The sequence below is a fragment of the Phascolarctos cinereus genome, unplaced genomic scaffold, assembly GCF_003287225.1.
Source record: "Phascolarctos cinereus isolate Bilbo 61053 unplaced genomic scaffold, phaCin_HiC Scaffold_1;HRSCAF=81, whole genome shotgun sequence".
NCBI classification, from domain to species: Eukaryota; Metazoa; Chordata; class Mammalia; order Diprotodontia; family Phascolarctidae; genus Phascolarctos; species Phascolarctos cinereus.
In genome coordinates, this window is record NW_027555514.1 from 182,448,572 (window position 1) to 182,520,660 (window position 72,089).

A 72,089-nucleotide genomic window follows, 5' to 3' on the forward strand; every position below is an offset into this window, starting at 1 on the left:
CTACTGGCTCCTTCCTGCTGCCTACAAACATCTTAAAAAATGCTAGCCTGCCATGTAACATCCTATATTTCTCCTTTATTTCTCAGCTAAACTCCTTGAGAAAATTTCCTATGCTAAGCATTTCCATGCCTTTTCTTTTCACTCTCTTCTAAACCTTCTGCAGTGTGGCTTCTACCTCATCATTCAACGGAATGCTCTCTCCAAAGTTACCAGTGATCTCTTAATTCCCAAATCTAATGACCTTTTCTCAGTCCTCATCTTTATTAAACTCCTTGTAGCCCTTGACATTGTTAATCATCTCTCTTAGACATTCTTCTCTCCTCTCTGCTAGTTCTCCTCCTCTGTAACTCAACTCCCTTCTCAGTCTCTTTTAGTCGTTCTCTATCCATGTCAGGCCCCCTAACCACAGGTTATCCCCAAAGGCTCTGTCCTAAATCCTTTCATCTTTTTTCTCCATTATTTCATATCAGCTTCCATAATTTCGATTATCATCTCTCTGTAGATGATTCCCAGAGCATATATCTCTCTCCTGAGCTTCAGTCCAACATCAACTACCTTTTGCACATCTTGAACTAGATATCACACAGGCATCTCAAACACAGCATATCTAAAATAGAACTTGTTATTTTTCCCTTAATCAGAATTTCCTCATTACTGTTGAGGGCATCACTATTTTCCCAGTCACTCAACTATTTTACTTACCTTTACTCATCCCTATTCACCCCAAATACACAATCTTCTTGTATCTACCTTCAGAACATCTCACATACATCCCCTTCGCACAGCCACCACCCTAGCTCAGATTCTTATCACTTCTTGCCTGGGCTATTGTAATAGCCTTCTAATTGGTTTCCCTGCCTTTAGTCTCTCCTCACTCCAATTCCCCCTCCATTCAGCTACCAAAGTGATTTTCCTAAAGTATAGGTCTGATCACATTTGTTGTTTAATTGTCTTTCAGTTGTGTCCAACTCTTCATGACCCCTTTTGGTGTTTTCTTAGCAAAGATCAGTCTGGAGTGGTGAGGAAATTGAGCCAAACAGGGTTAAGTGATTTGCCCAGGGTCACACATCTAGTAAGTGTCTGAGGCTGGATTTGAACTCAGGAAAATGAGTCTTCCTAACTCCAGGTTCAGTACTCTATCCACTAACTGACCATGTTATACATCTACAAATACAGTAATTACCTTTTACTTCCAGGATCAAATATAAAGTTTGTTTGGCAATTACAGCTCTTCATAACCCAGTCCCTTCCTACCTTGATAGCCTACTTACACTTTATTCCTTTACACTCATCTTTTAACCCAGGTACTCTGCTTTATTTGCTGTTATTTACACAATATCCCATCTCTGATCTCTGTGCCTTTGTGCTAGCTATCCCTCATTCCTGGAGTGCTCTCTTTCCTCATCTCTAATTTTTTCCCTAGCTTCCTTCAAGTGTCAGCTCAAATTCCACCTTCTACAAGAGGTCTTTCCCATCTCTGTATACATCTCGAATGTTATCTCTCTCATTTAAGTGATAACTCATTGAGAGCAGGGATTGTCTTTACCTTTCTTTGTATCCCTAGTGCATAGTTCTAGCAAGTGCTTACTAAATGATTTTTGATTGGTTAATAGTAACTCATCAAAAGCAATATCATGTCTGGCAAGGTTCTAATGAGTTATAACCAAATAAAATGCTCAGCTGACCAAAAACAGTTTAAGGAACAATCCCAGGAGGTGAGTAGATAAAAGTGGTATCAAATGGTGTTTGGAACTTAGTAAGGGTTAATCATAACGCATTCTTGATACAAGGTTGGGTGTATCTTTCCATAAGTCTGCTGTTATCTTACCTACTCTTTACTAATGAAAAATATGGCATTTGAAAATGATTCTTGTGATATCCAGAATTCCCAATATTTCTAGAAAGGCCAGACACTCATGCATTATAAATGAATCAAAAGAAAACTATTTGTCATTTTCCCATTTAACCTTTTAAATAAAATGGCTAAAGAGAGATCACTGAAGCAACCATTCAATTGAATCTCTCTTTCTTCTCTTTCCAATATCTTTGTCATCTGTGAGGATTGGTTGAAGAACCAAGCTTCATTCAGAATTTTCTTTTTCTTTAGAGAATGATCATAGTTTAAGTTTACTTTCCCCCCTATCCCAAAATCAGCTGAAATTTGAACCTAGTGAATGTCTTTTTTTTCCTTTTCCAGTTTTGTTACCATCAGTCATACCCATGTCATCTGATCTTGTCTCTAGCACCTAGTGAAAAAGCACACATGCAACAAGCTGACATAGTGGAACAGTGTAAACAAAAGTTGTATTATGAAGTAATGTCAGGGACTCAATTGGGCACAGCCCACTAGGCTATAGACTGTTCAATGGCCAATGAGCGGGATCAAAATCCAGATTGGCCTACATTTGTAGAAAGGAGCTGGAAGCAAGTCAGAGATGCCAGTGTTCGGGAACACAATCAATCTGAACAAGACGGCACTTTGGAAGCCAGCACTCTAAGATTACTGGTGACTTCTCATAGAATGGATGAGTAATAAGAAGTCAGAGGACTCAGCTCTGTCCAAACCCCTTCATTGTTTCAGAAACATAGCCCAGTGAAGATGAAGACAGATATAGAAAATGGGAAAAACTAATTTTAAAAGCCAGCATTGGAAAGGGTTAAATGGTGACGACTATTGCTGCCTAGGGAACCATGCTGACCCAGTCTTGGAGTTTTGGAGCCTATACTTACCTTAAATTATAATGAGGCCCTCAATTGCACCACCTCCCCCAATCCAGATCCAAAGGAAAATTTAACAACTCCCTGCATTTTGAGGTTGGAGGAGATAATGGAGATTTGTAAGCCTTTCCCTACCCTGTGTACTAGTCTGGACCTGTCAGTTCTGAAGTGTTAACAGGATTTTTACTGAGCCAGTCTCTAACCTGAGAATGCTTAGAGCTGCACAAAGCAGGCCTAGAGACAGGAATTCTGGTTTAATTAACCTAATTAATTAAGTAGTTTAATTAATCAATTTCAGAGTGAGGAATGTTCTCATAGCTGAAGTAAAATATACTTAAATCACAAATGGGAAAGGAGGGGGATGGTAGATTACAAACAATCATTTAGTAGTTTCCCATGAGAAACTCACAAATCCCACAATACAACAATTCTGGAGTCAAGTCTTTGGGGATCATGACCTCCTCCCTTAGGGTACAGAACCAGAGTTCTGTAATGGAAACAGGTTCTACACTCTTTGATCTGCTTCACTTAAGGTCCAGTGATTATGAGTATTTGATTAATTAGTTCAAGATGCATTGTGAGCTCTGACTCCCAAGCCGGAGAGGCAGCTCTTGAGAAAACTAAATTATTAGTATATTCATCACACATATCATATCAATTAATATGAAAATTATAATTCCCTTCTCAGAAGGTACCTTCCATGGGTAAGTTCAAATAGCTGGAAAGGAGTCTACCACCACTAGAGTACACAGAATTTTGTTTCCCAACCCCTAAACTTCTTCCTATCCAGTCTCAAGCATGAGTAGAGGGCTAACTTCATTCTTCCTTCCCCCCTCATCTGACCAAAGCTTCAGTAATTCATGTCCTGCCTTACCTGAAAATGAAAATGAGTCAATGACTTCTAAAACTGAAACTCAATAAAGAATTTCTGTGATATAAAAGACTAAAGCAAAGGTTTGCAAACAGGAGTATATACAAGAGAACCTTGTCAAGGGGTTACACTATTCAACTAATTTTAAAAAGCTGTTTTTTTTCCTTGAGAGAAGGAAGTCCTCAACTAATTTTTAAGATTTATTGATGCCCTTTACTTCAATATCACATTGATTTCCAAATATACCCCTCCTATACCCACTGAATTTCCCTTGTAGCAAAAGTTTAAAAAAAAGTTTAACAAAGCCAACCTGCATATCAACTGCATAATGCCAGCATGCCCAAGATTCCATATCCATAGCTCTTCACCTCCCTTTAATGAAAAAAGGGGGTACATTTTCTCTTGTCTTCTCTGGGGCTAATCATGATTGAATTTCTTTTTATTGTTTTTTGTTTACACGTATGTCATGATTATTTTTTTTCCCTAAATTCACTCATTGTATTTGGCATCAATTCATATGTCTTCCCAAGTTTCTCTGAATTCCTCATACTCATCATTTCTTATAGCACAACAATATTCCTTTTTATTTACATACCACAATTTCCTGTGCCATTTCTAATCAAGTAGTACTCACTTTGTGCTTTGCTTCTACAAAAGGGGCTGCAATGAATGTTTTGTTATATATTGGATCTTGTTTTCCATTTTTTAACCTCCTCGAACTATTTGTCCAGCAGTGGGATTGTTGTTTCAAAAGGGATGTAAATTTTAGTCACTTCTTTTGCATAATTCCAAGTTGTTTTCCAGAATGTCTGGACATATTTACAGCTCCATCGACATTGTATCCTGTCCAGCCTCTCTAACATCAACAATTCCATAGTTTGTCATCTTTGCCAATGTGCTAGGTATGAGATGGCATATTTCTCTTATAATTAATGATTTGGGGCAGTCTTTCAGATGCATATTAATTGTTTGCAATTCCTAGCAAAGCTGTTCATTTTACCTATAGTAGAATGTCTCTTGGTCTTAAATATATGTATTAATTCCTAGGCAGCAGCTAGGTGGTACAATAGATAAGAGCGCCAGGCCTGCAGTCAGGAAGACTCATCTTCATTAGTTCAAATCTAGCCTCAGACACTTACTGTTTGCCTCAGTTACTCATCTGTAAAATGAGCTGGAGAAGGAAATGGCAAACCACTCCATTATCTTTGCCAAGAAAACCCCAAATGGGGTCATGAAGAGTCAGACATGACTGAACAAAATTAACCCCCCTATATATTTTATAGGACACCAAATATTTAGAGATCTTAGAAGCCATCCAGTACAACCTCCTCACTTTATGGATGAGGAAATCAAGGCCCAGAGAGCTACAGTGATTTGCAGTAGGTATTAAACAATGGAAGCAAGAATTACAAGATGCTAGAAATGACCTAAAACTTCCCATTACAAGGCTAAAAATATTTAATGAAGAAAGTTAATAGTCTTGCAACCTAGAATCACTGCCTTAACATGGCAGCTTCATTCAGTCTACTCGGCTTCCAGGCTCAGCTAAAGTATACTGTGAACCTCATTGATATAAATTATGCGTAGCAATATGTAGAACACTCACTTCCTTTGATTGCCCAATCCTCCTGTAGCCACAGTGGAGGAAGAAGTAAGCAAAATGGCAGCATTAGCTAGTAGATGATAGGGGTTGCTAGGGTGGTTACTGGTCAGTCAGTCCCCAAAAGGATCCCAATCCTAAATGGTATGTCCTTCTGGTGATTCCATATTTAACCTATGTCTAGCACATGAAGTAATCCCTAACTGAAAAGAAAGGTGCCAGGGAACAAACATAAATGATGACGTTGTGCAAGATACCAGGATACTTATAAAGAAGTAATGGAATATTGAAGCTGACTATGTACTAAATGGATTAAATTAATTCTGTATAAATTTTTAATTGATCCTATTTAATTAACTCTATTAATAGGTAATTGCTTTTATCCTATTGCTGCCTAAGTCATGGTTCTTTGTCTATGACCTTACTGCAGAAATTCAGACAGCCCTTAATGAGTTAAGTTTAGAAATCCAGCTCTCCTGCTAATCACTGTTCTATTCTTGCCTCAAAGAAATGATATCCTTTGGGGATATGAGTGGACACCAGGGAGTTTGGTCCAGTATTTGTACACCATCAAGCTAATCTTCAGGGATGTCTGATCCACTATCTTTAACCTTGAAAGTAGACTCAAACAACGAACATCATAGAATGTGAGGAGGGGATTGTTGCCAACCCCTCATTCCCAACATCAACCAATCATATTATCCCTTGTGCCTCAGCTACGTAATCAATCATGTTGTCCTCATCCCCATGTCGTCAACAACCCTATAACCAATTGTATTACTCCCTCACCTACCTTGTTCTGCTTTTTGTTCTGTATTTCCCAAAACCTATAAAAGGGGAGCTGTCCTTCTGCTTAGCATCTTTGGCATATATAAGGCATCCATTGACTCATTCTATTGGCTGGTAGCATCTCTGTTAACAAAACGTTATCTTCCTCAAAGAAAGCATGCCTCAGTCTACCTATGTTGAATTTCACTTACAACAATACAGAATGCCTATTTACAAGATATTTATATAATCTAAATAAAATAAAATATAGATATGGATTACAGAATAGGACACACATTTACAGGGATTTGGAAATCATCTGTTGCTTCAAGACAAAATGAAAAAGACTTAACAAATGTTTTCATCATGGCACAAAATATTCAGTGATCACTCCTTTATCACAAATATGTGATGAAAAGATTTTTCTTCCAACCAAGTTTCTCTTTTTATCTTAGCTGTATTTATTTTACTTATGAAAAAGCTCCTTAATTTAATATAATAGAAAATGCCTGTTCTACATTTTGTAATTTCTTTTATCTTTTGGTTAAGAATGATCCCCCTAGCCATAATTATAGTACTATCTATTTCCCTCAAATTTTGTTTTATGGTGAGATCTTTTATATTTAAATCAAATATTTGTTTGGTACTTATTCTGTTATGCAGCACAAGATGCTGAATTAATCTATTTTTCCCCAAACTGCTTTTTATCTTTTTACACAGTTCTCAAATAGTAGTTTATTTTCTTTGGTGTATTCTGCACTGAGGTATAAATAGTAGTGGGCTTTTTTTTAATCAACAAAATTGATAAACCACTTACTACTTTGATTTTTTAAAGTGAGGAAAACCAAATTACCAAAATCAAAAATGAGAAGGATAATTTCACAACTAATAAACAGAAAGTTTAAAAGAAATTAGTATGTCCAATCATACACAAACAAAATAGAAATTTAGCACACATTAAATTGATGCAGCTATACTTTGTACAAAAAAAAGATTTGGTTTGGGGGGGGTGGGAATCATTGCATTAGACATCCCAGATGAAGGTCTGGCATCCAAAATCTATTAGGAATTGACACAAATCTTTGAGAGTAAGGGCCACAACTCTAATATGTAATTGGTTGCACAGCAGCCTAGTACATAGATTTTGGAGACAATATAGTAATATTCAACAAGAGTCACAAAACTCATCCTATCTTTTGACATAACAATTTCACGGCTCGGACCCTATCTCAAAAATATAAAAAGGAAGAGTCTGCAGGAAAATATTCATTGCTTTTTTTATAACACAAAACAATAAGAAATGGCCTTTATATCCAGCAATTGGAGAATGACTAAATACATCATGGTATTTGAATGCAATGGTATTAGAAAGTGTAGGCAATGTTCTACAGTAATTTACTTCTTTAAAACAACACAACTGGCTAAAAGGGACAGTACAGCCATCTAGTCCAAAGCCCTCCTTTTATAGAAAACAGAAAGACAGGGGTTTGCCAAAGGTCACACAGCTAGTTCATCACAGGCAGGATGTGAACCCAGTTTTCTGGCTCCTGAGCCAGTGTTCTTTCATCATGCTGATTTGCAGCAAGGTTCAGAACACTACAGAGCTCTTTTTTTTTTTGGTTAGGCAATGGGGTTAAGTGACTTGCCCAGGGTCACACCAGTGTTATGTGTCTGAAGCTGGATTTGAACTCCTGAATCCAGGGCTGGTACTTTACCCACTATGCCATCTAGCTGCCCTACTACAGAGCTTTCGAAATGACATTCATACTCACCCTAAAAATTTTGGCCAGACTGTCCACCTCCACATAGAAAGAACGAAGTGGATGAAGAATGTCTACTGTCCATACCATGATTTGCAGCTAAATGAACAATACATGGAGCTCATCTATTTGGGTGTGTGTGTGTGTGTGTGTGTGTGTGTGTACACAAGACAGGTAGTTCACATGGACAATGAGCTAGGCCTCAAATTGAACAGGAGAGGAACAGGATGGATTGCCTTCTGGAAACTGTAAAGTTGTTTGTTTGTTTGTTTTTTAATGAACCTAAACTTCTCTGAATCAAAAGGCCATTTTGTAAATAGCAATGTTCTACTGTTGTTTTATGCCTGAGAATAAATCTACCAAAAACCAAAATGTAGGGTTGCTGAAAAAATAACATTATGAGCATTACCAGGCTAAAACTCTTTGGAAGTGAGATATCTTCATGAATTTGGGTAGGGAAGCAGGAGACTTGAATTCCCTAGATTGTAAAACCTCTTCTGGTGGGAACATTATACCTAAATCATTCTTACTACACTGAATTATCTCTATAATTTCACTAATAGTGGAAGTCAAACTGAGTGGAATCTCAATTATTTAAAACTTGGCAGTCTCATCCTTCTCTTAGTTATTTCTGTATGTACATGTGACATATGAATGCAATTTCCCCTTCTATTTCAGGATGTCAAATTATTTTATGTATAAAATGGTGGAAGTATATTGCCTTTGATAAGGCTCTGTGTTATAAGACATGTGCTTATTATAATAGTGTAACCATTAAAAGGAATGTTTCTCAAAAGCAATGGCACACTACCAATTTAATATTTTCCTTGGCCTTTTACAATATGATGTTCACTCTACAGTACTTGATTGTCTTTAAATTTCTTGTTTAACTTTGACATTAAAAGGAGATTTTTATTTGAGCTTATTGCAAATGATCTATTTGCAATAGTGATATGGTGGTGACCTGGGCTCCCAAAGGGTATGCCAGTTAAGTGCAAACTCTGGCAGTTTTTATCTCCAAAAATCTCCAACAAGATTTTTAGCACAATCCTAGTATTTGAAGGCCAGCTAACTAAAAATCAGACAGCTTCATCACCAAAAGTTTGGCCAAAAAGTGATGATTGTTTTTTGGCCACATAACAAGATACTGAGGATTTCCGAGCTACACAATTGAAGAGAATACTCATGTTGATAAAAAAAAATACATATTTTTTAAGCACTAACAAAACATACAGCCTACTAGTTAGGATAAGTGTTTCTCAAACTCCAGAGTTTGGGAGTAAGGAATAGAGGTAAAAAAGATAATAAAATAATAGAATCTGATAATCAGAAGGGACCTCAAAGAGCTGTCTAATCCAATTCATACCTGAACATTGCCTCTACTACTACATTTGCCAAGTTGTCACTCAACTTCTGTCTAAAAACCTCAAGCAAGGAGAAATTTATGATATCCTGAGGTAGTCCATTATATATTTTGAGATGAAATTCACAGACAGCTACACTGGCCCAATTCCCATAAACCACCACTACACACTCCTTGGGCCATTTCTTTCTGGAAAAACAAATCAACAAACATTTATTGAGCACTTACTATTTGCAAGACACTTGTTAGGCACTATAAGAACTGGTATGTGTGATCCAGTAGACAAAAAAGCTAAGTAAGGTTTTTTTGTTGAGTTTTCGTTTGTTTGTTTTTTACTGCTTTAAGCCTAATCATCCCTAAGGGTTTCTTGCCAGTACAGGCCAATATCCGTTGCTCAGTGATAAAGCTTATATAGTCTTGGACTTGCCAGTTTTTTGCTGGAAATAAATTTATAAGTTATCTGAAAGTTGGAATACCAAAAACTTTAGTTTTGCTTTAAGAGAACCATTTAGTGCTCAGAAACATTGTCAAATACAGTAATAATGTTGGTCTTTTGCAATTTTTATCTTTTGTTAAGCAGATGCCATTCCAAAGGGGATTTATCTGAGATTTAAACAAGCAAGAAGAGAAGTAAATTATTTGCTGTTTGACAGCTGCCTATCCTCATACTTCTAATTAAATAACAGGCCTAGGTTTCCTAAAATCAAAGTGCCTCTCTTCTAATAGTAAAGGAATTTCCTAGCTTTTATGGTGAGAAATCATCGGATGAAAACTGCTCTTCTACTAAGCAAAACGTCTCCCCTGCAGTTCCACTACTTACTAATTGTAGAGCTACTTAGTTAATTTTAATAAGTCCATATTGGCTTCTATAGCCTTAGCGACTTGTTGTAGTTTGTCTGCAACAGGTTCCATAGTCTTGACAATTTCTTGGAGGTTATCTGCAGCTGACATTGGGGGATTAATGGAGGTTTGGCAATCTATCAGTTTGCTCAACTTCTCTGGGATGTCTGTAGGTGACATTGCTGTAGAAGTTAGGCAACTACTCTTCTCTGGAGCTCTGGCAGGTCCTGGTTGCTCACATGGATCTTTTTTACGGAGGTCGGTCAGTCGGAGGCTCATGATTGAGGACCTCATCAGCTGGGCAAGAGCACATTCCATACTCTCAAAGAAGTTGACTTTTTTCAGCATAAGAACAAGTGGCAGCTGGGTACAGTCAGAAATTTCTTTAGCTGTTTCACATAACTTTTTAGCATTTATTAGACAGGGGTCTTTCTCCAACACAGAGGTCATGGTTGCTGTTATCTTGGAAAATTGAGAACATTCAGTCCTGGCTTTGTCTTTTGATTCAATATCACCCTGGACTTTCTTCAAAGAACATACTACTTCTTCAAAATAATCCTTAACAGTTCCACTTTCATTCACAATGATACAAGGTATTTGGCAGCCCAGATAATTGGTGAGTAATTGAATAAAGGTATTTATGGAAGAATTAAGTTTTAGTAAGCAATTGTAGAAAGTATTACCAGTCTGAATAAATCTTTCCATATCCTCTGACATAAATGACATTCTTCTAAGAAGTGGCAGAACTGCAAAACATATCAAGAAACCAAAGTGAAGAAAATTAAAGTATGAGAAGAAAAAAATTTAATAGTCTCTAAGGCGCTACAAGAAGTAGCTATGTCAATTCTATACAGACTTACTGATTCTGGATTACAAAGTTAACTTCTACAAGGTAAAGCACAAATAGTCTTATACCTGCTCCTTTAGCTAGAAGATATCTGGTATGATTGATAAAAAGCATGCTAAACCCTGTTCTGGTCATGAAATGTGAGTTCTAATTCTGGCTCTGTCACTAATTAATATGTGACACTGAGCAAGTCATATCACATTAGTAAAGATTAGTTTATGGTTTTAGAGCTAGAAGGAGCCATAGAGATGATTTATTCCACTTCTACAAGTAAAGAAACTGAGGCCCTGAGGTACTTACTGACCTAAGTACCAGAGGTTTGTTCTGAGTTCAAATCCAACATTTCTTCCCCTACACTACCCTATGCAGCCTCCATAATGGGCTTCAGCTTCTTCATCTATAAAATGAAAAAGAGTTTTAGTAAATGTTCTCTAAAGTTCCTTACAATTTTGTAATTCTATTTTGGAAATAAAAATGCCGTTGTGAAGAGAAAATACTGATATGTAAGTAAATGTAAACAACATTAATTAATCCACCTTGTGAAGATCACTGTATTAGTGGTCACCTGTTAGGAGATACAAAGAAATGCTGTATAAAACATTGATACTACCCTAAAAGGCTTTATAATCTAATGAGGAAGACAGTTCTAACTCATAAAAAAATATATGACACACACACATACACACATATATATATATGTATATATATATATATACATATATATATATGTATATATATATATATATACATATATATATATTATACATATATATATACGTATATATATATATATACATATATATATATATATACGAAGAAACATAAACCAGCATAAAACTAACTTGTTCAGAAACATATAAGAAGACAAATAAAATCAACACTAATGAGTTCATGAATTGATTAGAATAACCAAAATAACCTTTTTGGAAGAGAGAGGGAAGGTACTTTGGATTAGGGTCTTCATTTAATAGCTTTTAACCCCCAAAATGGCTTCCAAATTTGTGCAAGGAAATAATATAAGATGATGTGCAAGATGCCTCAGAAGTACAGACTCTCAAAGGAGGAAGGAACATCATAGACCATCTCCTCTGACCTAAATGAGATCATCTCCCCTTACAATATTCCCAGCAAAACATCACCCAGATTCATCTTGAAGACCTCTACCAAAGGAAAATGCATTACCATCAGAGGCCACCCATCTCACTACTCATGGTCCACAGGAGAAAAAAAAAAAAAAGAAAAGAAAAAATTGCCTCAACAAAAGGAAATGTCAGCAGAGTAAGCAGAGAAGCCCAAGACTGGGGAGTATAGAATTGAAGGGCTTAGAGGCAATCCTTAATTCTTTTTTATTAATTGCCAGCTATGGACAAGCCACTGTACTAGGAACTGAAGATACAAAGACAAAAAAAATACTCTTCTCTCACCCTTTAAAATCTATTCTTATGATTCTGTCCTTTGGATTGTGATACTTTATCAGGTCCCATTTGCCTTACCAAAACAGTACTCCACTTTATCCACTTTAGATAAAGTGGAGTACTGTTTTAGTAAGGCAAATGGGATCTGATAAAAGTACAGCCATAAGGACCATAAGGTCAAAGAGCTGGATGAGGTGTTACAGGGCATTTGATTAGTTCTTCAAGCCAGCACCTTCCTTTCTAGTTTACTTACACACTATTCCTGTACATATATTCTGTGGTCTGGGTTATACTGGCCTACTTGTTCTTCCCAAAATACTCTATCTCCCAGCTCCATGCCCTTGCATGTGCTGTCCCTCAAGTCTCAATGCTATCCCCCCTTCACCTTCGTCTCTTGGAATCCAAGGTTTCCTTCAAGATTCAGCTCAAGAACCACCTTCTGTATGAAGCTTTGTCTGCTTATGCCTTCCTTGCTCTCCAAACTACATTGAATTCATTTTGTATATATTCTGCAATACTGACATATGTACGTGTTGTCTCTCATATTATGAGAAGGATTGTTTTGATTCTGTCTCTGTATCCCCCAGGCTTTATTTGAGTGTATGGTACATGGTAGGGGCTTAATATCTTTATTGACTGATACTTCCCTATATAACTATAAAATAGATACAGAAGCATGACAAGGAAACAAGGAGGCAAAGAAGTGAAGTATTTGCACTGGAGATTCAAAGTTAACAATTAAAGCAGTCTTTTCAGACTAGCCCTGAGATATGGAAGCATGTCCTAATTTCAGCCAAACACTATAAATAAATCATTCCTCAAATCTCTCTGTGTACCTTGCCAGTGAGCCTAATCTGTGGATTTTCTTTCTTTGCACAGTGACTATAACATTTTTCAACAACACAAAGTAAAATGAAGTTCAGAAAAGCAAAGAAAAACTAATTTATTTATCCTGCCTGTAATTTTTATTATATTAAAATAACTAATAAATAAAATAACTAATAGGAAAGAAGGTTTTTAAACACTAAGAGATGCAGAAATCACATAACAAGGCAGGCAGTGGGACCTAGCAGAGTCCAGCAGACAGAATAAACCTGGGTCATCACATTCCAGAAACAACCAGATGAATAAACATTCCCCATAATTCTCCTAAACATTCACTGGGACTACAGAACTAAGAAGTGCAGACAGGTAGGCAATCCTAATGCTGCTGAAATCTCACTGTAACGTTATCCGTTATAGGGTGGAATTTGGCAAGGCATATCAATCTTGAACTTCATCCAAGGAGAATTTAATTAGTGAAGTAAGGGCCTTGTGGTGCTTGGTTTCTCCAGACACCAGAGAAGTTTCTGGGGTAGGGAGAAAGTAAATTTAGTACTCCTAAAGGTAGCAAAATTAGAGTTTAAAAAATAAATGTGTATAACTTAGAAAGTATAAAGGATTAAGTAACTATTGTGTGATTAAGTAACTAATGTGCATATTAGGTAGATGATATTTTCATTTGATGTATTTGCTAATAATCAGGACCACCAAATATTCTTTTGCTGCTACATTAGGTTCTTGTAATTCACTTGTATGCTATGTGTAAGTGTGCTTAAACACATGTATCTCTAAATTGATTGTAAGCTCCTTGAAGTGGGTAAGGTTATCATTTTTCTATATACCTCCTTGTTGTCTAGTAATAATCACATTTACATAGCACCCTAAGACTTATAAAGAATGCTTTCTTCACAACCCCATGAGATGGGTAGTACAAAAATTACCCCCATTTCATAAATATTTACAATAGACATTCTGTAGATGCCGACAATGACTAAGATACAAGTTTTGTTATCTCTTCAAAGCAGCATAGATTCTAAAAACTCAAATCATGAGACCATTATCAGATTGGTGATTGTTGAAGGTATTATTTGCCCATAGCTCCAAATTGATGTACAAGGACAATAAAATGTAATGACCTTGACTCTGTAGTCTCAGACTAGTATGAATGTGCATAAGGACCTCCTGGGCAACCTCACAGACTTGTCCCCGGGGTGGAGAAATGTAGAATTCTCCCCGTAATTTGTGACCATTGTGCTGTTTACTGTACAATGCTGAAGTGATCTCATATTTCTCCTTATACATTGCCAAAGTCAAATAAGCAAGATTATAATGTCCAAATGGATTGGTAATGAGCCAGAGTGCAAACCACTGATATTATGCCATTGGTACAGGAGCTGTCCTTACACTCTAGCTACTAGCTACTAAGACTTGTTAGCTTCTTATAAACAGTGATGGTGCCTTTTCATGTTATTCATCAGCATTTTGTAACAAAAATACCAACCATTAATGCCTTCTGCATATACAACACTGTGCTATAAGCATTGGGGAAGCAACACAGCTTAGATAAAACACAGTTTCTGCCCTTAGAGAGGGTGTATATAGATGGTACTGGAGGTCACTAGGTGGCACTGTGAATAGAGTTCTGGACCTATATCCAGGAAGACCTATGTTCAAATCTGGCCTCACACACTTACTGGCTGTGTAACCCAGGGACAGTCACTTAACCACTGTCTGACTCAGTTTCCTCAACTGTAGAATGGTTATAGTAATATCCAGGGTTGTTGTGAGGACCAAAAGAGACATTTATATAGCAATTAGCACAGTGCCTGGTACATAGTAGGCAACTAATAAATATCTATTTCCATCCTTCTTTATAGAGATTATAGTCTAGTAAAGGAAAAAAACACCAACAAAAAAAGCCATGATACAACATTACATGTTGTAGACCCTGTTGGGCCACTTTCCAAATTCCCACTCACATTGATGGGCTGGGTCCCCAGAGGGTGACTATAACATACTTCCCTCAGACTCCATGGTAATCCTGACCTTGGGGTTTCTAGTTCAGTGGCTCAAAATGATCCATGGGTATGCATCCCAATGGCCTCAATTAACTTTTAGCAAAGGTATTTACTAAGGTAGTATATATAGTAATAGTATGAAACATTTCCCCCAAAAATCCTGGGACACACTCTCCTATAAGTACAAATAGAACCCAGGGAAAAGTGGCCTTCAATTTGGAATATGATGGTGGTGTAGAAAATATGTGTGACCAAAAGGTAAATTCACAACTCCTGGTTTTTGGAAGTCCTTTCTTGAGTCTATAGCTAGTTTTTGTTTCCTAGTTCAAGGGTTACCTTCACTGAAGCTGCTTCCTCCTCAAGTGTGTAACTTTTTGTCTTCAGTGAGGCAGTATCCCTGCTCTCAGTTGCTTACATTAGCTCCTACTGATTTAATCTCTCCAATAGCATAGCCCTGAGTTGGGGGTTGGGGGAGTCTGGGCTCTGTCCAAAGCCTCTGCCCTTTACTGTCTTCTGGTACAGAGGTACAGAGACTAGAAAATGCTGAAATTTGACTGCTTTGCTGCAAGATTAACTGCTGAAATTCCTCTGAGGGCTGATTAAAGCTCCCAAGTAGTGGTCATCTTGTTTGTTAGCCAATCACATTAGACCCAATCAAAGAGAATGATACCTTATGAGGGACACATACTGTTAAAATTCCACCACTACCTTAAATTAAGTGATTATCTTAGGTAAATTAATTACCTTAAATAACCAGATCCCTTACAGTTAGAGTTCATTAAACAGTTACAAGACAAGGTATTATGAGGTGTGACTGAGAAATGCAAATATCTACTGGGGACGAAGGAAGTCAGGAAAAGTTTCAGGGAAGAGGTAACATTCTGTTATTGTTCAGTCATGTCTGTCTCTTCATGACCCCATTTGGGGTTTTCTTGGCAAAGATACTGGGGGGGGGAAGTTGCTATTTCCTTCTCCAGCTCATTTTACAGATGAGGAAACTGAGGCAAACAGGGTTAATTGACTTGCCCAGGATCACACTGGGCAAGTGTCTAGAGGCCAGATTGGAAGTCAGGTCTTCCTCACTCCATGAACAGCACTCTATCTACTGTACTACCTAGCTGCTCTTTTACAGTTGGGCTGTAAAGCACAGATAGGATTTCAACAAGCAAAGAAGAAACAGAAAGGTACAGCGTAAACAGTGGCATGGAGGCATAAAAGCAGAGTGTGTGTGAGTGTGTGTGTGTGTGTGTGTGTGTGTGTGTGTGTGTGTGAAGGGAATAAAAGACTCCCTTTTGGTTAGAATATAGAGCACCCAGAGAATAATGTGTACAGCTGGAAAAATAGAATGGTAATAGATTTTTAAATTGTGTAGAGCAGACATGTCAAATACACTAGGACCATGTACCACATACTCCCGAATGCAGCTTGAACCAGATAAAAATATAATTGTAAAATATCTAAAAAGACAAGTAAAAATGCAATAAAACGTAATATTAATTATTATCAATGTAAATTAACTATTAGTGTTAATAATTATTAAAATATAACAGCTATTCATGATCATTGATATTAATTGTTAATAATGATTGATAAAATGCAATGAAGCATAGATAATATTAATACATTACTTTTCTAAGTCAATATGCAGCCTGCAGGAATCCTTATGTATGGTTTAATAGCCCCTATTTCTATTTGAGTTTGAACCACTGGTAATAGAACATTGAATGCCAAACAAAGGATCCTGAACTTTAATCCCAATAGCCATTGACGATTTTAACACCATCATGTTCTTAGCAATCATTCACTAAATTTATGTTCAGTGAATGAATGAGAACTTCAAGAGAAGACCAGAGTACCACTTGTTGGGGCTGCTGCAGGTGTGACTATTGGTTTGGAATAGGTTAGACTAGATGGCCTCTAAGATCCCTTCCTACTCTAAGTTACTCTGATTCTATAATGGCCATGGCTAACATGTTCCAGTTAAGCATAACTACATTCTTGTTCTGTTAGTTGGTTCTGCTGCTAATGGCAGCAAAAATCTTCCCTTTCCCTGGATATAAAAGAGGATCCTCCTTAACTATTCAAGTAGGTATGTAACTAGTGCACACATGCACGTGTGCAAGCACACACATACATACATACAATATTTCTCATTACTAATATGGACTTGAAAACTAGAAGCCAAGAACGTAAAAATATATTGGAAATGCCTTGGCAAAATACAATGAACTTAAAAGCCCATTTAGTGACTCCTCTAAATGGTCATTCAGATCTAGCCATATAATCTGAAGATAAAGGTTTTCTATTTCTAAATTACTTTAGTAAAAGTTTTCACTTTTCCTCATTCAAAAAACTTCAATGACTTGCATGAAAATATTGAAATGGGGATAGGTAGAAGGAATTCAGAGGGGAAATCTAAGCTATTTTTATCTGTACTATCTGGTGGGGAAAACATATTTCTGCAATACTTCCTTTCCCCAGTGGTCATTCTAAAACACAACATAATCAATGTCACAATGTTTTGAGGGCCCCTGGACATTGAGGACCATGACTACAGTTTAAATGGATTCTCTGAAATTCATTTTTCGTACAAGACATCTATTATTCAGATAGCCATATAAGTCCAAAACTACTTTTTTTCTTTTCTTTCAGTTTCAAAAACATAACATCAAACTAGCTTGGGTAGCTATGTCTTCAGAATTTTCAGCCAAGTAAACATCACAAAGAGACACACACCAATTCATTTTCTTTCTCTAGGTGTTCAGTGACTACATAACAGCCCAAGTGTGCACTGTTAACTGGGCTAACACTGTTTTAACTTTATCCATGACATGGCACTACTATTCCTTCCTTAATTAACATTGGACAGAATGACATTGCTTATATACATATATATGTATATGTTTTTCCTTATGGAACTTGCAGTTTATCTTAACAAAGCCTAAGACTAGTGTATATTGTTATACGCAATTCATCAAGTAGTAAGCCTTGCATCCTGGTAAAAATAAATATGGAGGTATTTAAGCTTACAATACACCCTCTGAAGTCATACTTTTAATTCTGAACATAGCTTTTCATCAAGAGGTTTGTTTTTCTTTGAAAAAAAATCAACTGTGTTTTGTCTGTTTTTTTTTAACTGCTCAAACCCTTTGCTGCCACCCCTCTATACTCACCAGGAGCAATAGCTTTTCCTTTAAGAAGTTCCTACAAATGATGTAGGGAAAAAGGGGTTGGTAACAGTACACCCCATAATGCCCAAGCAGGTACAACTCCATTCCCTCTCTCATACTCCCCAGGGATTTGTGCTGGCCCCTCTTCAGACCCCTGATCCTATGTTGCCTCAACCCCTTCCTTTGGTTTCCAGCAAGAAAAAAGTTCTAGAGTGGGATAGCGGGTGTTCCCAGCACTGTCTCCAGCCTTATTTCTTTATCCTTACCCTCCTGGCCTATAGCTATGTCATCTGATCAACAGCAGATCAGTGGAGGGGAGCAGGAAGAAAGAAAAAAAAGAACTGCAAAAAAGCCCCAGACTGGCAGAGAAGGTGTCCACCCTCTGCCTATATAGGCATGAAATTGCACTTTAGGATAAGGTTGACAGAGAAAAAAAAAACATGCAAGGAAGCTACCCTAGTGTTCTAATCTCACCACATTTACAGGTAATGTGTTCAATTATAAATTAAAATGGTCAGCAGCTCAGGGGTCCTGGGATGCTCCTTGTGCTCCTACCTAACACCAAGAAAAGCAGATGGCAGGACCTCCAGCCAGGGTTCTCAGACTGGTATTAACCTTTTGTAAGATATCTGTTCATTATTATTATTATTATTATTACCATCATCATTACTATCATTCAGAAGAGATTGAATAATTTGAAGGCAGTGGCTCCATACTACTCCCCTCACCCCCCAGGGACAGATACAGCTCCCAAATTTGGGAAAAATTATTCACCTCTGGATATATGATATACCCCAGATCATCTAAATCAACATTAATAATATTCATTCATAAATACTGAATTAAAAAACCTAAATTTTGTTAAAACTGCTCATGCCATCCTTGCGGACAATATGAAAAAATGTCAGTAAGATGGTAATAATACGGTTAGGGAGATTCCCATTTGGTTGAATAACTGGTCCCAAAGAGTAGTCATTAATGCTGGATAGCAACTTGAAGGGCAATCTCCACTAGAGAAAGTCCCAGGTACCTGTCCCCAGCTCTCTGATAATATTTATTAGTAATTTAAAGATGAGAATGAATGGAGGCAGTTGGTATACTTACCAAATCTGTAGATAACCATTCTCACTGGCTATTGACCTATATTTCTTTTCACCTCTTCCAGGCTAAACTCCTTGAGAAAACCATCTAGAGTAAGTGCCTCCACTTCCTCTTCTATCACTCCTTTTTAAAACCCTTTATGATGTGGCTTCCAACTTCATCATTCAACTGAAACTGCCCTCTCTAAAGTTACCAGCAATCTCTTATTTGCCAAACTAGAAGGCCTGTTTTCAATAATCTTCCTCTGATTTCTCTGTTGTATCTGACACTTCTGGATATTTTCTTCTCTAGGATTTTGTGACACTGTCTTCTCCTGGTGTTCCTCCTATTTATCCAACCACTCCTCAGTACCCTTTGCTAGTTTTTCATCCATGTCATGTCCTCTTCTCTTTTTTGCTCTATACCACATCATTTGGTGACCTCATCAACTCCCTGGGCTTCAATTACTTTCTATGGAGATGATTCCCAGATCTCTATATCTAACCACAATCTCTCTGATGAACCTCAGTCATATAACTCCAGTTACCTTTTGGATATCTTAAACTAGGTGCCTCAAACCCAACATGTCAAAAAGAGAATCATATTTCCCTCAAAAAGATCCCTTTTTCTGAACTTCCCTATTACTGCTGAGGGCATCACCCCCTTCCCAGTCACACAGGCCTGTAAATTTGGTGTCATTCCCAGCTCCTCATTCTTACTCATCCCCTGTATCCAATCCATTGCTAAATTTTGCACAACATTTATCATATACATCCCCCTTTCTCTATTCACACAGTCACAACCCTAATTTAGGCCCTCATTGCCTCTCATCTGGACTACTGGTCTACCCCCATCATGTGTCTCCCATTCCAATTCATCATCCATTTCACTGGCAAATCATTTTCCTAAAGTACAAGTCTGACCTCATGCTCCCTGCTCAATGAGCTCCAATGGCTTCCTATTATCTCCAGGATCAAATAGAAAATTGTCTGTTTGGCAATGAAATCTCTTCTTAACCTGGCCTTCTCCTACCTTTTCAGCTTTCCTACAGCTTACTCTCCCTCCTTGAATTCTACCATCCAGCTACACTGGCTTACTGACCCTCCATCTCCCTTCTCCTTGTCTTCACACTAGTTTTTCCCCATACTAGATTGTTCTCTCTACTTACCTCCACCTCTAAGTTTCCCTGGCTTATTCCAAGACTCAAAAGGTGGGATATGACTCTCCCTACTTCCACAGCTGCTAATGCCTTCCTCTTTCAGGTTATCTCCCATTATCTATTCCTCTCTGTGTCTCTCTGATACATCCACACATGACAGACAGACAGTCAGAGATTAGATAGATAGATAGACAGACAGATAGATAGAGAGATATAGATCTTTTGGGTGCATTTTTTTTTGGCTAGGCAATAGGGTTAAGTGACTTGCCCAGGGTCACACAGCTAGTAAATGTCAAGTGTCTGGTCTGAGACAGGTTTGAACTCAGGTCCTCCTAACTCCAGGGCCAGTCCTCTACCCACTGCGCCACCTAGTGGCCCCTGGCTGCATTTTTTCCACACGTCATCTCTCCCATTAGAATGCACACTCTTGGAGGGCAGGGATTGGTTTGTTTGAGCATTTAGCACAGTGCTTAGCACATAGTAAGAGTTTAATAAATGTTTATTGCAGAAGATTAGGTTAGAATGCAGGGCCAAATCCAGTAAAATTAAATTTAAAAGTGAGAAGTACAAAACCCTGAACTTGGTTTCAAAAGAATCAACTTCACAAGTTCAAGATGGGGGAGATGTGACCAGACAATGTTTAGTAGGAAAATAAATCTGGACTGCAAACTCAAAATTAATCAATAGTGCAATATGGCAATTGAATAAGCTAATGAGATTTTAGGCTACATTTAAAAAGGCTTAATGTTCATAACATAGCAGTAATAACTTTTCTGTATTATACTTAGCTTGATCAGACCACATGTGAAGTATTCAGTTCTGTCTGGTTGAGTACACACACAAAAAGAAAAGGGAGAGGCCTAGAGATCATATCAGTTGAACATCTCTTTAATCTCCTTTGTATTTCTTTTCCTGAATTTGATGTTTTTGAAGTTTTTCCTCCTTAGTAGTCCCCTGCCCTCAGCAAGGGTTATGCATCAATTTTATATAACATGCTAACTTATATTATACATCCCACTTACTTTTCCATATATGTCCCTGTGCCGTGTAATAGTCTTCCAAAAAGAAGAAAGTTGCTTTTCTACACATGAAATGAGATATTTTCTAATTCAGTCCACTGAAATACCAATACTTTCCTAAGGCTGTTAGAAAACTTTAACTTTTCTTTTTCAGAGATCCATTTGGAAGATGGCTCAGAGTGATTTTTTCTACCCGGAGAACTCAAAGAGGAGACAGGAACTGAACAACCTACACCAGCAGCTGCTTAATTGCTTATCAGACAGCTTTGATGTCACCAATGAACTGAGTGGGGTTCTGAATATGCACTTGGCCTGCAGGTTGGAATCCATAGAAATGAAAAGAAATGGCACTATTAAGGAAAACTGTGATATCATCATAAAAGCCATAAAGAAGATCCAAAAGGAAGTACAAAGAGTTGATGACGTGCTAAAAGAAAAATTGGAGCCAACATTGTACAGAAAACTTCAGGACATCAGAGAAAGGGAAACAGAAAAAATTGCAATTGTGCAGAAGGTTATGTCAGTCATCCTGGGAGAAGCCACTTCCACTGCCAGCACAGTAGCTGTAAAACTTATCTGCTCAAATGTTACAACTGTTGTCATTAACAAATTGGTCACTGTGTTAGCCCAAATTGGTGCATCTCTGCTTGGTGGTATTGGGGTTGCTGTTCTCAGACTTGGACTAGATATGATCCTCCATGCCATATTAGGGGCAGTGGAAAGAAGCCAGCTTCAAGCAGCAATTAAAAGTTATGAGGAACACCTGGTGGAGTTCAAATCTGCCTCAGAAAAATACCATCATGCCATAAAAGAGGTCACCAATACTCTGAAGTGCAGGTTGAAATGAGGAGTTTGTATTTTATTTGCAGCTGCAATTTCTGTTGCTTCTATTTCAGCCTTGGTTGTTAGATTAGGTTGATTTCCCACATAGTTTCAGCTTCAGGCTGTGACAGAGTTAGAGAGGAGTGGCTATGGCTGCTGTAGTGGGGAAAAGCGGGTGCCATTCAGAGGTGCTGGGACAAAGTGCCCTTGACTCAAAAAAACATGCTTCTAAAACTATATTCGCTAGCTCAACACTCTCAGCCTGAGCTCAGGCTGATCTTAAGGGAAAGGGATCTCCAATCTGAAGAGCAAAGAGTATACCTCAGAGTCCCCTGAGCTATTCTTCCAAACTATGTCACCAGATCAGTAGCTTTTATAAGACACTAGGCATAGCAATGCCCTCTCTTTTGTCTCTTCTAAGCACTCATTTGGCTAAATGCCCTAGAGAAATATGCCAGTGGCTTCAGGAACCATTCAAATCTATAATACTATATTTCACTAAGTCCTGGGCCTTAGTTATAGAATATAAACCATCAGCTTAAGTACTGTACTCTGAAAGTTGGAAGTGAATGAAAAGGCTAGGATTGAAGGTGAAATTAAGTAGCAGTCTTCAGCACTTTCCACTAATTACAGAATTCCCAATACAAATGTCAATGGCAGATATTTACTCCGGGTAGAATATTTAGGGATACCAAGTTCTATTTCCAATTCCCCAGTCTTCACTTTTTTTGCTGTGTCATGATGAAAAGATTGCCTCAAGCTCCCTGGAGCAAAAAGAATATACATACAGACAATACTTTGAGGTGCATAGTATACATAATATCAGTATAACCTTGATGATATGAGAGGAATCTTCCATGTTTGGTTGAAAAGTTTATCATTTAAATGAAACTCTAGCCACATTACTATATAAGCATATACAGAAGAATTTTTTTTAAATTGTATATAATACTTACGGTACCTGAAAAAAAAGAAAGCCATTGTCATTGATATGAGTGGCCTTTAGGAGCCACGTCTCCAGTTTCCTGGGAACAGGAAAATGTAAATGTTGTGATGGAGGCCTATGGTTAAAAATCCAATTCCTCTGTAGATTGAAGTCATTTCCTACTAAGCCTGCTACAAGTACCTAACTTAATATTGTCTTTATTTCAATTTCTTATGCTTAAAAAGTAAATTTACTATTGATGTGAGAACATACATTTGAGTGCTTGGCTCACATGAAGAAAAAATATCACAAAATAAAATGTTCTCCATTAAAAAGCTAAAGACCAGAACAAAGACTTCAACTTCAAAATGTATTCCTTCATCATTTTCTCTCTCCTCCAAGATGCTTCTGTTGACTAAATACAATGCTGTCTCCAAAAATTAAAAAACGCCTAGTAAAATTACTTACCTGGGTTTAGAAGCTTTAATTCAAATTTACTGGTTATTATTCTTCTAGAATACTCAAAATTCAAGCTAAAACCAAATCAAATAGAAAAACTTACAAAGACAAAGGTAATTATTATGGAATAATCTGTATGTATATCTAAAAATTCAGCCCATCATTAGTAGTTTCTCACCAGTACTTAGAAATGTTTGCTCATAATTGAGAAGATGACTTGGTTCATAATTAGACTGTTTACCTATAACTGAAAATGCACTTAAGTATGCTGGAAATGTCCAGAATTTACACTTTTATGATTATATATTCTAAATATCCTTACCTCTATCTTTTTATAGCTATTTGGGGAAGGAAAGAGAAAGAGAGAAATGTTAGAGAGAGTTAAAAAGACAGAAAGGGAAGGGAAGAAGCAAAAGTGCTTCTAGTGAGGTAGAGAGGCCATATAGTAAAATGAATAATACCTCTGAGTAGCAGGGATGAAACAGTGACCTCATAGAGGCCTTGAAGTACCCAACTAAGCAACAGGCCAAGAAAGTCACCACTTCACATTTGTGTTGTACTTTATGCTTTTCCAAGTATTTCAGCATTTCCTTTTATTCAATCTTCAAAACAACCCTTTGCCAACAAAACATAGTTGGAAAAGTGATCCTGCCCTACACATTTGACTCCCAAATCTACATATTCAGCCCTTCTCTCTCTCCTGAAATTCCTGTCCTGGCATCTCAAACTGCCAGCAGGACACCTCCACTTATATATCCTGTCGGCATCTCAACCTCAATGTATCCAAAACTGAAGTTATTATCTTTGTCCTCACAATTCCACTCCCAATTGTAATTTCCCTGTTTCCATCAGGGGCACTGTAGCTCTTCATTCACTCAGGTTCAAAGCCTAGGAGTCATCATTGATTGTTTTGCCATTACTCACACAATGGAGACAGTTGTCAGCTCTGGTCTATAACACATCCTCAACTTCTCTTTAATCTGCTCTCTCTAGTCACACTACAGTAGCTTTGGTCCAGGCCCTCAATACCTCTCACCTGTACTATTAATAGCAATTGCCTCCTAATTATTTTCTCCCTACATCTAGTCTCCCCACTTCCCAATCTGTCCTCCACACAAGTTGTCAAATTGGTATTCCCAAAGTGTATAGCTTGTCAATTTCCTACCCAAGAAGTCAGCTAAATTGAAGTAGTGGATAGTGGAATCAGGAAGATTCAATTCCTGAATTCAATTCCTGCCTCTCAGGTTTTTGTAGCTGTGTGACCCTGGACAAAAAGTCTTAGTCGGTTTCTTCATCAGCAAAATGAGAATAATAGCACCTAGTTTCACAGGGTTGTTGTGAAGATTACATGAGATAACTGGTACAAAATGTTTGACAAACCTTAAGCACTTTATAAACACTAGCTCTCGTTTGTGGCACCAGAAGTATTGGTAACTCCCCCTTGCCTCTGGGCCAGAATACAAACTTCTCCTTTTGGAATTGAAAGCCCTTCTGGGTCTAGACTACCTACCTTCCCAGGATGATTACAAATTACACCCTTCCTAATACACTCTATCTCTCTTATAGGCAAACTTGGTCTTTACTTGCTATTCCCTGTAAACATTCGATTTCCCGTCTTTGTGCATTTTCACCAGCTTGTACCCGGTGTGTAGAATTAGATCCCTCCTCCTCATCTGTGCCTCTTAAAACCCCTGGCTGAAGTGCTACCTCCTTCCTACAATAGGCCTGCACCCATTCACTTTGTATTTATTTTGCATATATCTTGGATTTACTTCTTTGTCAACATTTTATGTCACTACAGTATATTAGATCCGGTGCTTAAGAAGATAAGGTTGTTTTTGGTTTTTTGTTTGTTTTTGTATTCATGTCCCTGATACCCAGCATCCTGTCTAACACAAAGTAGGATTGACAGATTTTGCAGATGAGTAAATTAAGGAATCAGTGGTCCTGTGACTTGGCCAGAACCACAAAAGCCAGTTAGAATTGCGATGGAATTCCGTCTGTTCAGTAACTCAACACTCACATTAAGAGAAGGGAATGCAATCTTCCACTAAATCACTTCACCTGCACTCTCAGTCTCCAGCCGCACAGTCACAGAGGAAAGACCAGAAGGCTTTACTAAGCTGAAAGGCTTTCTAGCCTCGATGTGTCTACGTGGGTCAACAAGACCACCAACCTAGCTGACCTCAGAAGCTCATCAGAGGGGTGGCTGTTGGTATTCAAAGCCCTTCACAGGAGCCAGATGGCCTGCTCCTTTTCCCGTCTTCTTTCTGGCATCTTACTTCCCCATTACTCCCCCACCCTATTCTGTGATCCAGTAACACCCAGCTCAGTTGCTCAAATGCAACACCTTCATCTCCCAACTTCATGTATCAGATGCCCTCCAATGGCTGGATTCTCTCCCTCCTCATCTCCGCCTCTTGGCCCCTTTGGTTTCTTTCAAGTTCCAGTTCAAACCCTACTCCCAGTCCTAAATCTTAATGCCTTCCCTCTGTAGATTATCTCCAATTTCTCCTGTATATGTAGTTTGTTTGTACATATTTATTTGCAAGTAGTCTCCCCGATAGACAGAAAACTCCTTGAGAGAACTGCCTTTTTGCAGCGCAGTACCGGAACCTAGGAGCTTAATAAATTCTTACTGATTGGCTGTGTGTCCTTTACAAGTTACCTAATTTCTCTGTGCCTCTTTCTTCATCTGTAAAATCTAGATATTGGGTTAGAAGGCCAGTAAGGGTCCTTCGAGATTGATCCTATAAAGCTGACCGAGCCAGGTAAGGAGTTCTAGTCTACGTGGTTAGAGGCAGGACCCCTCCCCACAAAACGGCGGCTCCTTTAAGCATTCGAGTGCATGCAGTAACCTGTCCTATTCCTCCATGAGGGGTGGGGCAAGGACAAGGCACCCAGAGCCTAGAAAAACGAAGGCTACTCATTTTAGAGGCTCAGTGAGGGTGAGAATGAGGGTAGATATTTGGGGACAGGGGGAACAGGGCCTAAATCGCGGCCAGACCGCAGACAAATCGAGGTCAAAACAAGCAGAGATACAGTAGGACTACAGCCGCTGCAGCGTTCGAGGGACGGACAAAGGCCGCCTCCAGCCAATCAGATTCCTGCCTCGCTCCTGCGGCTCTTCTTCCGCCCGCGCCTTCGACAATAGCTTCGGGAGTCTGGGTTTGGGGACAAGAATCTCGAGAGTTAGCGGAGAAGGGGTGGGTCTTAGAGCAACATAATGACGCCAGACACTAAGTCCACCTCCTTCCCAGTCTGCACTGGGGAAGCGCGTGGTGGGACGAACGAATTCTAATTCCGAAGCGGAAATTCCTCTAGCCCTTAGGCTCTCTCTATGGTTGCAGGAGCCGGAAATGCTCTGCGACGTTAGCAACGCACCTAGAAAACAGAAGTGACGTGACGGAGGCGGTGCAGTGCGCGGTTTCAAGATGGCGGTGTCTTAGGCCTCGAACGAGAGGCGAAGGTGAAGGCCTCCTGCCCCTGGCCCGAGGAGAGCGAGGGGGGCGCGCGAGCCGCCGCGGGGCTCAGCCCTGCGGCCCTCCCTGGCTCCGACGAGCAGCCGAAAGGTGAATTCGAGGATATCTCGAGGCTGTTCTTCTCCGCTTCCTCATCCCTGGCCCCCCACTTCCGGACGCCTGCGCGGTCCTTTTGAAGCATCCGGGGAGAGATCCGCCCCCTGGCCTCGGGAGGCGGTGGAGTTCAGCTGATCCCGGCTTCGCCGTGGGGAGGAGGCCCGCACGGGGTCGGGTTGCTGACCGCTTGGGCTGGTTTGTGGCTCTCCTGTTGCACTAGGTTTGGGGAAGTGTTTGTCGTCCTGCCTGGTGGGCCTGAAGTCGAGGGGTCGCTCGTCACCGTGGGTCCTCCCTGAGGCCTGGATGCCTTTTGGGGTTGCCCGCGTTGTTGCAGCCTGTCCTAGGCGAGTGTGAGCCTGCCGGACCCCCGGTGTGAGGGACTAAGCCCGAGTCGTAGAGCAGAGCTGAGCCCTCGCCTCTCCTCTGCACTCCCCTGCTTCTTTTCCCTTAGCTTTTCAGAGGATCGTGAGGCTCTTACGGGTTTCTTCCGGCAACTGTCATTTGTTAAGAACTTAGCTTTCCTAAACTATGGTTCCAGGTATTTGTTCCAGTTTCTGAATCTATTGTAGTCAAAGGGCTATTATTCGAAGGGGGAGGGGTGAGTTGTTAGAAACGAAAGGTTTTGATGGATTGCGGAACAATTGTAGCTCTTGTTTGTATAACTTTTTCATAATAGGGCTAAGAACTGGAAAGGGAGTTTCAGAGGTTACGAATTCACCCTCTCATTTTACAGATAAGGAAACTGAAGTCCAAGGAGATTATGTGATGTACCCAAGGTCACTGCATATTTGCCGGCATAGGTGGAATTTGAACCAAGCTCCTCTGTCTTCAGGAAGCACTGGAGTAGTCTTGCCACAGTACTGGCTCCTTATTGAAGTACAGCCATAAGTAAAGCAAATATTGTGTACCTCTTGCAAAGGATAAAAGTAGTTCAGATATTGTAACTTGTCTACTTCCACGCTTGAATGTAGGCATGGGAACTGGGATGTGAACCAAGGTCTCCTGGCCCCAGCTTTCCATTTTATATCCTGCATCTCAAGGGATCCAGACATAATTTTGAAAGGAAAAAAAAAATCTGTGGATCATCAGAGAAGTGACAGTTTATGATTTATTTGCTTGCATATTCCCCACCCAAACTTTGGGAAGGAAATATTAATCTTCAAGCAGGCTATTTTTCAATTGAGTCAGTCACTAATTTATTGAACTAGACAGAGGTGGGGAGCCTGCAGCCTCCAAGCCACATGTGGTCTTCTAGATTTGGTTGTGGCCTTTTGACTGAATCCAAGTTTTACAGAACAAATCCTTTTATTAAGGAGATTTGTTCTGTGAAGTTTGGATTCAGTCAGAGGGCCACACTTGAGGACCTAGAAGGTTACATGTGGCCTCAGGATGTGCTTAGGCACTGGGAATACTTTCAAAGAACTTAATATTTTATTGGGAGAAAATAACATGTACACAATTACATGATGAATAATACATAACATATGCAAAATATCTGCTGAATAAATACAAAGTAACTGATGAGCACTAACAAGCAACTTGGAACCTCCACAGGCCCTTAAAAGCAGTTGAGGTATATGAATGGCACTGTTCTTTGAGAGAGATTAACAAATTACAATTGATGATGTGTTACATACTGTCCTGACTAGCCCTTTAGAACTATTGCTAGGGAGGAAATTGTCTCTTTATATTCCTCAGCAATTTACTACTCCTTTCTTTATGTGAGTACATATGTAAACATATATGTTATTTGAAGTTTGAAAGTTAAGAAAACTGAAACCTTTTTCCTTGGAAGCAGGAGAGGGATAGAAAGTTGCAAATTAATGGAGAAGTTAAATTGTAGAATATTTTTGGAGAAATCTATTTATATTGCTTTCTATTACTTCATGTTCAAATATGCATGAATAAGTAGCAAATAATATTGCATAATAAGTTTGCACTTAATAAAAATATGATGTCACATAATGTGATAATCTCAATATGTGGTTTATCTCCAAAATACTTCATATTACAGAATTTCAGAGTTTAATGAGATTTCCAAGGTTTAGTAAAAAAAAAAAACATAATTGAGGAATGTCCCTACATAATAACTGATAAGACTGGTCTCACTGCCTCCCAAAGCAGCCCATTCTTTTTGGAACAGCTCTTTTGGATATTTTTCCCTTCTGCATATCAAAGCAAAATCTGCCTCTGCAACTGTTCCCTGTTCTTGGCTGTACTCCAATCAAAATAAGTCTTGTTTCCTCTTCCATAGTAACAGATCTTCACATAATATATTATACACATAATAATTATTGTATTTCCCTCGGTTTTTTCTAGACTGAATTTTCCCACTTTCTACAACTAGCCACTATGTAGCATGCTGTTAAGTCTTCTCTCTCTGGTCTCCCTCCAGTTTCACTGCAGCTTGTTGGTGTCCTTCCTAAAACATGGTACCCAGAACTGAACCTATTACTGTTGATGTTATCTAATCAGGGCAAAGTAAAGTAGGCCTATGGCTTTCCTTATTCAAGATATTGTTTCATTTAATATCGCCTAAGATTTCACTAGCTAGTTTGATTTCTGTTATTGTGGCTTTGAGCTTGCAGTACACTAAAAACTCCGGGACTTCTTCATTTGAATTGGTTAGCCACGTTTTTCCCCACCCTCTATTCACTGCAACCGTTTATATAAGTGTTACTTCTGTTAGCTTTAAAATGAAAGAGGGTTGATCAGTTTCTCCCATCCATTTCACCTCCTACATTGTCAGCAGAGAGCTTCAAATGAGTGATTACGTGAAAAACCACCATCTGCTCTCTAGACAGGAAAAGGAGAAAACCCATGAACAAGACGTGTCCAAATGAGATTTATTAAAATATGTTCTGTACAGCTGGCTGGAGATAACAAGAATGCTACAGTCTTCCTAGTCTGCAGATAATTGAGTGATGTGGCTGCTCCAAAGATGGATTCCCAGTTTTCCCCTTTTGTACAGAAAAAATCCTATCTCTGACAAATGTTAAGGTTGTTTAATGGGAAGAGGGGGTAGTGAATGAGGGGCAAATGGGTTCCACGGTAAGGATTACTTGTGGGTTGGGGTGGGAAGAGTGTTTTCTGTTACCTCCTCTTCCGTATCCACACTTTGGGATCTTTGAGGAGGTTGAGAGGCATAAGATTGGAATGTTTCTATCATTATCTCCCTGCCTACTCCACGTGGTCTAATAAGGAGTTTGGGAGACAGGAAGATCCTTTTGGTTAGTTATAAGCAGGAAAACAAAAGAAAGCAAGAAGTAATTAAACCATATAGATAAAGCACATATTAACCATTTAAATATGGGCATGACTCTTGGCTAAGAAGTTCTGTCTCTAAATTGCCTGGCCGTTCTCAGAAAGGTTGAGAAGGAACTGGTGATGTATGTTTGGCCTGCAGAATAGAATACTCAAGGGGGAAATAATAGAAGTCTTCAAGTATATGAAGGAGTATTGTGTGGAAAAGAAATTAAATGTTCTGTTTAGCGCCAGAGTAAGCACAGTGGGATAGAAGTTGCAAAGATTTGATGTCAGGAAAAACTTCTTAACTATTAGAGCTCTCCAAAAGTGGACTGAAAAGTGGTAGATCCTGCCTCCTTGTAAGTCTCCAGTCAGAGGCTAAATGACCCCTTGGCTGGGTATGTTACTATGGGAATTATAACTTTTTCCCTTGGGATATTACATTTGATAGCTAAGATTTTCTAGGAGAGGAGGACTTCCATTACACAAAGATCCCAACACGGCAAAGAAAGGCTTCAGTTACCAATATAAATAGATATAAATGAATGTGCATGTTTGTATTCTATAACAGGCAATATCAATTCATTTGTTTCTCCAGAACAAGAATGGTAATTGCAGTTACAAAATTATAGGAAGCAAATATTCTTACAGACATCAAAAAAAAGTCATAAAAAAACTATGAGCCCTGCCATTAGAAATGAATTGCTTCAGTTAATAGTTTAATGAGCTCTACAGCACTTTTGCAGTTAATGTTTTAACCCAAACATAGGCCCCACATGGATCACTGCCTTCCTCTTTCAGGTTGTTCCTTCCCTGCTGCTTACCAACATGCCCAGGTTACCCCCCCCATCCTAAAAATATTTTCACTTGTCTAGGCTACCTCTTTTAAACTTCTATAGCTCTCTTCCCTGTCATTGACAAACTCCTAAGCACAGATGTCTACTCTTGTTTTTTCTGCTTCATCAGTTCATTCATTCACTTCTGATCCACTTGCAAAGTTTTTTAATCCCACTGCTCTACTAACAGTGTTATTTCCCAAAATTAGTGTTATTTTAGCTGCTAACTCAAGTGACCTTGGCTCAATCTTCATCTTTCTTCATTTCACTTCAGCTTTTGATGCAATCATGGACCTTCTCTTTCATTGGTTGTTCTTTTGCCCCTTGGCTTCCGTGACATTGATCTCTCTTGGTTTTCTTCTTATCTTTGTAACCATTCCTTTTCAGTCTTCTTCATTGGTTCACTATCCATTTCTTGCCCTTAGGGGGCATCTATCAAGACTCTGTTCTGGACCTACTCTATTCATTTATCATTTTCTTCGGTGATTTCATCATTTTCTCTTGGATTCAGTTATCTCTGTAGATACCAGAATCTATATATGCAGTTCGGTTGAACATCACATCCCATTAACTGCCTGTGAGGCATCTGTGCCTGGATATTCTATAGGCATCTCAAATTCAGCAAGTTCAAAATGACTCACAACAGTTTTTCCCCTTTATTTGCCCTTTTCTCTATTATTTCACCTGTACACCCAGGTTAAAACCCTCAGTGTGAACCTTGATCTTTTCTTCTACCTCACCTCCCCATATCTAGTTTTCTGGTCCTGATAGTTCACAGCATCTCTTGTGCTATTCTCTCTGTTAACATGGCCCTTATCCCACTTTGTTGGTCTATGATAATAGCCTCCAAATTTTTTTTTTCTGTCTCTCCACTCAATCTTACTGTGGCACTTGCTTATTCAAAAACTTTCATTGGCTCTCTACAGTCTTTAAGGAAAAATACAGACTGCTCAGTCTGGTATTTAAAACGTTTTGTAATCTGGCTCCAAATTGCCTTCCAGCTCATATGAGTTTCCCTTCATGTACTTTTAAGTTCTAGCCAACTTGAACTCCTAGCCATTCCCCAAACTTGGCATTTCATTTCCTTTCTCTCTGTTTCCAAAAACCATCTCTCATTCCCTGAATGAACTCTTTCCTCATTTCTGCTTCTTAGTATTATCAAGGCTCAGTTCAAGTATTACCTCCTTGAAGCCTCCTGTGGTCCTCCTAGTTGTCGTCAGGCTCTCCCTACTCAAATTACCTTTGTACTTATCAGTTTCTATCACCCTGATGGAATGTAGATTGTGAGCAAGAATAACACCAGTATTGCACAAAATAGGGCGTGTATCAGGATTAAATTTTATCATAATAGATTTGGTTCTTCAGGGAACAGACTTTAATAAATTTTTTATTTTTATAGCAGGCCACTTGCCACAGCCAGATAATAGACTAAAAAGTATATGTCATAGCTCTGTCCCACTGTATTTATAAGTTCTACAGGAAGTTTTTCTCCTGTGCACATGAAGAACTTTTAAAAATCTTTGATGGATGCAAATACAAAGATAACTAACAATCTTCTGATTATAAATATGAAGGCATATTTATATGCCTCCCATAAAATAGGGAGATGTGGGAATGTTTACCATCATCCTGAAGAGTGCTCTGAATAGAGTATACAAGTAATACCTTTGGGTGATGAGGTCTCACAAGTTTGCTTCATCTGTAAAGTATTAGGATTAGACCAAGGTTCCTTCCAGCTATAACATTTTTATGTTGTTTGGGAGCCTTTTGTGATTGCTGAGTAGGAGAATAGGAATGATCCAGAGAGGCCCAAGAGGGTCAGTACATTCTTATTGCTGCTCTGTTTCATAAAGAATATTGCTGGTGAGCATCCACAGGTCAGCCAGGCTGCTAAGGGAACTTAATGTTATAAGAAGTTAGTCTGAAATGACCGATGAGCTTAAAGAAGAAAAGCCTTTGAGAAGTGGGGGAGTAGATTATTTGTGTCTAATTATTTGAAAGCCTCTCATGGAAAAAGAGATTAAACTGGATCTATTTGGCCCCAAAGGATAGAAGGAATAGTGGTTAGAAATTATAGAGCAGCACATTTAGGCTTGATAGAAAGGAAATTTTTGTAATAACTAAGATTCTCTGAAAGGAGCTACCTGGGAACCCTTTAAGCAGAAGCTGGATAAATATTTGTCAGTGATGCTGAAAAAAGGAGATATCCCTGTTTAAGTCAGACTAGATAGTCTCTGAAGTCTCTTCCAATTCCAAGATTCTGTGAGATTTTTCCCTTTACAGATAACTTTGTTCTCATTGCATTAAGACTCAGAACTGAAGAGTCTCATTGGTGAAATGTACCAGTACTCAAAAGAGGCCTAATAATTCTCATAGGAAAAAAATAGAGATGAATAATATAAATTTCCAGTGTTTGCATATGGTTTTCCTTTTTCAAACAGTTATGGTCAAGCTGTTTTTACTTTGTTACAAGAGAGGGTTCCACTGGGATTCAGGTGTGTGTTAGTGGCAGGGTGCATATTTTAAAATTGACTACTGCTTTTTTATTAATACTTTTTAAATGGGGAGGGGAAATCTACAGTGCTTTCAGTTACACTGGTATTCTGGTAACATGACCATGAATGGCGCTTGAGAAGTGGTGTAAAAGATATTGTCAAGGAAATGTATGATCTGAAAAGAAGGTGGATCAGTTGTTTAACAGGAGTGAGGGCTAACAAATAGGTAAATTTGTGTTTTGCACTTGCTGTTGATGAAATGTGAAAATGCCCAGAAGGCCTCAGATCCTCTGTGTAGTATTGATAAGACTTGGCTAAACATCAAACACTTTGAGGAAGTGTGGATTAATTGTTATCTACGTTAGTGGAAGGAGTATCCATGGTTCCAGATTATGAAGAATTATTGAAAATTTGGCCTATCATTCTAGCCTATCAGAATCTTTTTAGATTCCAGGTCTGTCATTCAACATATTAGCTATGCATTCTAGCTGAGTGCCAAATGAAAAGTGTGTAAACATACCATCTGTACCTTCACTCAAGCCATTAATGAAAATATTGAGCAGAAAAGAATTCTAGAGCATTCCACTAGAGGTCTCTTTCTAGGCCAGTATTGATCCATTAATCCCCACTCTTTGGTTTTGGTTATTCAATTACTCTTCTGACCATAAGGATATTGTAACAGACTTCATTGATACTTTTACGAAATCTAAATATATCTGTCATTCCCTTGACTCTCAGATCACTATTCAAACAAAACAAATGGTTAATATAGTCATACTGTCTCAAAGTAATTACCAAGTACTTATCTTCATATTCATAAACCAACCTGAAAATTCTGTCATGAAAATCAGATACTGAATCTCGCTTAGAGTCAGAGAATTCTGTTACTAACTGTATTAATGACATGTAACCATGTGGTCCTAATAGCTACTCATGCTTCTCTCTGTGATTGTCTTTGACACCTGTGCTTTTAGGTTACTGACTCCCTATAGTATATGTATCCAAGACATTGTAGAGAAGAAGTATAACAATTAGGTGGTATTTTGAGGTGGTCCAAGTTTATTCTTTAACTCTTAGACTTTCCTCCCAACCTTATTCTTTCATTTTCTGTTGTTTGTTGAATTGAAGGGAAAACATGAAATCGAAGGCTTTTTCTCTGCTTCCATGAAATAAATGAAATTACTTCAAGAGGGAAATGAATTCATTAAGATAAGAAATTTGTTATCTTGATTCTCAACTTGAAAATGACTGGGGAAGGGGAAGGTATCACACATTTATTGAATACCAACTATGTGTGATGTGCTGTACTAATTGCTTTTCAGATATTTCATTTGATAATAAATTTTTTTATTACTATATTTCATGAGTAATAAGATTCCAAGTAGATTGAATTATAAGGGTATGCTAATTACTTAGGATAAAGTAAAATAATTAAATTTATTGACTTAAATATAAACTTTACAGCTTTTTATATGTAGAGGAAAAAAACTTGTAAAATGTCCTCTTTTTGCCATAGTCATTTATTTTACACAGTTTGTCATTGAATTCATAAGAATTATCATACATTTTCTTCAACACTACAAAGACCAGAGTCCTTCAGAAAAAAACCTTGAAGGACATAGTGGCATCAATTTATGCAGTGCATTTTGAAAAAAATCCATAAGGCAAAGAAAATAGAGATAAGATGAAAATGTTTGCCAGAGTAAAATTATAACAAAAGTTTGCATCATTTGATACACCTGGTCCTTGTAATGTTAATTCTTCATATGAAACCACACTTAGCACATTGGATATTAACCATAACTTTGACAAATAGTTAATTTTTCCAAGTCTGTTCTTGATTATAACCCATAAGTTTTCCATGGGGTTTAAATCAGGTGAGTTCCCAGACCATTGAAGCATGTCTTTCTCCTTTTCTTGGATAAATTTTTTAACCTTTTTTGGGGTATGATACAAGTTGTTGCTGCATTTTTTTTTCCATTTGAGAATTTCTGTATTTCTAGAACAGTTCTGCTTCTTTCATCAGAGTTCAGGGCCTACTAAAAGTCAAAGTGTCTGAAATATTTTTTGCAGGTGGATGTTACACAGTCTGATGAAAGAGTTTCAGAGTCACTGAGACTTCTGCTGATACTAGTTTTGGTGTATTGCTTTGAATGAAAAAGTGAGTTTCACCAGTAAAAATTATACTCTTCCAATCTTCAGTACTCCAGTTTTTGTATTGTCTTGCCCATGACAAGTGCTTTTTCTTTGTAACAACAGTAAATAATTTTTAAAAAATTAATCTTCTCATCCTTGAAATTTCAAGAAGCCTACATCACATTGTAGAGGAATGAATAACAACCCTCCCAGGTGCCAGGTCCCTTGAGAGTCTTTGTTTCTTTCTTGAGGCTGTTTTATGGTAATAGTTATTTTTTGTTTGCAGCCATACTTTTCTTTGTACTTTGGTAAGACATCCTGTTTCACTGTATGCTTAAGTGACCCTCAGAACACCAGACTTTCCTATACTAACAGGTACTACAATATCTCTACCACTCATTGAAGTATACTTTAAGAGCCACATCTTTTGCAGATTTCCTTGGAGTAATATCCATGCTTAAAAATGACAGAATTAGGGGTGGCTAGGTGGCGCAGTGGATAGAGTACCAGCTTTGGAGTCAGGAGGACCTGAGTTCAAATGTGACCTCAGACACAACATTCACCAGCTGTGTGACTCTGGGCAAGTCACTTAACCCCAATTGCCTTACCAAAAAAAAAAAATGACAGAATTAAAATCAACAAGAGAGGACTTTTAGGGGTTGAAGGGTGGTGCACAAAAACACTCAGCTAATGTAGGTGGTGAAACCAGTTCAGTCAGGAGGCACGCATAAGCATTAATGTCACAAAATACAAAATAAACCTATGATTTCATTGTTACAGAGAACTAATTCAGAGAGGGTGAAACACCCTTTACCAATGAAGACTGGCATCTTTTTTTATGAAACTTGGTCTTAAGATAGTTGCCTAGGCACTAATAGTAGTTAAATGACTTCCTCAACCAGGATGACATAGACACTATATGTTAGACACAGAATCTGAACTTTGGTCCTCGTGGCTTTTAGAACTTACTCTTTATGTATTATACCTCCGTACAAAATAAAACCATGTCAATTATTTCTTCAAAAGTAATTTGCATACCAGGGCAGCTAGGTGATGCAGTGGATAGAGTACCAGGCCTGCATTTAGGAAGATCTGAGTTCACATCCTGTCACAGACACTTAATAGCTGTGTAGCCTAGGGCAAGTCACTTAATCCCTATTTGTCTCAGTTCCTCATCTATAAAATGGGGGCACACTAGAGAAGGAAATTGGAAACTACTCCAGTATATTTACCAATAAAACCCCATGGACCATGGGGTCATGAAGAGTTGGATAGGACTGAATGACTTAGTTTGGCATTGTATCAGTTATCTGACTATTCAGTCTGTCCATTAACTTAGCTGAAAGGTCACTGTTGGAAAAGACCTTTGTGGTTCCTTAACTGATTTCAGAAATGCAAGTCACAAATTATCTGATCAGAGAGTTTAATTCAGCCTGAACAATATTGCTTTATGTCTGGTCAACAAAGAAGCAGGAATAAAGACTGTTAAGAAATCTCTTGGAAAAAGATGTATAGAGTTATGTTAAGGCACAGTTTACAGTTAATAGAGAAGAACTAAAGCAAGCCCTGGATATAGGGCCATATGAAAATAAGGAAGTGGGGATCTTTACAGTTAATAGAGTTAATAACATGGCTCTGTTAGTACCAGGGTTGATGTTCTTGAAGTTTTCTAAGGAGGATGTGTCTCCTAACTGCAGTGCTGTCAGTAAACCACTAAAATCTAACAGATGGGAGATATCATTTCTAGAACATTCAATTTCTCACTTCTTGTCAAGTTGAAAGACTGTTAACATTAATTAGAAGCCAATATGTGTTCAAAACACAATCCCCTAGAAAGTGTACTGGTATTAATGGGTGCCATAAAATCTTATTTGAATTTGAATAGAATTGATGATAATGCAGTATTTTGTGCTGTCTTTTTTAATGTGTAAAGTCCAGTTTGTATTAAATTGCAACTAAAGTCTGAGGAAGGAAATTTTTTTTTGGCCTATTTGACATTTTGTCAGCATTTTTAATGCTATGTAGACTCATGAAGTGTCAGCTCTATAGTTTATTCTTTTGGTAGCCTGATATCATTAAAACATGTAAAATTGAATTCAATATTGCATTTACAATCTGAGAAATAGGTTTTATAGTGACTATAACAATGTCTACTAGATTCAAGGTACATTGTACAGAAGCAAATTAATTTTTAAAATAAAAGAAGACTAGATAGCAATTTAAATGATGAGATCATTTTTATGAATAACAACTAGGAGTTTAATGTATTGCAAGCTCATTATGAGTCTGCATTGTTAGATCATAGTTAGGCTAATGTGATCTTAGGTTTTGTTAAGACAAGCATAGTATCCAGAAAGGAGATTCTAGTAACAATGTACTCTTCTAATCAGACCACATCTAGAAAATTATTCCTTTTGGAGATCACATTTTAGGAAGAACTAAAGGAGACCCTAAATATAGCACCATATGAAAATAAGAAACTGGGGATCTTTAGAGTGGAAAAGAGAAGATTTTGGTAGATGTGATAACCAGTTTATAAGTATTTGAAATACTGTCATGTGGGAAAAAAGACAGCTTGTTCAACTTGGCCCCAGAGGGCAGATCTAAAAGCAGCGGGCCAAAGTAATGAGATAGAAATTTAAGTCTGACATAAGGAAATACTTCTTAACCTTGACAGCTACCTACAAATAGAATGGTCTGCCTCAGAAAGTAGTATATTGTTTCTCAGTGGTGGTCTTCAAACAGACTACTTTGTTGGGCATATAAGAGAGAGAGAATACTTGTTCTGTATATATTAAACTAGATTAACTCTTAGAAACCTATTTAGAGTAATAGAGGTAAGAAAAGACCTAATATCTGTCTGTATACCAATCTGTAAAGAAAATATATAATCTACATCCTAAATCCTAATTATTTAAATTGACTTATTTCCTCATCTTTGGTGCTCATTTAAAAATTTAATTTATTTTTAAAGGATATCAGTTTTGTTCTCCAAATTAATTACCATTTAGAACTATAGTCAGCAACCGGATGATAGAATTGCCAGTTACCTTTTTGATTCTGCTAATTATTCTGGTCATATATCCTCTAGGAAGTAGAATCCAGTTTATCTGAACTCCAAATTCAAAATCCTGGATAACTCCATATACCTGAAAAAGAATTACTAACAATTACAGAGACAAGAATGTATTTTATAGTGTGCTTTTAAGAAAAGTTATTGAAAGATAAGGATTCTAACAGTGAAGGCACTTTAAGAGGATAAGTATATTTACTTTTTTTTTTTTTAGGTTCTCCCCCAACTGACTAAAACATATAACCTGTGAAAATGGGGCGGAGATCTACATCATCCACCAAGAGTGGGAAGTTCATGAACCCCACCGACCAGGCTCGTAAGTATGCACTGCATGGGATTGTGAAGCAAAGATTAATAAATATTATAAATTACAGATATTAAGAAGTCTGTTTTATCTTAATTTTATTACTAGAACAGCCAAGCTAGGAAGGTCTAGTTCAGAGGTGAGGAACCTGCGACCTCGAGGCCACATGTGGCCTTCTAGGTCCTTGGGTGCGGCCTTTTGACTGAGTCCAAATTTTACAGAACAAATTTGTTCTGTGAAGTTTGGATTCTTCTAAGGGCCACACTTGAGGACCTAGAGGGCCAAATGGTTCCCCATTATTTAGTTATTTAATTGCCAAATTATTTAGTTTCCCCTAATTTAAACTTTTTTACTTGAAAGTGGGGAAAAAAGTAATATTATTCCAAATACTTTTTCCTTTAATTATATACTGTGTAAATGGTAGAGATGCACACACACACACACACACACATACATATATACATTTGTAAAGTTCTCTGGATCTTGGGAATTTTGAGGGACGCTTTGGGTTCAGTGAGCCTTTGTTTTGATGATACCGTGGTACGTAGCATATATTTTTTAATTTGTTTCAGTTTGATGCATCAAATATACTTTATCCATAGTACTCTTTCTAATAAAGATTTAGGCTTTTAATCATAGCCTTAAAACATAAAGTACTAAGAAGTCCTTAAGTTATTTAGTGGCTTTTTCATGTCTTGTTTTTATTATTGAAAAAAGAATCTTGAAATATGGCCTTTTGGGGAAGATGCTTTTAGCCACTGAAAATGTAACTAGTAGAAATTGACACAAAGAAGGAGATGGTGAATATTCAGGATTTTATATCGTGTGGTCTTTTTTTTCCTTTCCTTTATAGGAAAAGAAGCCCGGAAGAGGGAATTAAAAAAGGTATGATTTTTTTCCCCCTAGAAATAGCTACTCACAGTATTGAACTGAGCAGTATTGTTTAAAAAAATTAAAGTTTAGGGATCAACTATTTCCACATCCAAATTTATAATAATTTCTTTTTAAGAAATTGACCATCTCTCACATTGGATTGCTCCTTATTTTATAAAGTAAAAATATTTTCTTAGGAGTTACATTGATTTTGCCTTTCAAATACATGTAAAATCTTTCCCAACCCATATCTTTGTTTTTAAACCATCCCACTCACCCAAGGAAAAACGTTAATGCAAAATTAACACTCAACTGTTTGTATTATGGGTGAGTGTGCAAAAAGCTTTCAGTTTCAATTAGAATCAAGAAAAACAGAAGAAAAATTTCTTGGTATAAATGTGCTGTATGGCTTTTGCTATATTTTATAACCACATTTTTTGGTTCAGGAAAACTAAATTTTGCATTGTTTCCTTATTTTAGACTCTATCATTTTGAAATCTGTTACTATTAGGTTTGTGATCTGAAAGGCTTCTTAAAGAAAAACAAAGTTTGGGGCAAGTAGATGGCACAGCAGATAGAGCACTGGCCCTGGAGTCAGGAGGACCTGAGTTCAAATTTGGCCTCAGACACATAACACTCACTGATAGCTGTGTAACTTTGGGCAAGTCACTTAACCCCAGTTGCCTCACCAGAAACAACACAACAAAAAGAAAAACTAGGTTCATTTAATTAATTTATACGGTAGATAATTGATAAATGTTAGGTGAATGAACAAATGGTTCCCTACTGTATTTTCATATTGTAAACCACTTAATGAGAATTAAATCAACTAAAGAAACTTTTTTCACCAGAGATTGGTAATCATTTTAAGTCTTTGAATTTATCTGCAAACTCTACTGAAGATACTGCTGCACATGAAGGTTATAAAAATAATATAGAAATCTGCTAAAGACCTAATAGGAATTCAAAAAATGTTTTTCTTTTTAAAAAAATTATGGTTTTTAGCTGAACTTTAACCTGTTAGAATAGATGAGCAGAAACTTAGATGAAGACCACAATTTAGTTTTAATGGAGTTGAAATAAAAGATTGTTTTAAGTTCAACTGTTTGAGTTTCTGCCGTTCTTTAATGTTCTTAGAATAAGAAACAGCGAATGATGGTACGAGCTGCAGTACTAAAGATGAAGGATCCCAAACAGATTATCCGGGACATGGAGAAATTGGATGAGATGGGTGAGTAAGAGGATGCAGAAGGGCACGATTTTTGAAGAAGACCCAGTTTTCTATGTGAATACTTTGGTTTATTGAGTCTTAGGGTAGTTTGTTGAAGGTTATAAGGCTTTACAGAGATAAAAAGTATTTCTTAAAGAAATAATTGTCAATATTTATACTTGCTCAAAGAAATTAAACCTATTTCTCTGGAGAGGGAATATCATATACTTGGTTGTTAGAGACCATTTCTTAGAAATTTTTTTTTATGAAAATTACATAATCATATAGGTCACGGCCTTTGATTTGTAGTGTCATGGAAAGTGCTGGATTTGAATGGGAGGACCTAGATTTAAAATAATGACTCTTTCACTTCAAACCTATGAGCTTAGCAACTCTGGGCCTCAGCTTCATCTATAAAATGAAGGAGTTGCAAATGATGATCTCAGAGGTTCCTCCTAGCTCTAAATCTATTGATTTCTAAAATCTGACTTATGAACCACATATAACCCAAAAAAAGTGACTCTTTTAAAAAAAACAATAATCTGTTTTTCTTCCATCAGAGTTCAATCCAGTACAGCAGCCACAGCTGAATGAAAAGGTGCTAAAAGATAAGCGAAAAAAACTTCGTGAAACTTTTGAGCGCATTCTCCGACTCTATGAAAAGGAAAATCCAGATATCTACAAAGAACTCCGAAAATTAGAAGTGGAATATGAGCAGAAGAGGGCCCAGCTCAGCCAGTACTTTGATGCTGTAAAGGTAATTAAGTTTTTGTTTTGTTTTTGTTTTTTTTATGAGGAAGAGGAATTTCAAAAACAGTTTTACTTCTGATTTTAAAAAAGTTGGTAGGATTTTCAGCTTCAAATTTTTTAATAAAACAACATTTTGCGCTGTCTCTGTACTCTGTCTCCCATTGGTATGAATAATATTTGGCTATATTTGATAGAGATTTTGGATGGTGGTAGGGAACAATAAAACCTAACTATGAAGTTTCTCTAAGTAGATATATTAATTACAACTACTGTTTAAAAAAACAATAAATTGCCCCATAATTGAATACTAGGTTAGGTGTTGCATATAAATTGGAACAAAAAATTTCAGGAAAGGTGACAGCTTTGCATTGGAGAGAGAATGGTAGTATGTTTAATAAAACTTATCTGTACAATAAAGGAAAGGATTTCTTATCAGTTAATAAGAGTGTGTTATAGCAGTCCTCTGGCATAAGGGAGTCTGTCTTAGGAGAACAACAAGCTGGTGGTAGGCAAATTATTTTTTGGGAGACACAGCCATATCATCCTTTGAAAAATATTGTCAATATTTTTCCAAGACTGTGTTCTGTAAGCTTACAGACTCCCTTAAGAGACAGTCTCAAGACCACCAGACCTAGTCTTAAAACAGGTTTATTCTACACTTGCTTATTCTGTGGAACATGATACAGATTATTCATTAGGATAAATAAGTTAAGCCTGTTTATATAATTTCATTCCTTAGTTTTATGCTATTACAAAATTTTACAATTTCCTTTCCCCATTTACCCAGAATATTAAATTGTATTCACTCAAGTGCAAGATATTTCATCATCATTTCTATTTTATTTCAAACAAATTACAACTGAAAAAAAGGTAGAATTAAAAGAAAAATTTGACTCTTTAGGCTGTTTAGTTGAAGAGAGATGTCTTTTATTTTGGAAAGTTATTGGTATTATTCATTTAAGATTGTATATTGTACAGATTATTGCTGTTACCATTTTCATATTTACATTTTAGTAGAAATTAATCCAGTTTGTAAAATAACTGAATTGGTATTCCTGTATGGATGTGTCTCCTTATTTTTCTGTATTGATTTACCATCTATTTGTTTCTTTTCAGAATGCTCAGCATGTTGAAGTGGAAAGCATCCCATTGCCAGATATGCCTCATGCTCCTTCTAACATCTTGATCCAAGACATCCCATTGCCTGGTGCACAGCCACCCTCTATTCTCAAAAAAACCTCTGCCTATGGGTAAAGAAGCATCATTATGGTTAAATAGCAGTTATTAAGTACTAAATGATTTCTCAAATGCAGTGGGTGGAGAGGGAGTTAAAAATAATGTGTGTATCTGTGGTGTTTGATGATGAAGGAGTGTACTGTATGTACTCAGCAGTGTTCTGGTATACTTCCTAGAGGAAGTCCTATGGCATGTGGGCTATCTCCTCTGGAGAATTTATGGTGAAACAATGGACGTAGTAAGAAGGCATGAATGAGTTCCTATCTGCAATAAAAAAAAAGTGTGGTGTAGAGAGGCCATGCTGTAAAGTGAAAAAAGTGTGTCTACGTGGAATCTGACCCTGTCTCTGATAACAGTTGTATGACTGTGGCAAGTCACTTAATTTCTCTGAGCCTCAGTTTCCTTATGTATAAAATGGAGATAATAGTTGTTTGTGGGGCTTAAATGAGATAAATATATGTAAATTGGTTTGTTAAACCATATAAATATCTATTGCTGTCATTGTTACCCATATCAGTAAGTTCATAGATGTATTGAAGTATGTATGGACATGAGCCTGAAGTTCCCCAAAGTTCTAGAACTAAAAGGGAGCCAAGAAATTGCATAAACCTACCCCGTGATTTTACAAGTGAGGAAACTGGAGCCCAGAAGAGATAAGTAACTTATCATCACAAAGCTAGTTAGCAACAGACTTGGAATAACCATTGGCCTCCTGGGTGCATTGCCCCTTCTACCACAGCACACTGCTTCTCAGGAAGGAATCCTTTGATTACATGTGAAATATGGAATCCCTTGGTATTGTAGAACATAAATAAAAATCAGTAAAAACGTTCTCTTCCCAGACCTCCCACCAGGGCAATTTCTATACTTCCTCTTCTTGGACATGGTGTTCCTCGTTTGCCTCCTGGAAGAAAGCCTCCCGGCCCACCCCCTGGGCCACCTCCTCCCCAAGTTCTGCAGATGTATGGCCGTAAAGTGGGCTTTGCCCTAGAACTTGCCCCTCGTCGGCGAGAAGAGGATATTTTATATAGTCCAGAACTTGGTAAGATGTCAGCCACTTTTGTATCTGTTGTTTTTCATTGTCATCAGATAGCATTTGTTGAACACTTCTTAGAAATATGCCTTGTTGAAGATTCATTTCAGTTCAATTCAGTGAAAAGAGTTACAAAATCATAGCTTCATAGATTTAGAACTAGAAGGGAACTTAGATGCAGCTAATCCACCTGTTTGATTTTATAAATAAGTGGTGCTGGGTAGCTTAAGTGACTTTCCCAATGGCACACAGCTAGGAAGTGCCAGGGCTGGGATTGACCTACATCCTCTGCCACTACATCTATCACTGTGCTGAACCATGTACTTATTAGGTCCCTATTTACAAGTAGAGCACTAGTAGGCACTGAAGATATAAAGACAAAAATTAAATTGGCCCTGTCCTAAAAGTTTAAAATCAGATGCCACTTAAATATATCTTTAAAATATCTGTATCTGTCTTGTAGGGAAAGGCAAAACCTGTGATTTTATTAGCATAGAGAAAACTCACCTGCGGGTGAAATACCAAATCTGATTGGCACCTACTCTGGAATTCTAATTTTAGAGAGTTCCCTGGGAAACTTAGAGGTTAAATGGCTTGCTCAGGGTCACACATACATACTCAGAATGTGTCGGCAGTAGGACATTAACCCAAGTGTTCTGCTCTCTATCCGGTACCCCACTCTGCATCTCAGTAAATACCAGCTGGTCATGGTGGCCCACACTTGTAGTTCATGTAGGAGTCTGAGGTTAGTGGATCACTTGAGTTTGTGAGTTCTGAGCTACAGTAGGACTCAGGTTAATTAGGTGTCTGCACTGAGTCTGGTGCCATTATAATGCCAGTAGTAGAAAGCTACCAGGGTAAACTGGCCCAAGTCAGAAAAACGAACAGGTTAAAGCTTCCATGTTAATCATTAGTGGGATTGAGCCCATGATTGGCTCTTGGCCAGTATAACAATATATACTTATATACATACAAAAATATACCTGTAATCAAATATATGCATTCTTTCTACCTTACAGAACATATTGTCTTACTGTTTTATCATAGCTGGTGTCACGTATGTAAGTGTCATTGTGGTGATAATAATTAACCAATCCCACTGTAGAGTTTCTAAAGGATTTCATAGCACTTCTTGAATACTGTGTGTAGCCATGTTGAAGATTCAGTTTCACTCATTTCCTTAAACATTCCCTGGATCATGTGGATCATAGGATCATTGTATTTTTTTATGTTATACACAATCAACAAGCAATAATTTATTAAGCATCTGTACTGTACAAAATGGTTCCTTCCCTCAAGGAGCTTACGTTCTATGCAGGAAAACGTGTATAAATGCAAGGTGGTTGGGGAGAGGAGATAGAGGCCAGGTGCAAGTAGCTACAGATGAAGAAAGTTAGACTAAAGAGGTTAAGGGACTTGTCCAGGGTCACCCTGCTTATAAGTATCGTAGGTTAAAATTTGAACTCAGGCCTTCCTGCCTATGAGCCCAGCATTCTGTCCATAGTGCCTAATCTCTGGTGAACATACTGAGATCTTATAGGCTCACCAGAACTTCTGACAATGGTTTTGATGTACATTAAATGAAAAAATGAATTTCAGTAAAAGTGATGCTTTACCAATTGTCGGTACTCTCTTCTTTGTAGTGTCTTGCTCATTCATGATGGGTTTTTTTGTCATAGCAACAGTTAGCAGCTTTCAAAAAACTGGTGTTCCCTCCCCCCCCCCCAATTTTAAGAAGCCTACACCACACTGTAGAAGACTTAATAACTCTTCCATTTGCTAAGTCTCTGGAAGGTTTTGCTTGTTTCTGAGAATAAATTCCGTTGTTTTGAAGCACTTGATTGGGAGGATATTGTCAAGGGGTTTCAAGATGTAGCAAAAGAGAAAACTAATAGTGAATGACCTTGTGTTTTGAAATTTTCACTGAAGTGAAATCTGCTAAGAAGGTAATGAGGTTCAGATTTTGAGATTTAAAATAGCAACTATGGGTGGTGTAGTAGAGAATCAGTTAAGGAAAAGTAAATTATTGTCTTTCTGTAGTGAGAATACATTTGAAACTAGATAACCTAAATTTATGGTGCATCTCTTCAGCATGATTTCATGACTTCCTCTAGCAGTTGAGTAGGAGTCATTAAGTAGATGGGGGCAGTAATTTGTGTTTGCATTTTGGCAAGGCATTAGTAGCAGTAGGACAAGAGGGAAAGGAAGTTGAGAGTAAAGAAGAATATGATATTGAACTGGTTAACCAAAGCTACAAGATTGGGAAGGGAAGAATCCAGAGCAAGGCTAATGACCTGAAGGGTGGAGTACTGGAACTGGAGGTGAGGGTGAATAGCTTTTTGAGGAATGAGATATAGGAAGAGATGGAATGATAGCTGGGAGGTCATAGTCATATTATGAAATTTCAGGATTTTGGATCACCGATGTGGAAAAAGAATAGGTCATGAGAGTTGAGATTGAGGAACTGAGAGGCCAGAGTATTTCAACACATGTTGACATTTTCTGGGATAAAAGCAAGAATTAAGACAAAAGAGAAGCGCTAAAAGCCAGGTACAGAATCCTTGATAAATGAGGGAGAATGACCTGGGGGCCAGTAGATACCTGCCACCATTATCAGATTTGATGATATATTTAGATAGAGTGACCCTCAAAGGAGGAGGTTGCTGAGTGAGGGCAACAAACAATTTGTAAGTGGAAATGAGGAACAAGGACCAATTCCTACGAACAGTGGATCAGGGTTGGTGGAAGGAAACAATATGCTGCAAGTACTGAAAAAAAGATGACCGGGGATGCAGTACTTTCTGGGAGGAGCAAGGTCTCCATGAATGCCAGAAGGTGGAAGGACCAAGAGAGGACATATTTTAAAATGCAAGCACTTTGTTAATGATGGAGAGCACAGCGGAAGGGGCAAGCAGAGCAAAAGACATGTGAGAGGGTTAGTGTTGTGCTAAATGTGATGGGGTTGCAGGAATGGAAAGTGGGGGGTAAGATGTGGAGACAGGTAAGCTATTCTCCTTAGTTGGAAAAGACTTTGTTTCATTGATTTATTACTGATTATCGTTCTGAATTCCATCTAGTGCCATATTTTCACTAGACTTTAGTGGCTTGTGAATTGCTGCTATTTAAATCCTAAAAATCTTTTAGGGTTTCATTTAAAACCAATTGGTAGTAAGATTATCATGATGTCTATATGAATTAGGAACAGGCTGCTTGATAGAAGTATTTTAACAAATTAGTTACATAGGTTGTATTATGTCCTAAATAATGGTATATTTCTCTACATTCTTGCTTAGTAAATTGAAAAAAACTTAGTTTAATACTTGTTCTATCCTCTCCTTTTTCAGCTCATCGAGGTCATGATGATGATGCTTCCAGCACCAGCGAAGATGAAGGTTATCCCGAAGATATGGATCAAGATAAGCATGATGACAGCAGTGATGACAGTGACACTGACAGGTCAGACGCTGACAGTGAAGGGGAGGAGTTCATGCATCGTGATGATGAAGAGAGAGAGAACAATGAGGACAAAAAATCAGGTGTGTACAAATTCAATCAGTTGAGCATTTATCAAACAATTACAAAAAGAAGGTTCTATTATACTTAAGCATAGTACATTTTATAAACTAAAGGTACTTTGAAAAAATCTATAAATTAAGAAAGCCTGCATATAGTTAGCTTTATTATGAAATAATATATGTATTTGGGGAAATTTAATAGCATAGGGTAATGTAGTGCCCTAATTAAAATTAAGTACAAAAGAAGAATAACTATGAATTTTAATGCTCCAAGCTTTGCATTGGTGAACATTTACATTTCCAGATTTGAAGATGGGCTTTTGTATCCTGACAAGATTTTATGGTGACTTCAAAGAGCTAGAAACATGTGGGGAGAGGGGTTTCTATTAAACATGTATGTGCATATATGGGTGATTAGCTGGTTCTCTTCTATGCCTAGAAGTAGCATTCTGGGGTAAAGACAATTGCTGCCACTAGGTTTTGTATCAGGGAAAAAGTTCAGAAGCAAATTGTACCTATGTTGTCTCTGACCCCAGGAGCAAAGCAGGATATCAACTTCAGCATCTATTGTAGTCTGAAACCTGCAGAATCATGCTTAAAGAAACGTATTTAAAACAGAAAGATCCACTCAGACTTTAAAGGGAGAAGTGGGGTGGCATTGAAGCAAAATCTGTGCTTCAGCTGAAGTAAGAAAATGAAACATGATGTACAAATTAAACTTTAGTGTTTCTCCCCTTTTTTAGGTCTCAGTGTACGATTTGCTGATGTTCCTGGAAAAGCACGAAAGAAGAAGAAAAACATGAAGGAATTAACGCCTCTTCAAGCTATGATGCTTAGAATGGCAGGTGAAGATCATTAGACCCATTTTTCTCTAAACCTTTCATTAATGATGATTATTTGATCATGTTTCCTATTTTTATCATCATCAGTTTTCAGAAAGCACTTATAAGAATGATTAATAATTGGCATTTGTTTAACATCTTATGGTTACAAACCACATATTTAATCCTCATAAAAACCCTGTAAAGTCAGAACCATAGGTGTTATCCCTATTTATAGTTGAAGAACTCAAGGTGGAGAAATATTAATTTAATTGCCCATAGTTACCCAGCTTGTAAACTTTAGGTGGAAATTGAACCCTGTTCTCTCCCTGACTCCAAGACCCATATTCTTTCAACTTTACCTCATCGTTTCTGATGTCTATTGCAGTGTCTTCTGTGGTGCTGCCATACTAAGAGATACACAAAGTAAATTAACTGTTCTCCCAACTATGTACCACCACCACTACCTTTCTATTTGTGAATTTTTCTCAGGTCAGGAAATTCCTGAAGAGGGGCGAGAAGTGGAGGAATTTTCAGAGGATGATGAGGAGGAGGATTCTGATGATTCTGAGTCAGAAGATACAGCACAGCAGCAGCACAAAGAAGAATCTCTTCCTGATGGGGCATCATCATCTCCTGCTTCCCAGCAACAGCAACCACCTCCACAGTCTGTTCCTCCTGCTCAAATACAGGCACCTCCCATGCCAGGACCACCCCCTCTTGGGCCACCACCTGCTCCACCATTACGACCACCTGGGCCACCCACTGGCCTTCCCCCTGGTCCACCTCCAGGTAAACATATTTGATATTCAAGTCTTCCCAATGGAATCAGTTACAGGATAAACAAGAGCTATCTGTGTATCCTGGAGTCCAGGCTTGAAGTGTTCATTCTTAACATTAAATGTTGTCACAGTTGTCCATTTTTCTTTAAAACTTTCCTCTCTTTAGTTACTTCATCTCCTCTGATCATATCAATGGGAGCCTCAAGTATTTGTCAGAATTGTTTTTATGCCTAAGTCACAGATGCATCAGGGCTGTAGGTATTGCTTTTGTAGGAGGCATTTGAACCCTTGGTAATGGAAAATTCTGGTTTTCATACATTAAGCAGATTTGTGGTGAAATTCAATCTTAGTGTAATCCATTCTGTTCTTAAATAGAAACCCCAACAGACAATGAACAATATCTTATGAACAAATATATAAATTTATTTACGATGCCAGCTGATAATTTATAGAACCTGTTATTTGTGATTCTGTTTTAATTGTTAACCCAAGCCATCTGTGATTGGCAGAAAAGTTTATTTGATGTTCTGGTTCCCAGTGGTCCATAGCTGTGTCTCATTGCTTGATATGCCTCATTTTGACCTTAAAAGACTTGTTCTGTTTGCACTGTAATTATCTATTTTATTTGTTATTACCCACGAAGAGATCAGCAAGCATTATTACAATGCTGAATATTAGAATTATAGAAATAAGAATGTTTGTCTGATAACTGTTCGTGTGCAAATTTCAGTTACTTTTCCAAGATAACTTTTAAGTTAAAGTGATAGTTTATCTTTGTACTAACATTTCATTTGTAAGTAAATTTATTTTGATTTAATGATTTTTCCTTTTACAGGAGCTCCTCCATTCTTAAGACCACCTGGAATGCCAGGACTTCGAGGGCCTTTACCCCGACTTTTACCTCCTGGTCCTCCACCGGGCAGGCCTCCTGGTCCACCACCAGGCCCACCTCCTGGTCTTCCTCCTGGTCCTCCTCCACGAGGACCACCACCGAGGCTACCTCCCCCAGCACCTCCAGGTAAAGGATTAGATTGGGATATGACAAAGGGGGTCGTTTAATCATTTTCCCTCAATGTTACATTGGTAAAGAAGGACATTATAGGGCATATACATTTTATGTTAACCATAGAGGGCATCAGATTTATAGAATTTGGATCTAAGAAAAGTTCTACGTCATTTGCATTCTGCCTGTCAACAGTTGCTCAATATGAATAAGTCACTTGTCAAATTAAAGTACCACATTGGAACCTAAGATTTAAGGTAGCTCAAGCTAACTATTTAGAATTTGTTAGAGCTACAGGTTTTGACTGTCACTCTTGCTGCCTCTGTTTTTCCTTTCCTTTCTCAAAACTCATTTGTGCTGTGAATCCAAGCTTGCTAATCAGAAGATAGACATTCTAATGATATTTCGTTGTATTTGAGAATGTCAAATTCCTTGTGTACTACACAAGCCACCAGACATATCTAAATTAAGAAACCAAGAGCCTTTTTAATGAAGTATTCAGAAAATTTTATAAATATGACTACTTCATATTCAGATATAGTTCTGCTGTCCTTGGTATATGGGGGAACATACTGGTGAACCATTAATAGGGCATATGCTATTTCTCTAATAATGATGTCAGATTCTGTTAAATCGTTCTCTTTATCCTTGTGCTGTATACATTCCAGCCAAGGTTAGGGAGGTAAATTAAGCCCTTTGAATGAGATTGTGTCTTTTGGATATGGGAATGAATCTTTTAAACTTGGCCTCAACAGTATATACTCTAAACAATGGAACTGATTCATTTAGGCTAACAAGAGAATCTATGACTATCAAATTTTAATTTGTACTTGAAAAAGAGAGTAATTGCCAATTTCACCTTATATTTAAAATTCTTCCAATATTTGAGCTTCCACTTCATTTCTGCTAAAATATATTAGCATAGGGGCAGCTAGGGGGTACAGTGGATAGAGCACCAGCCCTGGATTCAGGAGGATCTGAGTTCAAACGCAGCCTCAGACACGTAACACTTACTAGTTGTGTGACCCCGGGCAAGTCACTTAACTCCATTGCCTAGCAAAAAAATAAAATAAAATGTATTAGCATAGAGATGCCCTGGCGCAATTTTTAAAAGGCCATGCCAGCAGAGCACAAGCTCCTAGCAAGTAGTAGACACACATCAAAAACAAAAAATCCAGCCACCTAAGAGTTTAAATTACAAGGACAGATATGATGTAACAGAAATAAATAAATTTGTGTTAATTTGAGAAAGTAGAGAGGATTTGCCAGGGTAAGGGGAAGATTAGGAAAAGCAATTGGACATCTAGGAATTACATCTGAAACTGAAACTTGAGAAGTAGAAAAAAAGGAGAATGCATTCAGGATGTAAGAGATGGTCTTTGAAATTACACAGAGGGAAATGATATGGCTCATCCCATTTGGACAAAAGCTATTAAGCCAGTTTGGCTAGAAACAGTACATGATGGAGTATAGTAGGGGGTGAGTCTGGGAAAGTATAGATTAGAGCCAGATTGTGGAGAACTTTAAATCCCAAGGTAAGAAGACTGTATCTTTTAAAGAAAGACAGTGGGAAACCACTAAGTGTTGTATGTAGAACAGAGAAATGTCAAAATCAGGCCTGTGCATGAGGAAGGTTATTTTGGCAGCTGTGTGGAGTGTGGGTTAGAGGAGGAAGCAGGGAGACCAATTAAGTAGCACTGCAATAGTCTAAGTAGTGTATTGAGGGCTTGAACCAAGGTAGTGGTCACAAGTGGAAAGGGGACAGATGCAAGAGGTATTGTTGAATATAGAATTATAGAAGTGAAGGAGAGGGAAAAGGCAGAGTGACTATAAGGTTGAGAAGCTATATTTACTGGAAATAGGGGGCTCACACCGTGTATACAGAGATAAGGTCAAACTGAGTACATTATTTACATGTAAAAAGATAAGCAAATTAGGGGAGCATGGAATATTTTACCTGTGAGATTTATGGATAAGGGAAGAATTTATGACCAAACGAGAGGGAACACATTACAGGATGTAAAATGGATAATTTTGATTGCATCAAGTTAAAAAGGTTTTGCACAATGGAAAGATGATATTTATAACTCATGAGACCTTTGTCAGTATCAGGGTAGTTGGAGGAAAAAAATTATATGTACATATATGTAGATAGATAGATAGAGGGCACAGGGTGAGCTGAAGATTAAGGGGTCATATCTGGAGAATAAAATTAAGGGATGAGAGAGGATTATACTCAGAGAAGAAGAAAGGGAGAGGTAGAATGAGGTAAATTGTCTCACAAAAAAAAAAACAGAAAAGCCTCTTACCGTGGAAGGGGAAACAGGGGAAGGTGAGAGGGAATGAGTGAATCTTATTCTCATAGGATTTGGCTTAAGGAGGGAATAACATACACATTCACTTGGGTATGGAAATCTGTCTTATCCTACAGGAAAATAGGGGGGGAAAGGGGACAAGAGAGCAGGGGGGATGATAGAGAGGAGGGCAGATTGGGAAAGGGGTTAATCAGAAGTAAATACTTCTGAGGAGAGACAGGGTCAAAAGAAAGAATAGAATAAATGGGGGGGCAGGATAGGATTAAGGGAAATAGAGTTAGTTTTTCACAACATGTCTACTATGGACATGTTTTGCATAACTGCACATGTACACCTTATATTGAGTTGCTTGCCTTTTCAGTGAGGGTGGGTGGGGAGGGAGGAAGAGAGAAAATTTGAAACCTGAAGTTTTAAAAACATATGTTTAAAAAAAATGTTTTCACATGCTACTGGGAAATAAATATAGGAAATGGGGTACAGAAGTCTATCCTGCCCTACAGGAAAATAGAAGGGGAAGGGGATAAGAGAAGGGGAGAGAGATAGAAGAGAGGACAGAGTAGGGGAAGGGATATTCAGAATGCATGCTATCTTGGGGTGGGGGGGGGGAAATGGGGTGAAAATTTGGAACTCAAAAACTTGTGGAAGGGAATGTTGAAAACTAAAAATAAATAAATAAATTTATGTTTAAAAAAAAAGGTTTTGTACAAACAAAACCAGTGCAGCCAGGGTTAGAAAGGAAGCAGGAAACTGGGGGAGAATATTTTACAAGTTCTGTAATAAAGGCCATATTTTTGAAACATAATAGAGAACTGAGTCAAATTTATAAGAATATGAGTCATTCCCCATTTAATAAATGGTGAAAGGATATGAACAGGCAGTTTTCAGAAGAAATCAAAGCTGTCTATGGTCATATAAAAAATACTTTAAATCACTATTGGTTAGAGAAATGCAAATTAAAACAGTCTTGAGGTACCACCTCACACCTATCAGATTGGCTAATATGACAGAAAAGGATAATTACAAATGCTGGTGGGGATGTGGAAAAATAGGAATTGTAATGCATTGTTGATGGAGTTGTAAATCGAGCCAGTCATTCTGGAGAGCAATGTGCCACTATGCCCAAAGGGCTATAAAACTGTGCATACCCTTTGACCCAGTAATATCACTATGAGGTCTATACCCCAAAGCAATCAAAGAAAAAGGAAAAGGACCTATGTACAACAGTATTTATAACAACTCTTTTTGTGGTGACAAAGAATCAGAAATTCAGGGGATGCCAGTCAGTTGGGGAATGGCTAAACAACTTGTGGTATATGATTGTGATGGAATACTAGTGTGCTCTAAGAAATGATGAGCAGGGTACTTTCAGAAAAACCTGGGAAGACTTACATGAATTAATACAACGTATTATTTATATCAATATCACGGATTCCATGAAGCTGTTGTTGAATCAGGAAGAAGCTTTATTAACAGCCTAGGAAGGTCGGGCATCCTTCATGTGTGAGAGCACACATGGGAGGGCACATGTATCGATAAATGCACATCTTTTTATTCCCTATTCCCCATTCAAATTTCTTTCACCTGTTTCCCCATTCATTCGGTACTATAGAGGTCATAGCCTGTCTGAAGCGTTTAATTTCCCCACATGAGTCTCCACCCCTAATTACATCTCCCACTCCCCCCAGTTCTGTGACCATGGCCCTTATTTGGGAACACCTCTTTTCATATTAACATCTGAACTGGTTTTCCACTGGTTAGTTTATTCACCACCAAGAGTGTTTTCTTATTCTAATATAAGTCCCTTTTGTTTAACTTCCACCTAGCCCCCTGACTGAATTCCTTAAGGTTTCCACTTGGCTTTTGGTGGAAATAATAATAATAATAATAATAAAAACTATTTCTCTGACTCCAACCTCTGATTGAGTGATATGCAGAAGCAACATCTATATAGTGAAATGAAGCAGAACAAGGCTGTACATAATTATAATTAACAGCAGTATTGTACGGTGATCAACTGTGAATGACTTAACTATTCTCAGCAATACAGTGATACAAAACTATTATGAAAGCCTAAGGATGAAAAATGCTCTCTATCTGCCTCCTAAGAAAGAACTGATGGAGTCTGATCGAAGCATATTTTTTTATTGGTCTGTTTTCTTTTGCAGCATGACTAACATGGAAACGTTTTGCATTCAAATTGTTTGCCTTTTCAAGGAGGAAGGGAGAGAATTTGAAACTCAAAAATTTTTTTAAATGAAGGTTAAAAATTGTTGTTTATGTGTAATTGAGAAAAAATAAACTTAAAAAAAAGAAATAAGGAGAAGTTTGGAAAAGAGACAAATGTAGAGGAGAGGCTAATTAGTTCCATTTTGGACTTGAGTTTGCGATGCCAACAAAATGTTTGTATAGAGATGTTGAATAGGTAGTTAATAATGGGGCGCTAGAGTCTGAGAGGGAGATTAAGTCTTAATATACAGATTTGGGAAGTCAGTTGCAAAGAGGTAGTTGTTGAACACATGAGAGCCAATGGAGAGAATGCAGAGAAAGGGGAGAAGAGAAGAGAACACAGAGCTTTTGGAGAGCCGTCATGCTTAAGGGGCATGAAATGGATGATGTTGAGTTGACTGGAGTGGTGAGATAGGAAGAAAACTAGGAAACTGTAGTATCAGAAAGCCAGGGAAGAGAGTATCTAAGAGGAAAGGAAATAATGAATAGTGTCAAAATTCCTTTTACTAGAGGTTTATCAGTGAAAAAAGAGAAAAGATAAAAGACAGCCTGAGGGGATCATCAGTAAACATATTAAAGGCCTACTATATTGCAGGTCAAATGAAGTTTTTGTTGTTCTTGTTAAGATCTGGGAGGCCTGGTCACATTTGTATTCAGTGGCTCAATAAATAAGGAAAGATTGGAGGTGAGAGGGCATGATTGAAAGGGCAAGCTTCCCAAGGTACTGGAAGGGAATAAGAGTAAGGACACAAACCAAAGGGTTAATCTTTGCAAAGACCATAGATTTAGGGCTGGAGTGGAACCTTTAATCTAATGCCTTATTTTAAAGAAAATCGTAATTGATAATTATGTTGTAGTTTAAGGTTTACAAAGCCCTTTTGCATAAATTATCTCATTTGGTCTTCACAGACCCTGTTAGAGAAACACTGTAAGTTTGACCACTTAAACACTATGAGCCCAGACAGTTGAAGTGATTTACCCAAGGTCACACTGCTAGTTAAGTGGCAAATCCCTAATTCAAATTGAATCTTCAGACTCCTAATATAGTGTTAGTTCCTCTGCACAAAGCAGGATTATCTTTTCCTCCGACTGAATCAAATGAAAGAAAGGGGATGATGTAAAAGCATTTTGAGATGTTGTTTAGGAGAGGCTTTGATTTGTTTTTTCACTAGCATAAGGGGTTGACTGAGCGTGGAGCTAATATTTTGGGTTTGAGAAAGTATAAAAGGTTTGGAACAGTCTTTATGGCGACTATGTGATAGTAAAGGAGTGAAAAAAAGATTGCCATGTAGGATTTGTTGTTTAGTCATTTCAGGAGTGCCCAATTCTTCACAACCTCATTTGGGATTTTCTTGGCAAAGATACTGGAGTGGTTTGCCATTTCCTTCTCCAGTTCATTTTGTAGTTAAGGAAACTGAGGCAAACAAGGTTAAGTGACTTGCCCAGAGTCACACAGCTAATAAGTGTCTGAGGCTAGATTTGAGCTTAAGAAGATGAGTCTTCCTGGCTCCAGGGCCAGCAGTCTATCTGTTGTACCACCTCACTGCCTCTGCAGTATCATGAAAGCCAAATTCAGATGAGGTAATGAATTTGTAACACCCAGTTATCCAATAATGGAAGGCTATTTGAGGAGGTAAGAGCATTGAATAAGGCCAAGGATGTCAGTGTAAAGACTTTCTTCAGATTTAAGTACTTTTCCATGATATGTGCCCTATAAGTTCTATGTCCCTTTAAAAAAAAAAAAAGCTTATTTAGATAATTCATGGTGTTCTCAATTTGCATTTTCTTCATAATAGGCATCCCTCCACCTCGTCCTGGTATGATGCGCCCACCTTTGGTGCCTCCACTTGGACCTGCTCCACCGGGGCTTTTTCCACCAGCTCCCTTGCCGAATCCAGGGGTTTTAAGTGCCCCACCTAATTTGATCCAGAGACCCAAGGTGGATGACACCAGTGCAGCCACTATTGAGAAGAAAGCCACAGCAACCATCAGTGCCAAGCCACAAATCACTAATCCTAAGGCAGAAATTACCAGATTTGTGCCCACTGCACTGAGGGTTCGACGAGAAAACAAAGGAGCTACTGCTGCTCCCCAAAGAAAGTCAGAAGAGGATTCTGCTTTACCCCTTGCCAAAGCAGTCCCTAAATCTGGCCCCTCTGCTCCTGTTTCAGTACAAACCAAGGATGATGTGTATGAAGCTTTCATGAAAGAGATGGAGGGGCTACTGTGACAGCTTATGATGTCAGGGGAGGTTTTAATCCCATAAATTCACATTAGAAAATGTGGTTCATAGAGAAGGAGTTCTTATATATTGGACCTGAGTGCAGAGGAGTTAACTTTTACTCTGTTAGAGCATTTCTTAACTTCAGTGCAAAGATTGTCTTAATATTATTTAGCTTTGGTCAGAATTCACTGCACAGAAGAAAAAGATGTCTCATTCAGAGTAGATTGGTAAGGTTCTATAGCAGTGTCCCTTCACATCTCTACGATATCCATCACCACCACCATTTTCCTTTTTTCTTTGGAGGCATGAAATAGACAAGATTTTAGTGTCTGTACTTTTTTTTTTGAAATATTTTTTCTTAAGTGGGTTTGGTAAGCCACTGGAATAGATATTTGTCAGAAACCAATGCATTTCTTCCAGTGTTTTTTGTGTTTTTACTTCTGGTTTTGTTCATCAACTTTCCTTGTAAATATTTTGTAACATTTTACTTGTAGTAAAATGGATCACAGCTTCATTTCCCTACTATGGAGCAGGATGTCTGGGGAGGACTATACATATGTATTAATTGAGATGACTTTAGTGACAAAAATAAATTGAATGCCTTTCATGAAAGAAATAAATGTTCTACAAAAATAAACCTTGTTTTTGTTATTCAGTTAACGTATATATACAATTAACAGTTAACGTAAGCAGAGAAAAGAATAAACAATTTAGAACTCAGGTTGTGGGTGCCAATTCTGGTTAAGAATGGAGGAAGTGGGAAATGTGGGTGAGTTTTAAGAAGAATCAGACATTATTGGGGGAAAAAATGGAAATGTAAGAAAATAAAAATGTCTTACACTTTAGGAATTTCACACTGGCCTTAGAACAATTCAGAAATTTTATAATAGCTCAGTGTGATTTACTGTTTGTTTTCTGTAGATAGGAGCCTTCTAGCTTGGTATATAAGCACTTCTGACAGTATAAAAAGGGAGTGTTTTTTTGCCTTGTCATAGTACATGCCATATAGATTGTCTATGTAGATTATTGTGGTTTCCATTTTATATTCTGAACTCATATGCCTTGTAATTATATATAATTGATTATATTCACTGTACAATATATGTGAAACATCCTTACTAGGAAGTTAAAAAAATTAAATCCTTAGCTATGAACCCTCTGGACCATGTGACAAATAAGATGATGAGGCCTAGACATTATCTCTGATCCCCATGGCCTCTCAATGAATGTGCTAAAGATAAAGCAACTTAAGCTGTCTCCATGGACACCTGGAATAGAAAATAAGGTTTAAAAAAAACAAAAATACATGAACTGAGCCTACTCTGAGCTCACTTAGCACCCTCTGCCCCACCACACACAATGCAGCGGTGAGGCTGCACTAGCCCACCTAAAGCCCCAAAACGTGGGCTTGGAACAAAACCCAACCCCACACTGGTCCTCCTTCCCACTTCGGTGCCGGGGAGATCTCGACTCCAAGCTGCAGAAGCTTCCTGGGGCCCCCAAAAGTATCGCTGCATTCTGTACTACAAAAAATTTCTATAGGAAAACAGAGAAACTGAGGGAACGGGGCAGGAAACATGTCTGGGTTTGAAATAGAACTCAACCCTATCCCTCAGGGCCTCAGAGACCCAAATTCTCAAATGGCAAGTCAGTCCTGCCTGGATGCAGAGCAACAGTGCTCTGAGAACCGCCAGGCAAGTGAGGAGCAGGGAGTAGGATAGCCCAGCATGTGTAGTGCTTTGAGTGGCACTCTACTAAGCCTGAGGGAAAGAACACAGCATTCAGCTGGGGATACTTCAGTCACCTAAGTCACTTGGTGGCAGAGACCTAGGCTGATGAGCCATAAATTGCCTAGCTTAGAAGGAAGCTGAGATGCTTTTGAGATCAGCTCTCAGGGAGCTAGTATCAGAGGGGAGTGAGTCAGGAATTGAATAAGGAAAAATAAGGGGTAGGAGGAAGAGAATAAATTTACCTAAGGACTTGGGAAGAAGAAAACTCAGAGACCTTGGTTATAAGCAGATAAATCAACAGAGAAAACACAGCAGAAGGAAATATGGCCTCATGATCAAATAAATTAGTTCAGGTATCTCTGACTAAATACCGCAAAACAAAAGAAACTTGATGAGACAAGAGGCCTTGTGAGATTTGAGAATGTGAAACCACCGTACACTGTTCCTGAGTGGTTTAAAAGAGACATGAGGATTCAGAATTTGTGCTGCACAGCAAAAATAATAGGCAGAACAGAAAAGCTGGACTCCGTGATAGTGAATGTTACCAAAGAAAAGATGGAACAATAGATTGAGAACGCAAATACACAGAAGTGAAGAATAATCCAGAAGACAAGAAGCAAAAAAACCAAACAAACAATGGCTTTATAAGAAAATACACTCACTTCCCAAACAAAAGATACTGATTTCAAAGACAGTATGCTCAGAAACACCCTAAGGATCATGGGTCTCCCAGAAGAAATCTTCAAGTCATAATACAGGAAATAATGCAAGAGAACCTCCCAGAACTTCTGAACATAAAGTGAAATACCAATTAAAAGAATTCATAGATTGCTTCTAGGAACAAAAAAAAAACAACCAAAAACCTAAAGCTACAAACTCCAAGTCACATAGTGGTTAAATATAACAATTCAATTCAGAAACAAGCTCTGAGTAATCAGGAGAAAGACCTTCAAATACAAGGGAAAGGAAATTTGAGTAACATAAAACTATTCTACACTCACCAGAAAACACAGGAGGGAATGGAATAATATGTTCCAAAGAGCAATGAAGCTCAGGATGCAGCCCAGGATGACCTATTCTGCAAATCTGAGTTTAACCATAAATGAAAAAAAGATAGACATTCAATAATAGGTATTTGAAACATTCCTAGAAAGAAAACCAGAAGTGAAGAAATTATTTGCTTCTTAAATACTCCAGATAACAGAATTGCAGGAGGAATGAAAGAGCAGCAGCCAAGGACAGCAGCAGCAACAGAGTGACAGAAAGACAGGAAGAAATTTCTTTCTAAATTACACAAGAAAATAGGGGTAAAAGTGGAAGTCAGTTGGAGATAAGTGAAGGAGTGGACCTGGGACATTATAGATAGAACCTTGTGGCACTCTGTCTACAAGAGAATCAATACTTTTTGTGGTGCTACATTAAAATGTGGGAGAATACTTGAAAGTAGTGACGTGATGTCCCTGGGTCAAATTAAAAGCTTGCAGTAAGGGGAAGGTAACCCCTGTGGTCTCAGAGAATAACCTGTAGGAAAGTGGGTGTGCAGGAAGAAAAATTGAAAAGGGGAGAGGGAAGGGGGGAGACCTTGCTTTGGTAGTGAGGAGAAAAAATTAACTTGAGGAGAAAAAAACAATATGACAAACAAATAGAGGAAAATATAAACCTAACTTGTAACTTTACATGTGAAGAAGTTAAACAATAAAAGGAAAAAGAGTGACAGATTGGATAAGAAAACAAAACTCTACAATCTGTTGCTTACAACATAAAATAGAAAAAAATTTACTAGGTATAATTGAATTTTTAAAAGCAGATGTTGCAGTCATGTTATCTAACAAGCAAAAAGAAACATCCAAAAAACTAAAAGGAATAAACAAGGAAATTACATTATGCTGAAAGAAACCATAAACAAACTAATATCAGTATTAAATGTATATGCTCAAAGTACCAAAGCATCAAGATTCATAAAGGAAACATTAACTGAGCTATAAGTAGACATAGTAACAATAGTGACAGGAGACTTCACTATCTCTCCTAGTTTTAGGTAAGTCTAACAGAGATAAACAGAAGGGAAAATACAGAGCTGTACAAATCGTTTTATGCACAAGAATTGAAATACTTATGGCATCTTCTGAATGGGACTGCAAAAAAATATGTATGTATACATACATATGGAACTTTTTACAAAAAATGATCGTGTATTAGGACACAGATATTGCAAACAAATGTAAAAAAGGCAAAAATAATAATACAGTCTTTAGGGACCGTAACACAATAAAAATAGTAATTGGTTCAGGGTCCATCAACAAGAAACACAGCTCAAATGAACACTTAACAATACAATTCTAAATAATGAGTCAAAGAAAAAATCATAGAAACAATTTAAAAATATGTAAAAAAAATGATAGTGATAAAATAAGACCATAACTAGGATACAGCTAAAGCAGTATTCAAGGTAGGAAAGCATATCACTACAAACATGCATTAACAAATTTTTTTTAAAAATTAAACGTAATAGGCATTTAAAAATTTTGTTGTTCAGGCATGTCTGATGCTTCATGACCTTATTTGGGGTTTTTATGGCAAAGGTACTAAAGTAGTTTGCCATTTCCTTCTGTAGCTCATTTTACAGATGAGGAAACTAAGGCAAATAGGGTTAAGTGACTTGCCCAGAGTCACAGTTAGTAAGCATCTGAGGTCAGATTTGAACTTATGAACATGAGTCTTCCTGACTCCAGGCCTGGTGCTCTATTCGCTGTGCCACATAGCTGTCCATTAAAAAATTAGAAAGCCAAAAAAAAAATAAACTTAAAATGAGCACAAAAGAAGGCATATTAAAAATTAGAAAGGAAATAGATAAATTGGAAAAAAAAGAAATGACAAATAAAACTGAAAGCTAGTTCTTTGAAAAGATTAATAAAATTGTTAAGCTTTTAACTAATCTGATTAAAAAGAGGGCAAAAAAATCAAATCAATAAAATAGCAAATAAGCAAGGTGAAATCACAACAAAACCAAAAGAAATAAAAAGTGTGATCAGAACATATTATGAACAGTTATAGGCTAACAAAAAAAACACAAAAGAAGGGAATATCTTCAAAATTACAAAACACCCAAACTTACAGAAAACTTGATAGCGATGTTAACCGAATCTCAGAAAAGGAAATAGATATAGCTGAAAAGGAACTACCAAAGGAAAAACTTCCGGTCATGATGGATTCACAAGACAATTTTATCAAATTCAAAAAAAAAAAAGTACCCGTAATTGACAAATTATTCTCAAAAACTCAGAAAGAAAGCACCCTACATGAATCTCATTCAAATACCTAACCCAGGGAAAGATTAAACACAGAAGGAAAACTATTGGCCAATATCATTAATGAACACTGAATCAAAAAATTTAAGTAAAATCTTATCAGACTACAGCTATTTATCTAAGAGATCATTCATTATGACAAGGTGGGATGTATACCAGCAATGTAAGAATGGTTCAACATTGGGAAAACAAGTGACATAAACATATTAAAAACCAAAGCATTTAAAACTACATGATCATCACATTTTGTTAGAATGTAAACACTTCATCATCATATATTTCCTTCTATTAATCCAAATGTGTTTGCTTTTCTAGATTTCACTTGATTCCAGTGATTGCATTTTGATATATTTGGTCAACTTATCAGAGATGCTTGAAAGTCCAAATCTATATAGGATTATATTCAGATTTGCAGTTATTCTTGGTGGAAAACCTTTGGAATGTCATATTCCATTATTTCCCCTTCTTTATTTTAGTAACTGCCTAAGTCGTATATATGGCTATGTTTCCTTGGAACTCAAACTTTTGTTTCTGCCTGTTTAAAGGATTTTTTTTTCCTTTTGAACTGAAAGCTCTGAATTTTGGGCTAAAATGCTCCTGAGAGTTTTCAATTTGTGGTTTCTTTCAAGGGGTGATGGTGGTTTTCTGTTTTCATTTTGCCCTCTGGTTCTCATAGTTTTGGGAAGTTTTCATTTATAATTTCCCAATATGTGACATCCAGTTTTCTTGTTTGCTCATGGTTTTCAGAATGTACAAAGATTCTCAGGTGATTTTTTTAAACCTGTTTTCCAGGTCAGTTTTTTTTAATAGCAGATGCCTTATATTTTCCTCTTTTTTCTCAGTCTTTTGATTCTATTCTAGTATTTCCTGTTGTCTTTTAAATCTTTTATTTCCATTTGGTTCATTCTAATGTTCAGGGAGTCTGTTTCTCTGGTAAAGTTCATCACCTTTTGTTATAAGCTATCTCTTTCCAATTTTTTCTCCCTGAGTTGTCTTTTAATTTATAATTATATTTTGTATCTCTTGCTTCTTTTCTTCTAGTTACTCTTATCATCCTTGTGGTCAAGCCATTTTTTTCCTTTGAGGCTATGTTTGGAACTGTTATGTATTTATTGTCTTCTGGGATATACTTAAGCTTCTCTGGAACTACACAATTTCTTTTTTTTTTAAGTATGTTTTTTGTTTGTTTATTTTTTTTAATTTTATTAATTTATTTTGATTTATCGATAATCACTTCCATATGCTTTTGAGTTTAAAATTTTTCTCCCCCTTCCTCCTCACCACCCTCCCCAATGCGGCACACAATCTGATATAGTCTATACGTTTTCATTCCTATTAAACATATTTTCACGTTAGTGGTGTTGTAAGTAAAAATTAAAACCGCTAGGAAGAACCATCAGAAAAAGGAAACAAAACTCAACTGAAGAGGAAAAAAATAGCAATTCAACTTTTATAGTTCTTTCTTTGGATGTGGATAGCATTTGGAACTATAAAATTTCTTGATAATCACTATGAATTTCTTTTAGTCAGTCACAATTTCAGCCTCAGTTCTTGAATTGTCACAAAGTGCCACTATTTTCCATAAAGCATACCTTAAGCACATCTCCCTCCCCACCTCCCCCACACAGACTTCTGCTTTGTGTGCATGCTTTCATTCTGGCATTTGTTTTAGATCCTTTTCCAACTTCTGACTATCTTTTTGTATAGTCTTTCATTACATGGGGCTCTTACCATTATTTCTTTCAATTTTTTAGTCATTTACTATAGAGCTATTTTTGTCTTTACTGGAGTATATAAGTGATAGCTGGGAAGCTTTTTATCATTCATTCCACCATCTTAACCTCAAAAATTATCTTAGGCTACTTTAACAGAAGTCTGGCTTCCAAGAAAAGGCTAGTGTATAGGCCCACTATACTCTGCCTCCATCAAATCTCACCGGGAGTATTGTACTCAGTTCTGGGTGCTACCATTTTGGATATTGGTAATCTGGAGAGCATCCATAAGAAGACAACTAAGTTGGTGAAGAGCCTTGAGTCCTTTCCATTTGAGGAGCATTTGAAAGCACCAGGTATGTTTAACCTGGAAAAAAGTCATGGGGACCTAATAATTGTCAATGAGTTTTTAAAAGACTGTGATAAAGAAGAAGAACTTGTTTTGTGGTCTTTTACCTCAATGGGTAGAAGTTGGAAAGAGACAAGTTTAAGCTTGTAAGCAAAAACTTCCTATCAAAGCTATCCAAAGCTGTGATGGGATGCTTTCAAAAGGCAGAAGGTTTCCCCTGAATGGGAGTCCTTCAAGCAGAACATGGATGACCACTTTTTAATATATTGTCGTGAGAGCCCTTCTCTCTCTCTCTCTCTCTCTCTCTCTCTCTCTCTCTCTCTCTCTCTCTCTCTCTCTCTCTCTCTCTGTCTCTGATTAGGTCTAAATCAGTGTATGTCAAACTCAAATAGCAATACATCTCTACTGGATGCATACTGATTTAGAAAACCATAAATTATCATTATCTATATTTTATTATATTTTTATTTATTTTATTAAACACTTCCCAATTACAGTTTAACTTAGTTCTGACACTGGAGAGTGACTCAAGGCTGTGAGTTTGACACTTCTGGTCAGGTCCTTTCCAATTATGAAATTATGTGATTCTGTGATAATAGCTACTTAAATAATTATCAAGAAACTCTCTCTCTCTCATCACCTTTCCTGTAACTGTCCTTTATGATGTTTATATCTTAACTTTTTCTAGCATTCTTGTTTTGAAAGGGAGCTCCAGAATTCTTTCCCTCCTCATCTTGCCTCCTGGCTTCCCTGGCTTCCTTCAAATCTCAGCTAAAATCCCACCTTATATAGGAAACCTCTCCAAATTCCCCTGTGATAGTACAAAGCATCCCATCCCCCATCCCCGACCTGAAGGATCTAACTCCCACAGCTTCCTCTCCTACCTTTCAACCAACATTGGAAAAGCCTAGGACAAAGCTTTCCTTGGGATTTCATTGCCTGTGTCTTCCCCAGCTTCCTCTTTATCTAGGGACTTAAAAAAATTTAATCTTATGGAATCTGGGCCTCTCAGATTTGGTGAGTGCCTAATACCACACAAGTCACCAAATACTGGTGACATACTGAACAGATGCATCTCCAGATGGAGATGAGGAATTGTCCAGAGAAGTTAAATGGCATATTCTTTTTTTAAGATATATAATCTTTATTATATTAAAAAATTTCTCTGTGTCTCTACTTCAAAGGTTTGGTTTTTTAAAATTTTTTATTAACTTATTTTTACTTATCAACAATCACTTCCATAAGCTTTTGAGTTTAAAATTTTTCTCCCCTTCCCTCCCCAAGACAGTGTGCAATCTGATACAGGCTTTACATATACATTCCTATTAAACATATTTTCACATTAGTCATGGTGTAAGGAAGAATTAGAACCAATAGGAGGAACCACAAGAAAGAGGAAACAAAACAAAACAGAAGAAAAAAATAGCAAATAGTATGCTTCGATCTGCATTCAAACTCCATAGTTCTTTCTTTGGATGTGGATAGCATTTTCCATCATGAGACTTTTGGAGATGTCTTAGATCCTTATATTGCTGAGAAGGGTTAAGATCAAAGTTAGTCATCGTACCACATGACTCTTACTGTGTACAACATTCTCCTAGTTCTGCTCCCTTCATTCAGCATCAGTCCATACAAGTCTTTCCAGGTTTTTCTGAAGTCGGCCTGCTCATCATTTCTTATACAATAGTATTCCATTACATTCATATACCACAACTTCTTCAGCCATTCCCCAGTTTAGGGGCATTCCCTCAATTTCCAATTTTTTGCCACTGCAAAAAGAGCTGCTGTGAATATTTTTGTACATGTGGATCCTTTTCCCATTTTTATGATCTTCTTGGGATACAGTAAATGACATATTCTTGTTGCATATTCTCACTATTTTAGGGCAAAGGAAACCTTTGTTAAATGTTCAATGACTTGCCTGTACCTTGTTTTGTTACAAAATTGAACCTGAACTAAGAGGATGCTGGTATTAGAATGGTGCTTACAATACCCCTTACATGCCAGTACCTTCCCTCTATTGATTTCCTCCTATTTATCCTGTATATAGCTTGTTTGTATATAGTTGTTTGCATATTGTTTCTTCCATTAGACTGAGCTTTTTGAGAGCAGGAACTATCTTTTGCCTTTCTTTGTGATCCCAGTGCTTGACACAGTGCCTGATGCATAGTAGATGCTTAATAAATGTTTATTGACTGAATGACCCCAAATCTTGAAACTCTAACCTCAGAAATGGAGATTCTTGGTTGTAACCTCTTGGTTCTAAGTATAGATTAAATATCATAGCTACCTATGACCAGCTACCACTGGTAGCCTGGAAAATAGCCTGTAATGTCCAAACTGGCAAAAGAAGAAAGAGTGCCATCCTTCAGATGTAAAAGCTAAGTGCTGTGAATGTCATCCATAAAAAGGCTCTAACAGGGGCAGCTAGGTGGCGCAGTGGATAGAGCACCAGCCCTGAAGTCAGGAGGACCTGAGTTCAAATCTGGCCTCAGACCAAACACTTGACACTTACTGGCTGTGTGACCCTGGGCAAGTCACTTAATCCCAATTGCCTAAAAACAAACAAACAAACAAACAAAAAGGCTCTGACAGAGGTGAATGATGGGAAGAGATTTGGTAAGGGTTTGAGGACACTGTGCAGAGAATTAGAGAAAGATTTCGAAAGGTTGGTACTACATTCAAATTTAGCACTGATGTCTAACTGCTGTCAACTTTCCTTACACTTCTCAGATCATTCTTCAGAGGCTGGCTGGGGAGATCAGAAATATTGTTAGTGATATGCCTTAATTTCCCAAGGCCAAAATGAGAATTTAATAACTGAAGAAAGCAAAGCTACTTTATGTGGCTGCTCTTTCCTCAAAATCAATCCAATCTAATCCAGTGCTCATTAAATTCTTACTATGCGCAAGGCACTATGCTAGACAAAATGAAAACAGTGTCTGACATCAGACAGATTATTTTTATTCTGTCTTTTTTTCCTGAATTTGTTGGAGTTTATTTTGGTGGGAGAGGGGATGTCTGGGAAAGTGTGGTCCTTCCCCCAGGCAGCAATAAAAATCCTTAGCTTTCTACAAGGGGCCTCCATTCTATTGAAGAGATACTATATGTAATAGTTTAACATATTCACAATAATTTGTGGATGTAGAGAGCACTAAGGAAAACTTCCTATGAGAGGTGGCACATAAATCTATGGCTACAGTTTACCATGATTTTAGCAAAGCTTTTGATGAAGAATCTCACACTGTTCTCATGGAGAAGGTGGAGAGGTATGGTTTAGCTGATAATACAATCGGGTGGATTCATAAGAGGTTGGATGGCCTGACTCAATTAATCAGTGGCAACATGGGTCAGGAGGTCTCCAGTGGAGTATGCCAGGGATCTGTACTTAGCCCAGTGTGATTTAACATTTTCTTCCCCAATGACTTGGATAAAGGCATAGATGGTATGCTTATTGTCATAGATGGTAGGCTTATTGTGATAAGACCATTATTTTCCTCCTCTTTATAGCCCTGGCTTCCTTGACCACAGCTTCCTACATACACACAAACCTCCAAGCAACTTTCTTCAGCCCCAGCTTTCCTAGAAACTTCTCTGGTGCCCCTTCCTCTCCGCACCACCTCCCATGCAACCTAATAAGCCTCAATTTCCCTAACATAATTTCCTTGTATGAGGCCAATAAAAAGGCCCAGCCATGTGGAGCCTGGGCCTCTTCGACTTGAAAGTTGCATAAGACCACTTGAGTCATGGTATCCTGTAGTCCTGTTGCTTAAATATCTGGCAAGGGAGGACACATCTACAGAAGCTGACACTCAGTGCCACTGTATCCTTGTTGCATATCTTTGCTGTGTTTGGGCAAAGTAAACCTCCTCCACTCTTAAATGTTCAATGACTCACAAGTACCTCATTTAAACTGAACCTAAACTGAACCTGAACTTAAGACGTACTGGTGTTGTAGCTATGCCTATCACATTTAAACGATTTGCAGGTGACACAGAGTGGAAGGGATAGCTAGCACACTAGATCCAAAAGTATCTTGCCATTCTGGAGCACTGGGCTGAAATCAGTGGGAATGATCATAAAACTTTGAAACTGAGTACAAAGAAATCAACTCCGTGAACATACCATGGGAGAGATATTATTCTTTTTAGCCCCAGAGGGCAGAACCAAGAGCAATAGGTAGATATTGCTAATGACTAAATGATTCCTAATCATTTAATTCCTAATGATTAAAGCTGTTCAGCAGTGGAATGGCTCCCCTTAACAGGTGGGGGATTTCCCCTTCTTGAAGGTATTCAAGCAGGCCCCTTATCACACCTGCCATGGTGGAGATTCCTTCAGGTATGAGTTTGACTCTGTGGCTTCTGATGGCTCTTTCAGCAATCAGATTCAGTGAATCTGACTCTGTGACTGAAGCTAGGAATTCTCTGAGATGGAAAAAAGGAGCATGGGGTAGGAGATGGAATGCTGATTTTTAAGACAAGGACCACTTGTCCTATTTAAATACAAGCTTAAAATTTTGCATTTCCCCTTTTGTTTTGCCATGGTATGAATTAGAGATGACCAAGATGGTAATGCTTATGAATCTTACACCAACGAAAAGCAACTTGGTTTCTTTCCAACTAATGTTGTCACTGGTTTACAGAGAACATTATATTACCCACATGTAACATTACTCTACCCTTGCTTGGATAGATAAGAACAAATGGTCAGAAGCTGTCCTCCAGAAGACATTCTTTGGGAGTAGTATTGGTGAGCCCTCTTTGAAACTTGACCATTTCAGTATTAAAACAATGAAAAAAAACCCACTTAACTACCATCTTTTAACTGATTTTCAGAAACTGATGAATCTGTTGAATTTCTAGGAGTCGTTTATTATGGAAAATAACCTTATTTTGTCCTTTATATTTGCTATATGGGGAAGGTCCCCACATGCATGCAAGAATGGCTCAGGAGGTGACTGAATTATTTTTTAGTTTTGAAAGATATCAAATCAGAGATTTTTTTTTGAGATATCTTGGAGGGGAAAAATAACTTTTTTAGTAAGTATTTTTTAATCAAATTTTTGATTAAAAAATCATACGGAATGTGATAATAGTAATAATGTTAATATTTATATAATACTTTAAGGTTTGCCAAGTGCTTTACGTATGTTAACTCACTTAACCCTCACAACAATCTTATGATAGATGCTATTGTTATCCCCATTTTATAGATGAGGAAATTGAGGCACAGAGAGGTTAACCCTAGAAAAGTCACACAGCTAGTGTCTGAGGTAGGATTTGAACTCAGGTTTTTCTGACTACAAATCCTGCATGTTATCCACTACATCATCTAGCTGCCCAGTCATAGTTATAACTTAGTCACTGGCTTCACCAAGAACCATTACCCAGAAAAGAAATTAAATTACTAACAACATAAAAACTAAAGAAAAAAATTTTTATCTATGAAAATGGCATTCCTTAATAATTTGTGTGCTGCCCTCAGTAGTATCATTTTGGTCCCTTCTATTCATCTCTGCATATACTTAACTATTATCATTACCATCACTACCATCGCCATTATCCTTTACATTTGTAGTAGTAATTTCATTTTAATTGTGCTTACCAGTTTACAAAGTGATTTCCTCACAGCAACCCTATTAGGTAGGTGATGAAAATATCATCACTTCCATTTTACAGATTTGGAAAGTGAGACTCAAGGAAATGAAGAATGTCACTCAGGATCACCCAGCTAGTAAATGGTAGAGTAATGATTTGATCCCACATCATATGACAGTCTGAAAATATCAGGCTGCCAGTCCTAGAGTTTTACAAGCAAACTATTTTAGCATTGGAAGAGCCCCTGGAAATCAGCTATTCCAAGCTGCTCACTTTACAGATGAGGAAACTGAGGTTCAGAGAAGTTGCATGGCTTACTCAATATCATATAGCTAATTAGATCCTTGGTTGCCCTTCTTTGGATATACTTTACCTCATCAGTGCCCCACTTAAGTGATTTCTAGAATTAAATATACAATTCCAAATGTGGAATGAGCAACACAGAGTACAATGGGGCTTACCTTGTTCTGAACACTATACATTTATAAATGATGCTTAAGTTCATATTAGGCACCTATATCACATTGTTAACTCATATTAAACTTGAATTCAACTAAACCCCCTAATTATAATTCATCTGTAATGCCTCCCTAAGATTGCACTTGTCATTTGATATTTTTAACCTAAGTGCAAGAACTTAAATTTATTTCTACTAACCTTTCATCTCGTTGTATTCTGTCCCTTATTTTGGCCTATTGAAATCTTTTGGGATCTCCTTTCTAATAATGCATTAAATATTACTAACAGCTTTGTATCACCCACAAATTTCAAACACATTCTATTTTTGTCTTTACCTAAATCATGGATTAAAAAATGTTAAACATGACAGAGTTTAACACTCTAAATCATGCCTCTTCTTTGATTATATTAAGTTCTGAAGAGGCCATGCCAGTGGATCACAGTCTTTGGCATGTTCCGTAATGCTAGAAAGGCTTCAAGTACAGTCCAGGCAACTATGGTATGAGGACTATGAATTGTTGCCCATAACAACACACAAAACTGATAAAAATGCAAAATGATCTTCAATGTATTTCTGCCCTCTGCAGCTTCTACAGTAGTGATTTTTCAGGAAAGGTGGCTACAGCATAGTACAGTGAAGAGAAAATTGGGTACAGAGTTAAAGACCTTAGTTTTGAATTCTGGTCCCCTCCTTACTACCTGTGAGACTTGGAGCAAGTCACTTTGCTTCTTGGGGACTTCAGTTCCTTATTTGGGAAATGTGGGTGTAGGAGGAGGCTTGGCTTTTAAATACTGGTGGAAAATGTGCTTTTGTCCTGGAGGCCTAAGAAGCCAAATGGTGAAGAGAGAGGAGTCAGAAATGACTGGATTTTCTAACATGAGTGACTATAAAAATCATGGTTCCCTCAAGAAAAAGAAGTTTGTAGAAAGGGTGGATAATGGAAATGTAGTAAATTCTGCTTTGGACAATTGAGTTTAGATAGGTAGAGTTGTCCAATAGTCAGTTATCAGTTCAGGAATATAGTTCCAAAGAAAAATAAAGCCTAGTTGTGTAAAATTGGGAGTTATTTGAACAAAAATTAAGAAGTAAATCCATCAATGTTGAAGAGATCATAGGGATGGGAATTCTTAGAAAGAAACAAGAAGTCCTAAGACAGAATCTTACTGAGGGACACCCACATTTACAGGGCAGGAAATTAATGATGATAAAAAAGGAAACTGAGAAGGAGTGGCCGGACAGGTACAAGAAGAACTTAGGGACAATAGTATCACACAAGTCAAGAAAGCAAAGAGTGTCGTGGACAAGAGAGTGGTAGTGTCAACAGCTGCAGAGGCATCAAGTATGATTAGGACTAAGAAAAGGCTATTGGATTTAGTGCTTAAAGGATCATTGAGAAGACCAGTCAAAAGGAAATGATACAATCAAGCTCTCCTCCACAACCACTTCACAAAAATCTAGAAAACACACCAGATTGAATCTTGTTCATGAAATTAAAGGGAAAAAAATTACAATGGGTCTTTTTTCCGGAGCAAGTTAACATACAGAGACCAATGTAAGAATAGAGAAACAGAGGTATATAGATACTAGGTGCAGGAGTCTAGCCAGGACCACATTGTGG

The 72,089-nt window shown here is 37.6% G+C and overlaps 3 protein-coding genes across 7 annotated transcripts; 2 read left to right on the plus strand and 1 right to left on the minus strand.

Annotated features, from left to right (window-relative positions):
* Positions 1 to 9,623: 9,623 nt before the first annotated feature.
* Positions 9,624 to 24,088, minus strand: CUNH12orf60 (chromosome unknown C12orf60 homolog). The gene is made up of 2 exons (XM_078155388.1): positions 23,979 to 24,088; positions 9,624 to 10,666 (listed from the first exon to the last, which is right to left on the minus strand). Exon 2 carries the CDS (start codon positions 10,644 to 10,646, stop codon positions 9,912 to 9,914), a length of 735 nt encoding a protein of 244 aa, XP_078011514.1. The 5' UTR covers positions 10,647 to 10,666; positions 23,979 to 24,088; the 3' UTR covers positions 9,624 to 9,911.
* Positions 21,456 to 22,297, plus strand: SMCO3 (single-pass membrane protein with coiled-coil domains 3). The gene has a single exon (XM_078149056.1). It carries the CDS (start codon positions 21,620 to 21,622, stop codon positions 22,295 to 22,297), a length of 678 nt encoding a protein of 225 aa, XP_078005182.1. The 5' UTR covers positions 21,456 to 21,619.
* Positions 24,089 to 27,046: 2,958 nt separating the features above from the next.
* On the plus strand, positions 27,047 to 57,949 carry WBP11 (WW domain binding protein 11). Of its 5 annotated transcripts, none has more exons than XM_020994205.2 (13): positions 27,047 to 27,429; positions 35,885 to 35,972; positions 39,235 to 39,336; positions 40,178 to 40,209; positions 41,335 to 41,428; positions 41,968 to 42,164; positions 43,274 to 43,407; positions 44,236 to 44,435; positions 47,771 to 47,962; positions 48,685 to 48,786; positions 49,255 to 49,554; positions 50,380 to 50,562; positions 56,885 to 57,949. In XM_020994205.2, exons 3-13 carry the CDS (start codon positions 39,273 to 39,275, stop codon positions 57,316 to 57,318), a joined length of 1,932 nt encoding a protein of 643 aa, XP_020849864.1. In that variant the 5' UTR covers positions 27,047 to 27,429; positions 35,885 to 35,972; positions 39,235 to 39,272; the 3' UTR covers positions 57,319 to 57,949. The 5 variants fall into 5 exon arrangements, with proteins under 5 accessions (XP_020849864.1, XP_020849865.1, XP_020849868.1 ...); XM_020994206.2 differs by having other exon boundaries at positions 27,047 to 27,228; XM_020994207.2 differs by lacking the exon at positions 27,047 to 27,429 and adding an exon at positions 27,487 to 27,772.
* The last annotated feature ends 14,140 nt before the right edge of the window (positions 57,950 to 72,089 follow it).

Excerpts from the sequence above, each read along its gene's own strand:
- CUNH12orf60 (XM_078155388.1), bottom strand. The coding sequence starts at position 10,646 with ATGTCATTTATGTCAGAGGATATGGAAAGATTTATTCAGACTGGTAAT.
- SMCO3 (XM_078149056.1), top strand. The coding sequence starts at position 21,620 with ATGGCTCAGAGTGATTTTTTCTACCCGGAGAACTCAAAGAGGAGACAG.
- WBP11 (XM_020994205.2), top strand. The coding sequence starts at position 39,273 with ATGGGGCGGAGATCTACATCATCCACCAAGAGTGGGAAGTTCATGAAC. Across the intron at positions 40,210-41,334 it reads GGAAGAGGGAATTAAAAAAG|AATAAGAAACAGCGAATGAT; the intron begins GTATGATTTTTT and ends TAATGTTCTTAG. Across the intron at positions 42,165-43,273 it reads AGTACTTTGATGCTGTAAAG|AATGCTCAGCATGTTGAAGT; the intron begins GTAATTAAGTTT and ends GTTTCTTTTCAG.